At 35.8% G+C, this 72,089-nt stretch overlaps 3 protein-coding genes, 1 long non-coding RNA gene and 1 pseudogene across 4 annotated transcripts; 3 read left to right on the top strand and 2 right to left on the bottom strand.

Annotated features, from left to right (window-relative positions):
* Positions 1-2,131: 2,131 nt before the first annotated feature.
* On the top strand, positions 2,132-2,557 carry LOC114371442. The gene has a single exon (XM_028328886.1). It carries the CDS (start codon positions 2,132-2,134, stop codon positions 2,555-2,557), a length of 426 nt encoding a protein of 141 aa, XP_028184687.1.
* A 1,137-nt stretch (positions 2,558-3,694) lies between these two features.
* On the top strand, positions 3,695-18,502 carry LOC114371440 (annotated as a pseudogene).
* Positions 18,503-49,883: 31,381 nt separating this feature from the next.
* On the top strand, positions 49,884-50,106 carry LOC114370071. Its single transcript, XR_003657759.1, has 2 exons — positions 49,884-49,962; positions 50,038-50,106. It is a non-coding gene; the product is annotated as an uncharacterized LOC114370071 (long non-coding RNA).
* A 2,066-nt stretch (positions 50,107-52,172) lies between these two features.
* On the bottom strand, positions 52,173-54,136 carry LOC114371439. Its single transcript, XM_028328885.1, has 2 exons — positions 53,489-54,136; positions 52,173-52,562 (listed from the first exon to the last, which is right to left on the bottom strand). Exons 1-2 carry the CDS (start codon positions 54,134-54,136, stop codon positions 52,173-52,175), a joined length of 1,038 nt encoding a protein of 345 aa, XP_028184686.1.
* A 27-nt stretch (positions 54,137-54,163) lies between these two features.
* LOC114371438 lies at positions 54,164-59,401 on the bottom strand. The gene is made up of 3 exons (XM_028328884.1): positions 58,858-59,401; positions 55,222-58,075; positions 54,164-54,767 (listed from the first exon to the last, which is right to left on the bottom strand). Exons 1-3 carry the CDS (start codon positions 59,399-59,401, stop codon positions 54,164-54,166), a joined length of 4,002 nt encoding a protein of 1,333 aa, XP_028184685.1.
* Positions 59,402-72,089: the final 12,688 nt, after the last annotated feature.

Raw genomic sequence — 72,089 nt, 5'->3', positions numbered from 1 at the left:
ACTGAGTGCGGCTACTATGTCATGCACTGGATGTCCACCATCATTTTAGGAAGTTTTAGAAATAATTGGGAAGCGGTAAGTTTATTTCAAACAAAATCGATTTATTTATAATTTGTATTACATTATTAACTTAATATGATTTATTAAATCATGCAGTATTTTAACGACCCTAGACCATTGGAGCCTGAGAGATTAAAAGCATTGTGGATCCAGTGGGCACAGTTTTATCTCCGAGTTAGAGATCAGGCCTAGGATTTAGGGACATTTTTTAACATTTTTGACATTTTCTATGTAACATGAACATTGAATTCATTTGTTGATTGTTCTTTATAATATATAAATCTGCTATTTGATGTTTATTATCATTAAAACTGCTTGAAAGCAGAATAATATGTTTCTTTGCTGTGAATTGGGCCTCCTGAAATTGCATTTGACAGGTACAATTTTGGGTTTACTGTAAAAACAGAAAGTATATATAAAAAAAATATTTGAAAACAACATCGGTTATTAACAAAAACCAATGTTAATATCATTACCAACATCGGTTATAATACAAAACCGATGTTAACGTTTGTGTATTAACATCGGCTTTTGGGGAATAACCGATGTCAGCATTTGTATTTTAACATCGGTTATCTGTAGATAACCGATGTCAACTAGTGTACATTAACATCGGATAATTATAAATAACCAATGTGAATATTTGAATATTAACATCGGTTATTTATAATTAACCGATGTTATACACAAAGAACTACACCAAATAAGTGTATGCATCATCAATGTTGACATCGGTTTTCTAGAAAAACCGATGTTAAGGGCATATATTAACATCGGTTTTTTGTCGAAAACCGATGTTAAACTAACATATTAACATCGGTTTTACTGGAAAACCGATGTCAACGTTCATCATGAGTACACTTTTTTTGCTGTTGTTCATTGTGTTTAACATCGGTTATTTAGAGAACCGATGTTGTCATATGTATGTTAACATCGGTTCTCCAAAACCGATGTTAACATTCATACATTCAACATCGTCACTTTCAACATCGGTTTTAAAACCGATGTAGAATGTTCTAAATAACCGATGTTGAAAGTGTATTTTCTAATAGTGTTGTTACAATATAACTACCGTGGTACTCCAGTCAAGGGAAATTCGATAAAGTAATTGTAGTAAAATTGTGCACATCTGATTAAGTGGAGTCTTTGTTTGTTATAGTGTGGGAAGCGTGTTAAGTACACACATCTCCCCCAACATTTTCACATCAAAGAACCAAAGTAACTAAAAGCAACAAATAATTGCTTCCTAGAATATATGTACTATTTTGCCTTTAAAATAAGACTTTGATCATGTATGGTTATTAGTATTAGAGTAAATTACTCTAACATGTCTTTAAAAAAAATTTTAACCACGAGTTTTTGTGAAATTATACATTTTTTTTACATTTATACTAATTTTCTTAATTATTTAAAAAACATTAGACCAACACTTCTTCTATATTACACTAATTCCTCAAATGTTGCTAAAAATGTTAAAAAAATATGAAAAGTTGGTGTAATTTCACAAAATTCCTAAGATGATTAGTGAATTTTACTCTACTCTTTGATTTATTTTTTTTCTAAAAAAAACAGTAGAGGATAACTAGAAGAGATTAAGTACTAAAAAATTACCGAAATACTTTCCAAATCTAGGCTGGTCCAGAACACTATCTGCTACAGCTTCTGCCTGATACTCATTTTGAATATTTGAAGTTTTGAACTGACCTTTCTAGTTTCTACACACAACTATTCAATCAATATAAAAGAGAATCAAACTTCAAAATGCTAACACATAGTTCACCTACAAGGCTACTCTATTGAATAAACTTCATAATAATTGATGAAAGTTTTTTTTTTTTGAACTAACACGGTACTTTCTGTACCTGGTCTTGGCTACTTCTGATTAAAAAGTGCAAAACCTATGTTGAAAGAACCAGCACAAAGACAAGGAAAAGCGTGAATTATAATAGAAGCAGAGGAAATAAGGGGGGACACAGAGAATGAGATTTTTGTGATTTTGTGGAAACTTAAGATACCACCTAAGGCAGCGGTATTTACATGGCGGCTTATCAAAGACCGCTTACCAACGAAGATGAATCTAAGAGGGAGACAAGTAGAGATAAGTGACCCAATGTGCCCGTTATGCAACAATTCGGAGGAGGTTGCAGCACACCTTTTCTTCAATTGCAGTAAGGTCTTCCCCTTGTGGTGGGAGTCACTCTCATGGGTTAATTCAGTGGGTGCTTTCTCGAAAGAACAGAAAGATCATTTCATGCAGCATAGCAGAAGGAATGCTACACAAACAAAAGATATAAGATGGAGCTATTGGTGGATAGCCCTCACAAGGACCATATGGAAACATAGAAATAAGGTGGTCTTTGATAACCAAACTTTTAATGCAAGCAAGCTGATGGATGAAGCACTTCTTCTAGTCTGGTCCTGGCTTAAAGCTATGGAGAAAGATTTCGATACACATTTTAATCAGTGGTCTTCCAATTTGACAGATGCCTTTGTGTAATTAGAAAGGGAGGGTACATGCTGAGACCTCTTCCAAGAGGTGCAGCATATATGTACTTAAGTTATGGGGTGTAGCTGGTCCATAATAGCTAAATGTTAATTTCATATTTTGAACCAGCTATGTGTTTAAACTATAATTGTACCTATAGTACCTCTGGTACTCTTTTATATATATAATATATATCTACTTTTGCTGAGCCAAAAAAATAGTGTGTGTTTTGTGCAACAGGAGCAGGAAAATTCCAAGGTGGTGCAGAAAGAGGTTTCTAAAGGAACAACATGAGGAAAAGACAAAATAGTTGTTATATATAAGCTGGAAGCAAGTCCTAGTTATTATCATCTAATGCTAACAGAAAAATAACTAATGTGGCACACAATTATGACGTGATATCATATGTTGCTAAGTTTGTCATGTAAAAATATTTGCTTACTCTGACGTGAGAGATTAAAAAAGGTCAAGTAGTTTAGTAAAAAGAATTGAATGGATCATACGCTTTGATCCTATATGTCACAAAGGGTCATTTTAGAAGACCACGAAAATAACATGTTATGCAACCCCATAAAATCGCATGTCAGCTATTTCCATTAGTAATTGTATGATATTGCGACAAAAGGACATAATAAAGATCATAGTAGAGGGCTCAAAAGAACAATTACATGCCATGAATAAAAAGGAAAAACGCATACATGTTTTTAGGCATTATACATGTTTGTCATTTGTGGAATTTGAAAAACATTTTTAAAACTATTATAATAAATATCAATTACTAGAAAAAATAAACAAACCTGCAAATAATTAAAGGAGTTATTCCCAATGTGATTCTTTGGTGCCTGATTCAGCCAGAAAAATAATAAAACTTTAGTCAATCAACCACATCGATGACAAAAATTTGCCTAATATGTACAAAATAATTTGTGCCAATCAACTTCATATTATAAAAAAAATAAATTGCATGGCATTTACTAAAGAAAGCAGTGAAGACAGAGTTCCAAGACTATTCAACCCCAGCTTAGATAATCTGTCGTAGACTACCCTAGTATGAATAGTTTTTTCCTAGAATTTTGGTTCCCAAATATCTCCAATTTCCACTTTTAATATATTCCTTGGTAAAATATTCAGCAACTGCTCCAAAATAGCATGGGACTAGTGGCTTTGGAAATGGAAATAGTGACTCCTAATAATCTGTTTTTGAAAAATCAGAAAGACCAAATAAAGAGAGAAAGGTTGTGGAAGAATGCAACTGACAGAACAAGTATGACTAAAAGGAAAATTATCAAATATCCTGCAGCTTGGCAAGAGAAGCAGAAGAGATTCAAAGAAGCTACAGAATACGACATAACTGTTCAATATCCTCTACAAAATCAAGAGTCCACTAAAAGAAACTGACAACAGCAACATTCAAACCCCCTATTTTATCCCCACCCATAACAAAAAAAAACTCCTCCCAAGTAAATTGAGCTCATAACTGAGAAATGCAAACATAAGCAAGAGGAAAATCATGAATAATCCATCATATACAATCCACTTTCTTGCTTTATTTATTTTGACAGAAAGAAAATATTCATTTTTATAAAAGCAAAAGACAGTTCTTCCAACAAAACCTATGGATCCTCAATGGCAATAACACTTGGTTGTCCTATGTTTAAAAACCCTGAGAAATGACAATGGGAAACGTTTAATAACCTATAGGGGATAAATTATACAGCATAACTGAAAATAACATTATTTCACAACCAACAATTTCATTTATTCATCCAGTACGCCTGTCTTGTAAAATTTTGCTTGTCATTCCAGTTAATGTCATGTTGTATATGAATATATAATTGGATTTTAAGTTTTTTTGTCTTAATCACATGTATCTTCCACTTGAGACAATCTTTAATTTCCAACTCAGATTACCATTATTGACAGTAAAACTCTCCCTTCAAGTATTTAAGACAACTATGTACTAGGATTCGAACAAAGTAATTGGATTTTAAGTTGAAGCAATATGTTTGACAATGTTTGCATTGTTGGATAAAATATTGAATTTTACTACTAACAAAACATAAATGATACATCACTTCAAAATTAGTTTTAACCAAGATTGATTTCAAAAAAACCATTTTATCCAAATCATTTTAAAACTTTTATTAATAAACATACAAACACGAGAAAGAATTTAATAACACTTTTCATATATCAAAGAAATTGGAATATTAGTGAAAATAACAGAGAGTAACAAGATGTTACTCCTACAGGACCTGATGCTTTTGGTCTTTCTGCATTATTTTTAGTAGTGGAAAGTGGAAACTATATGATCTTAAGGTATATCTGCCCTAAAGATCTCATAAGAATCCTTGTTAAGAAGGATCAAAGAACTGAAAGTGCTAATATCCTGCCAAGTTTAGTTGATTGCAGAGTTTTAAGAGTTGTTGTAATACTTTATTTTATATTGTTTTATCTTAATTTTAGGCACATGTAATTTTTGGTTTTAGATTTAAGATAACTATCTTAATCTTTCAAAAAAATTCCGATGACCCTAGTTATTGAACTTGTTTTGCTGTCTTTTTTGTTCTCTTTTATTTCTTACTTATCATGCAGCTGGTATATTACCTAGTTTCCTTGGTTCTTTTATTAGTCTTCTCAAGAGGAGGCTATAAAACAGAAGGATGTCTTGGCTACAGAAGTTTCCTCTCTTAGAGGAGAGTTGCTACAAGTAAGAGATGAGCGAGACCGGCAATTATCTCAAGTACAAACTTTAAGTTCTGAATTAGAGAAAGTTAAAGAATCTAGGAAACACTCCTCCACTAAATTGGATAGCTTGACCTTAAAAGCTAATGATCTGGAGGTTGGTTTGTATACCCTATTTATTTTAATTAAATATCACACCATTCTGTTATTGTGGAGTCATGAGAGGATGAGCTTCCTTTCTCCAGGAAAAATGTTCTTTGAAAGATAATCAGATAAAGGCATTGGAAGAGCAACTAGCAACTGCAGAGAAGAAACTGCAGGTAATCAAGAATTTTTTTAAAAGTTGTATACTACTAGGTATAGAACCATTTGATATATTTGTTAGATAAAGAATGTGAAATTTTACCTAATTGCTTAATTCTTTAGTTGGTCCTTGACATATACATTATGATGATTATTTATCTTATTCATAGATTTTGTTCCTTGTTAGGTGTCTAATATATCTGCATACGAGACAAGGACAGAGTACAAAGGACAACAAAAATTTGTGAATGAGTAACAAAGACACTTAGCAGATGCAGAATATAAACTTATAGAAGAGGAGAGGCTGAGGAAAAAATTACATAATACCATTTTGGTAATTCCCTGAACCAAAACGTTGATAATGATAATTGACACCTTAATAATCTTCATATTAACAGGAGTTAAAAGGGAACATTCGTGTACTCTGTCAAGTGAGGCCTTTATTAGCTGATGAAAGTTGTAGCACAGAAGGAAAGATTTTTAGTTATCCAACATCAATGGAAACTTCTGGACGAGCCATTGACCTAGCCCAGAATGGTATATCTGTTGTGATGATGTATTTTAAACAATTCTTATTTCATTTTCCTTGAATTAGATTGTGCTGTAAAAATATCAACTCATGTTGCTCTTGTTTTGTTCTTAGGCCAAAAACATTCTTTTACATTTGATAAAGTTTTTACACCAGAGGCATCACAAGAAGAAGTTTTTGTACAAATCTCACAGCTGGTACAAAGTGCTCTTGATGGTTACAAGGTAATTTCAAAGTTCTTCTGTCATCTCTAAAGCACTATTCATTTAAAATCGTATATACATATAGATCAACCATTTAATGCACTATTACTTGTCAACTTTGGAAAAGCAGAATTCTAAAACCCTTTATTTTCTATACTCACTTTCATGTTGTATTCTATTTTTGCCCTTCTTTGCCCTATGATTCTTTGGTTCTGACATATCAGTGTTGTGAGACACATGTCTATCTGTTAGATTTGGTGTTGGATGTTGCCTTTCTAGCATGAATGTTTGTAAATCAATATATATACTATATACATTGATGTCTAATAATATGGAGATGTTTTTTCTTTTCCAGGTTTGCATCTTTGCCTATGGTCAGATAGGGTCAGGGAAAACCTATACAATGATGGGAAGGCCTGGACATCTAGAGGAGAAGGGCTTGATACCTCGTTCATTAGAGCAAATATTTCAAACAAAGCAGTCTCAACAACCTCAAGGCTGGAAATATGAAATGTAGGTAACAGAGTATTTTTCTTCTTAATTTTTCACCATTGCAATGTGTATAAAATTTTAAATATGACACAGAATTGCTGATAAGGTTTTCCTTGCAAAATTTACAGGTGTCAATGTTGGAAATATACAATGAAACGATCCGTGATCTGATATCTACAACAACACGCATGGAAAATGGTACTCCTTGAAAACAATATACAATCAAACATGACGCAAATGGAAATACACAAGTTTCTGATCTCACAGTAGTGGATGTGCATAGTGCTAAAGAGGTTGCATTTCTTTTAAATCAACCTGCAAATAGCAGGTAACTAATTTCTAGTGTCTATTCTATTGTCTTGTAAGGTGTAACAAACTAATTTCTAGTGTTTATTCTATTGTCTTGTAAGGTGTAACAAACTATTGCATCTTTTAGCTATATATGAAGGTGATGCTATGCTGTCCTAATTAAGGAGATAATAAATTTTACACTCTTCACAATTTTTCAAGTTGGACACAGAGGCAAATCGCATGCACTAATATAAGATGTCGTTGCCCATTCTCTATGGCTTTCTTTCCCTATTCCAAATTTCCAATAATTATTTTGGTCTAGATTAAAGTTATCATTCACTAAGACAATCTTATTGGAATCTAATAAAATGAGTACAAAACCAAATTTCCAATAGCTAACAAGCCACAGTTAACAATGACAGAATCAACATCCAGAATTCTGGATCTATGTTGACACATCTATCATAAAAATACAATATCTATTTAAAATTAAAAATATATGAAGATTGGTTTTATTATTAGGAATTACATACCATAATTTTGATATTATGCAGGCGTTGAAGAACAAAATAACATTATTTCTATGAGTTGACAATTTGAACTAAACACAGGTATGAAATATGACAATACGAAAAAGTCTGAAGAGAGCCCATATAATAACAGCCTGGAACCAATAGAAACAGATGCAAAACTGTATTTCAGATTCAGAAGATACGCACCTTTTTGTACTTAGTTTCTATGAGTGACCTTTTCGTACTTAGTTCCAAATAGCAACCTGCAGTTGATAGATGTATACTATAGTAACTTGTTTCACACAATTTATTTTTTTCAAAGGATGGTTATAACAATACATTTTTCCCGAGCAGAGTTTCCCCATGATAAGTGTGAACAACACTAGTACAGTAACATGAACAATGAGTGGAAAGGGATTGCAGCATGTTCGGAAATCACTTTCTCAATATCAGCGTCTTAGAGCATGTTTGGAAATCAAGTGGGATACCAATTGGGAAAGAGGGTTTTTAGTTTATGTAAAGGTACAACCACAAACAATTCAAATACTAACAATTAAACACAAATGGGCATGATTTTCACTTATTTTGCTTCAAATCCTTTTTGCATATTGAACGATGACATTGTCAGGGCAAGTGAACAACTCGATAATCACATATTCAAGCACTACCAAAGAACAACTCAAAAACCCTTAATATTATAACATATTGAACCATTACCAAAACAGAACTCAAAAACTTCGACATCCTTACCTTTAGGAACACTCAAAAGGTGGCAACGCCACTCAAAAAGGCACGACTTCGGCTACACGGCGGTGGTGGGAGCAGCAGGTCCACTTCGGCTTCAAGTACTTCACGACGGGAAACAAAACGTCAGGGTGGTAGCGGGACGGAGTTCACGGCGGGATGAAGTAGTTAAGGCAATAGCGGGGGCGCTAGGTTTTTGGAGGGTACGAGAGAGGGTGTTTACCGCGAGACTATATAAACTACAAAATTTACGACGGTGTTTAATGACACCGACTTTGTATGTGACTATTTCTAGGACGGTGTACCTGCAAGCACCGTCTTTGATGACCTCCATCAAAACTACAACGGCGGGGTTATAGACAAATGTCGTTGTACAACAAACGCGCCACATAAAAAACTTATATAATTACGTAAATGCCACCGTGTTGACAACTACGACGGGTTCTTCAACACCGACGTAGAATGTGCGTCGTCAAATCATATTTTTCTAGTAGTGTTGGTTCCTTTATTTTTTCATTGACACTTTTCCCTTCTTTTAAATGGGTGTCATTTTGAAGTGGCAAACTTTGCTTTATCTACTTGTGTGCAGGAGTTATTTTAATAACATAGATGCATGTCTTAGCCCCATTTGCAGAACTATTTGGATAGGGATTCAAACATTAAGAAGAAAGAAATAATCTTTAAAGGATCTACAAAATTAATAACGGAGAACTCTCTACTCTGCCCTTGTACAGTTTAGTTGGTGCTATATTTTTGTTTTCATGATTTTTTTTTCTATGTAGTTCTAGACTTCTAGTGATATCTTTTGCCATTATTTTTATTTTACAATTCTTTTTCTTTATGTTTTTTTCTTTTTGTCAAATGCATGACCATCAGTATCTACCCATTGGATATGTTATTTGTAGTGGTGTAGCTCTTCTCATTCATCAGTATCTACCCAATGAACATTGGCTCAACTTCTTTATGAGTCTACAATGCTACCTGGAATTCAGCCTAACTGGCCTGCTAGACTATCACAATGATAAATAAAAAGTTCAATCACAAATAGGTTTTGAGAGCAGCATGTGCATGCACACTTGTGCATGATAAAAAGTAATTTGATAAAGTAAACAACAAAATGATATACACTTAAATGTCTCCTTTTTTCACGGGGTAATAGAAAGTTAACCTGTATTGTCAGCAGTCTAATCAAATGAAACCAATTAGCACTCATTTTTTATGCACTTCATACAACAAGAAGGCACTTGTCAGATCAAACCACAATCATATGCCATGTACTCATGCTTTTCCAAGATTAACATTTTGATTTATAAATGATCAATGTTTACATAATATCAGAACTTTCCAAAGCTCAATTTCAAAGCCATCCATAACTTTCTCTATTTCTCTTACATACACACTCTCTCTCTCTAACAATTCGTTAGTGCAATTATCTGTTCTTAAATTCATTAGAAGAGATTTTCTATTGACATCATCGAATAGGCACACATCAAATTGACATTTCATCAAGCAATAATGGACAACAAAGGTGATTTCAGATTCAAGCATTAAATCCTAATTCCTACAAGTTCATGTGATTTATACACAAGAATGAGAGTCAAATAGAAAAGAGGAACAAAAAACTGATATAACAAATCAGAAATAATGAGCGTCGTAATTTTGCTTCGCAAGCCATGACCATCTTATGTGCGTGCTTTATTACACAATCATGATTACCTAAACGGAAAAGGAAAAAATTATCAAATCACAATGAAATAAAAAATAACTGAGATCGTGGCAAAGAAAACCCAAATTTCAAACTCGAAATCCAAAATCAAAAAAACGCAAGCCATGCAAACGAAATCCAGCAAGCAAAACAACTAACTGTCAAGTAATTATCCAAAAATCGATGATTTTTTTTTTGAAAACTACAATATCAAGAGACAAACATTAAATGAGATATGGGACCCAATAAATAAGCTATTTAGAAAAAGTAAAAGTGAAACACATATTTAAGAAAGTTAGATTTGAAGAAATGTATTAGTATAATAAAATCTATGGTATGAGCCAATTTTTTTATTTAATTAAAAATGTAAATATGTATATTTTAAAAACATTTTGAAAAACAAAAGTCAAATGTATAAATAAGAATGTTAGATTTGAAAAAATTATTATTAGTATAACAAAATGTATGGTATGACACAATTTTTTATTTACTTAAATTTAAAGAAATTTAGCTTTAAATCATTTTGAAAAAGAAAAATTCAAACATATATAAAATAAATTACATTTAAAAATTATGATGATAACATTTAATTATGTTAGTATAATACATTGAATAACATTGGAGCTAATTTAATCCATCTTTTTCTTCTTTTTCTACATTATACTTGATAATTTCTTTTAATTCTTATAGGTACGTAGTGAATTTATTGTGATAGATTTTAAAAATTAATCAAATGTTACGGTGGTAACACTACAAGAAAAGGGGCTTATATCGACAATCATAACAAATTGGCTTAAAAATCTTAATTGGACATATATTTTAGAAGTTTTAAGCTGTTTTTAAACTTTTAAATATTTTTCTCTTGCTCTTGTGACCATTGGCCATCGCAAGTAGAAAACAATAAATCGAGACCGATGGTAATGCCACCATGAGCACCGCCATGGACAAGGAATGAAATAGGTTGATATCCTCTACGTAAATTGGTGACAGAAACATTAACAAGGTACAAAAAAATTCCATCAACTTTCTCCTCTAAACCTTGTCCTGATTTTTTTATTTCTCTTCACTTGCTAAAGAATGCAAACACAAGTTACTGTGTTGATTTGATAAAAAAAATATTGAATTGAGAACTAATCTTTTGCTATCAACTTAATTAGTAGAAACATTTAAATTGCTTAAACTAAGAGCAACATGACAAATTTTTTTTGTTTTGAGCTTTTATTGTTGATAGCTAACAATATTTATTTATGGTTGCAATGTATTTTCATGCTAGATCATTAAATATGTTTCAGAATGCAGAATAATTTATTCTTCTTAAGAATTGTGATTTTTAAATCACAATTGGATCTAGATTGGTCTCGATTTAGGCACAAATTACGATATATTTCGAATCAACAAAAATGTTGTTGTTTGGACGTTTTTTCTCTGTACATAATATTAATTTATGTATATCAAATTTTTAATATTTCTATTCTTTATTATTATTGTATTTTTCTAATTATCATGTGATGTCTTGGATTTCATTTGTTAGGTTTTTTATCATTCTAATCACATTGATAATGATGTTGATTCAACTATGTTATTTTTTTCTGACCTTTCTCTTAAACAATAGTCAAGATGTACATGTGATTGATAACACCAATTCAATATATACCCTATATTGTATATAAGATTATATTTATTAGACAATATTTGCCTTCATGAAATACTTGATGTTAAATATAAAGTATCCAAAACTACAAATAAAAATAAAAATCCTAACAAAATCGTTGATGTTTTTCTCTCAATCCCTCTTCATCTCCAAAACCACCTTCTCTTTCAACCCTTCTTCATCCCTAACTTCTCATTTTTCCTTGTCAAGATCATTAAAATACCCTTTGCACACTTTTCCATTAAAGCCCTTTGTTTGTTTTATTGTTTGATCCGAAAAACAAAACACTACCTTCTGTAGTTCCTGGGGCTATTGTCCATCGCAAGTTAAAAACAATAAATCATGACTGATGATAATGCCACCTCTAGCACCACCATGGACAAGGTATGAAAAAGGTTGAGATCCTCTACTTGATTTGATGATAGGGGTGTTAGCAAGATACAAAAACTATGTCATCATCTTTCTCCTCTAAACCATAACTTGAATTTTTTTTTATTTCTCTTCTTTTTGCAAAGGAACACAAGCATGAGTTACTGTGTTGATTTGATAAAATAAATATTGAATTGGGAACTAATCTTCTACTATCAGCTTACCAAAATCATTGAAATTTCTTAAATTAAGAGAAAGTTAACGGATTCTTTTGTTTTTAGCTTTTATTGTTGATAGCTAACATTTTTTATCGATGATACCCTTGTATTTTTGGGCTAGATCATTGACAATATTTCACCATGCAGAATAATTTCTTGTTTTACAGCATTGTGATTTTTCAATCACATTTGGATTTAGATAGGTTCTGATTTAGACACAAATTATGATATTTTCTTAATCAACTAAAAGGTTGTTGTTTGTACATCTTTTTGTCTGTATATGATATTAATTTATGTATATCTAATTTTTAATATTTCTATTCTTTATTGTTATTGTATGTTTTTAATTATCATGTGATGTCTTTGATTTCATTTTTTAGGTTGTTTTTATCATTCTAATCACATGGGTAATGATGTTGATTCAACTATGTAATTTTTTTCTGACCTTTCTCATAAACAATAGTTAAGATGTACTTGTGATTGATACACACCAATTCAATATATACCCTATATTGTATGTAAGATTGTATTTATTAGACAATATTTGTCTTCATGTTAATTTAACTATGTGATTTTTCTCCTGACATTGTGAAACGATAGTCAAGGGAACCTATGATTGATACGGTTGAATTCAATATATATCCTTTATATATTGTGTATAAGATTGTTTGCATTAGAGACTATTTGTCTTCATGAAATACTTGAGTGGTAGATGTACTCCCCATCACAATGGTAGCTTATGAATGAGATCCGTTAAGATTGATAGCTATATTCAATTTATAACTATAATTATTTTACATACTCTTTTATTTACTTATTTAATGTGAAATTTGTTAGAATTTAATTATATGAATTGAATAGTATAAAATATCATTTACTAAATCATTAAATTGTATACATTAATTGTATTTTTGTATTAAATTAAATAATACATTAATGAAGGAAAAGTCCCTAGAGCAAAACGTATCTTTTGGAAATCAACCACTCCTCTCATATTACAAATGTGGGTATGAGGGCGATTACGTGTATTGCTTATAATGCGAGTATGAGGATGTTTACTATTATACTTTTCCTACCCTACCTATTGTCATCCCTATTGATGACCCATTTATGTGTTGTTGCTCATGATGATGATTTCTTTATACTAGTAATGAACATAATTTAGATTTGTAATAAAATACTCATATAGTGTTAAATGATTTTTTTAGAATAGTTTATAATGTCATTAATATAATACTTGTCTTGGTTATTATTTTATCAAAATTTTAGAAACATTAGTAAATATGTTATTCTGAAAAAGTAAAAGTCAAACAAATATTTAAGAAATTAGATTTGATGAAAGGTATTACTATAATAAAATCTATGGTATAAAGCCAATTTGTTGTTTGATTAAAATTTTAAATAAATTATTTTATAAAATATTATGAAGAATAAATTTCAAATATACATATATATATATATATATATGAAAAAATTATTTGAAAAATGTATTAGTATGATAAAATGTATGGTATGACACAATTTTGTTATATAATTAAGTTTTTAAGAAAATTAGTTTTAAAATATCAACCATATATAAAAGAAACTTACATTTAGAAATTAAGAGTATAATATTTAATACTGGTAATAAAATATATTGAATACTATCGTAGCTAATTTAATCTCTCTTTCCCTTTTTTGTACATCATTCTTGATAATTTCATTTAGTGCTTATATGAACGTAGTGAGTCTATTCAGAGAGATTTTAAAAAATAATCAAATGTTTTGGTGGTAATAAAACAAAAGGGGGCTTGAATCTTTTAAATGATTTTCTTTTTCTTTTTTGACACATGTCCCAACATTAATGTGAAATTAATTAAAATTAATTTTATGAATTTATTAATTAAAATATATCATTAAATTTTATACATTAATTGTGTTTTGTATTAAATTAAATAATACATTAATGGTGGAAAAGTCCTTAGAGCAAAATGTATCTGATTGAAATAAACCATTATAGTCATATATATTTATGTTGAAGGTTACAAGTGTCTGTCGGTGGAGAATCACGCTTTCTAACTTTTTGCTAAAGGTTCTATCTCAACACTTAAGCAAGGTAGGACGGTCAAGAGGTGAATCTAGATAAAATTTTGAAATTATGTTTTCCTTGATTCAAATTCTCAGATTTTCTTTTTTGCTTGTTGACCATATCTATATCTGTCCAAGTAATCTATTTTTGATTTTGTAATTCTTGGTTGGATTTGATAAAGGGTTTTCAAGAGCATCAATCTGAAAATGAGTGAGAATGAGAATACCCAAAACTTGGACATTGGAGGTGAGTTAGTCCTTAGCCTCTAATATATAATTATGATGTTTAACTAGCATATTTTAAATATGGTTCTTAGATATAATATGTTGATTTACTTAATTATTTTATGTCATCTTTCCTCTCTTGATATGATTCTTATGCATAATGGAAATCATGAATATGTATATGTTCAAGAAAAAGTGTTCCATATATTTTTTGGCAAGAGGATGTGAAGGAAGAGTAGAAAAATTAAATTTACGATACAAAGAATAGCATAAATTTTGAAATTACATGATTAAAGATGTTGGAATGTCTAGGGAACACTTAAAAACTTCGTACCCCATTGCCCAGAGGCTCTTCGCTATGCGAAGGTATGGGGGAGGGATATTGTACGCAGCCTTACCCTTGCATATGCAAAGAGGCTGTTTCTGGATTCGAACCCATGACCAACAAGTCACCAAGGCACAACTTTACCGCTGCACTAGGGCTCGCCCTCGTCTAGGGAACACTTAATAAAGTGAAAAAAATATTCAACCATTCATTTTAAAATGAGTAAATCTACCTGTTACAATAATGCTATGCACAATGGGATACTAGTTAGGCTAAAGGGAAAAACAAAGGTAGGAAATGTTTTGCTTACTCATTTCTTTGTGAAAATATGAAACATGGTAGCATGAAAAGTTCATGTAAAAATGTTTTGACATTAGAATTCAAATAAAAAAAATATTTGTTGATTTGAATTCTACTGTCATTGGAGCAAGTGATGCAATTCACAAGAGAATCCTTAATCTAGGTGAATGCTCAAACACTAACATGGATATTGATTCGTATAGAGAAACAATCTTTGGTAGGTAATTGATTGATTTTGATGGACAAACAATGCCCCCTAATGATACCTCTAAAAGGTATTGTGGGTTCCATAGAAATCTAGCTGAATTCACTATAAAAGAACTAGGGAATCCCTACATGTTATCCAAATCTTAATCCAAACATTCTCACATATTCCATAGAGCTATTCATGACACTGTTTTTCTTTGTTGCTGTCAAATGTCACCTTTTCTTTCAAGGTACCTTTTTTGTGCGACTCCTATTACGATTCATACTTTCTCTCTCTTCATCTTACATGTCTTATGACTAAAGATGGATAAACCTCCTACAAAGTATACAACCAGAATTTTCCATATATTTTTTTTAATGTCTTTCCATTTCTACGAAATGTTACAAAGAATTTTGGCCATTCTTGCTTTGCACAAAGTATGCTCTCTTTTAGAAGAAGTTGGGTTGGAGATTAGATTTGGTCTTGGTTATCATCTATAACTTAACTGGTCATGATTTTAATATTGCTTCTCCTATGGATCTTATCCTGGTTGTTGGCAAATTAGTTGTTCGCCCGCAAGCTAAAGATGTTGTTCTTGCTAGTTTTATCTATGTGGTTTGGGCGATCTTAAGTTGCCACAATCAAGCCTGCTTTCATAATCTTTTTGTCTCATAGCAGCAAGCAATGATCCTTATGTTTGCTCATATTTTGCTTGTGGGCCGGTTATCTTACTTCAAGCTGTATGAGATCCTCTTTGAGTGAGTTTCAGGTCATCAAAGCTTTTAACATCAATATTCATGCACCCAAGGCTGGTAAAATCATTTCATGGTTCCCTTCGCTATGGTAGGTTATTTCATGATTACTCTGGTGCTTTCTTAGGAGGATATGTTTTATATGTGGGTATCTTTCTTTCTTTACAACTGAACTAGAGGGAGTTTTTTAGTAAAATTTGCAATTTTATCTTTATTTTTTTTAGTCAAATTCTATCGTTTAAACGACCATGAAAATACCCTTTGCACATTGTTCCATTTAAGTCCTCTACTTATTATATTTTGTGATCTGAAAAACAAGACCATACCTTCTCCTACTCTTGTGACTATTGGCCATAGTAATTTAAAAACAATAAATCGGGACTGACGACAATGCTACCTTGAGCACCGTCATGTACAAGGTATGAAATAGGTTGATATCTTCTAACTGAATTGGTGACAGGGGTATTAGCAAGGTACAAAATATTTTCCATCATCTTTCTCCTCTAAACCCTAACCTGATTTTTTTTATTTCAATTCACTTGTAAAGGAACACAAACACGAGTTACTGTGTTGATTTGATTAAAAGAAAATACTGAAATGGGAACTAATCTTTTGCTATCAACTTACCATAAGCATTTAAACTACTTAATTAAATTAAGATCAAGCTAATGATTTTTTTTTTGTTTCAAGCTTTCATTGTTGACAACTAACATTGTTAATTGATGACCGTGATGCATGTTTGTGCCAGATCATTGACAATGTTTCATAATGCAGAATAATTTATTCTTTTGCAGCATTGTGAGTTTTCAATCACACTTGGATTTGGATAGGTTTCGATTAAGGCAAAAATTATGATATTTGCTTGATCAACTAAAATGTTCTTTGTACATATTTTTCTGTGTATATAATATTAATTTATGTATACCTAATTTTTAATATTTCTATTATTTATTGTTATTGTATTTTTCTAATTATCATGTGATGTCTTGGGTTTTATTTGTTAGGTTTTTTTATCATTCTAATCACATTGGTGATGATGTTAATTTAACTGTGATTCTATTTTTCTGACCTTGCTATGAAATGATATTAAAGATGTACTTGTGATTGATACAATCCAATTCAATATATACCCTATATTGTGTATAATATTGTTTGTATGAGACAGTATTTGTTTTCATGAAATACTTGAGTGGTGGATGTACACCCATCACAGTTGAAGATTATGAATGAGAACCATTTATATCAATAGCTATATTCAATCTCTAATTATAACTATTTTACATACTTTTTTATTTACTTATTTTACATAAAAAGTGATTAATGCGAAATTAATAAGAATTTAATTATATGAATTTAATAATACAAAATATATCATTTAATAAATCATTAAAAGAAAACTACATTTGAAAAACTAATTACAATAATTAATACTATTAATATAATATATTTAATACCATTAGAGCTAATTTAATCTCTTTTTTTCCTTTTTTCTACATCATACTTGATAACTACTTTTAGTGCTTATATGTGCATAGCGAATCTATTGTGAGAGATTTTCAAAATTAATCAAATGTTTTTGTAGTGGCACTACAAAAAAGTGGTCCTTTACTTGCAATCACAACCATCTGCCTTAAAAATCTTAATATGAAATATATATTTCAACAGTTCTATACTGTTTGAACATTTTAAATGTTTTTCTTTTTCTTTTTTGACACTTGTCCCAGCATGTCACTTATGATTCTTATTGTGGTGGCATGTTTTTTGTTTATCGTGTCACCTTCATAAATATTAAATATAAAGTATTTGAACAACGAATAAAAATAAAACCCAAAATAAATCCTTGAAAACCGATGTTAATGTATGATAAGTTAACATCGGTTTCTTCTAGAAAACTGATGTTAACATTAACATCATTTTGTTAACATCGGTTTTATTTATTTATTGAAAACCGATGTTGGACTTACATTTAAAAATATATCAGACGCGAGCCCTATTTGCTCGCGCTTTCTTCTTCTCCATCTAAGCTCTCTTCTTCTCTATCTAACCTTCTTCTTCTCCACCTAGGTACATTTCATGACTCTTTCTACTCTGTAGCATGTTCTATTGAATACCTAGGTCTGTTTGGGGAACTTGTGCTCACTGTAGGTCCTTTGTTTGTTTCTACTGCAAGGATTTGGTTTGTGGAACTGGTGTTCACTTTGCAGTTTGTTTGGGGTGTTCACTCGTGCTCATAGGGTCTCATTTTGATTGAGGTAAGTCGTGCTCACTTTGTAGACCTTTGAATGCTTAATGTCTATTGTAATGTGTATAGCACCATGGCGGCCACTTCTCACTTTGAGTGCGATGTTCCAATACTTGTGACCACTGCAGTTTTGGCAAAGTTTCCAAAAGTAGAATAATGGGTAGCATAGTGTAGTGTAGTGTTGTTCATTTTGATTGAGGTAGCGTAGTGTTTCAATAGTTGTGATCACTGTACTTGGTCTCATTTTGATTGAGGTAGCATAGTGTTTTTCATTGGGGCAGGGCATGAGGAGATTGAATAATGGGTACGTAGTGTTATCACAAAACCCCTAAATACTTCCCTAGATCAGAAGTGAGCACAAAACCTGATAAATGACTAAGATGTCTTGCTACATGATGGTTGAAGTTATGTCTTGTTAAAGTAAACAATGCTTCTACTTATATTTTATGTATGTGTAGACTAATTTGTAGTTAACGTTGAATATTTAAATTTCATTATGTATTTAGTGTAATAGACAAAAAGGAAGCACTGAGTGTGGATATTACATGATGCACTGGATGTCAATTATAATCGTAGGAAGTTTCAAGAATAATTGGGAAACGATAATTATTTATTTCAAACAAATTTGATTTTGTTATGATTGGTATTATATTATTAACTTATGTTTTATCTGAAAGCTAGAAATGAAACTTAGGATGTTAGGCAAATTTGTAATTTTAGTTTACTTAGTTTACTAGTTTGCTTTAAATTTTTTACAATCCATGTCTCCTTTTAACATTGAACATTTTTTATTCATAGTTATTAATAAATTTGTCATGGAGTTTTTCTACTAAAAACTGTTTCAAAATATAATTCAAATTATATATGTTATGCTGTGTGGTATGATTTAAAATTTGCAAATTAATTTTTGGATTTATTGAAAAAATAGACAATATATTAAAAAAAATTCCTAATAACAACATTGGTTTTTTAAAAACCCGATGTTAAAACGTTAACTGATGTTAAATAACCGATGTTAACAATAATACTTTCAACGTTGGTACTTTCAACATTGGTTAGTAACCGATGTTAAAAGCTTACTTTCTAGTAGTGATTACAGAAAGTTAGCTTACATTGTTTACTGTACATTTTTACAAAACAACTTACACACAATCTAAATCAACATCTTGAGGAATATGAAGACTTTGGAGGGAGTGGATGACATCTACTATGTCGACCTCATCAACAAAGTTCTTTTGGAATACTAAGTCTTCCATGTCTTCAAAGGAATGGATGATGACTCCTAGCAGTCCATTATCAACAAGGGCAGCTTGATCACTAGATAACAACACTTCAGTGTTGTAAACCTGAAGGTAATGAAGGTTGACATCAAGAGGAACATACTTATTCCTCTAGTGAACTAGGATGACATTCAGCAAAAGAGGCAGAAGAAACTTGCCAAGGCTATTGCTAATAAAGACAAGGCTTTGGAAACTTTTGGCCTTGCTATAAAGGTTAAAAGGATCCTTAGGGAGCAGAAGGGAAAGGTCCAAACCAAAAAGTCTGCCCATCAACAAAAGGAGGAGGAAAAAATTGTTATAGAGGAGCAATGGATGAAGAAGAAACATGAAGTGCCAAGACCCTCTCTTCCAGTGTAGACTCAGAATTCTACTAAGGTTTGGGTCACAAAGATTTTGAATGAACATTAAGGATTTCAATCTCTCTACATTCTACAGCCACTTGAATACAAATGCATGAGATTAGGGAGAGACAACATGGATAGATGGAGCCTACACAAGCTTTCACAAGAACCAAGATTTACTCTTTCAAGTTTTTTTGTATTTGATAAGTCTAGGATCTCAAATTAAGTATTGGAAGCAATAAAGATCAATTGCCATTCAACATGGAAGGTTTTGTAACAGAAAAAAATACATCAGAATACTAAAAAATCATTAAATTCTTACTCGTTACTTTTTTTGAAAAGAGAAACCTAAGCATACAAAAAGCACATCATCCTAGCCACTAGGTGTGGCTTTTGTGAATGAGCTACCGGCTACCAGTTAGAACTCTCTGTCGTACTTTAGACACCAAAATAAAAAAGTATTATGTATAGCCCCTTTATATTAAACAAAAGTACCACACCACAACTAAGGTTAGTGTCTGGTCTTAGTTGATAATTGTAAAGAAACACACTATTAAATTGTCAAGGGTGGGAAACATTCATATTAAACAAAAATAATCAATCCACAATAAGTCTATAACCAAATTTGTATTCCTATAAAGAGGAAAAAATCAGAAGAAGAAATAGACAAGTGTTCTGCTTTTTTATTCTTTAATTTGAACATAAAAAGAAAAGCAAATGTGTGCATATTTGACTTGGTTGCGTCTTGATTGAAGTGGTATCTTTTTTAATCTTTAATTAAGATCAAGAAAGGTTGTTATCTCTTTATATTGTAGTGCTACTCTAGAGTTGCTAGCTTTGGAAAGTCTGACAAAGAAATTAAGAAGTAAAAGACATGCAGAAGTTTGCTACACATAGTCCCAATCAGCATAAGCATGCATCGATGATACTATATTATATAAAAAAAGGAAGATATGCTAAACCAACCTGGATGTAATCAAGTACATCAACTGTTCCAACCTATGATCCTCCTTCTTGTTGAAATGATTATCCACTAATAAAGTTTTTCCTAAAATAAGAACACCTTAAAACATCCGTGTTAAACTCAATGTTGTTAATTTGATGCAGTAATCAAAATAGTTGACAGTGGTCTTCCCGTAATATTAGCTCAACGATTTCGATTCACTGCTCTAAATTTAAAAATTTAGAAGCAGGGGCTTACAACATTGATAATTTGGTATGAATGGATTTAAAGGAATAACTTCACTCATGACTAAGGCCTATCAAAAAAGTTCAGCACAAGTTCAAAATTAACAGCACAAAAGTAGAATTGTAGTTACGATATACCTCTTAAAGTATTATCTACTCCTTTCTCCTGTTTGAAGCAATATTTTCATTGAAACTAATGGCTCCTTGACAAATCTTTTATTAATCATGCATGGAACCTAAATTATAAAGGTTGGACATGAATCATCTCTAGACCCTAGGCGGCAACAAGGAGAGAGAAAGACACGTGACCTACACTCCATGCCTTTCTTTTTCCTTGTCGTTACACCGTGCAAATGGAGATTAGGGTGCTCAGTTAGTTTATTTTAGAGAAAGTATCTTTTTCTTTTACTAGTTTTCTGATATTTGTATATATAATTTTATGATATATCTACACAAAATGAGAAAAGACTTTGTAAATTCTAAATTAGTAAAACCCAAAAATGAATAAAAAAAAGACTAAAACTACACTACTAGAAAAAGTTGATTTAACATCGGCGGATTAACATCGGTTTTGTCAAAAACCGATGTTAACGTACACGCGGTGGCATAATTGTAAATAATGTGTATTTCTTAACATCGGTTTTATGAAAACCGATGTTAATGAAGTGACTCTAACATCAGTTTTCAAGAAAACCGATGTTAACGAAGCGACGTTAACATCGGTTTTCATAAAACCGATGTTAGAGTCAATTTGTTAACATCGGTTTTGAAAAAAACCGATGTTATAGGCAATTCGTTAACATCGATGTTAAACTTACATTTTAAATTGTATTTGAAACGACCTATTTCGCTCGCGCTCCTTTCTTCTTCGTTTACCGTAGCCTCTCTCGCTTTTTTCTTTTTTGTGAACCCTTTCGCGCTCTCTTCTCCATTGCACTGTAAACATCGAAGGCTGTTGTTCTCCATTGCACTGAAGACCGTGACAGGTACGCTTCATCTACTTGTGTTGTTCTATCGAAGGTTGTTGTTCTCCCTTTCGTGCTAGGTCTGTTTCTGGAACCCTTGGTTAAGCTAAGGAGCTTTTTTGGTTTCTGGTGCAAGGATTGGCGAATTGGTGGTCACCTGAGGTACATTTGACTGGTAGTACGTGGTGTTTGTGGTCTGCTGAGGTACATTTCACCTGAGGTACAATCTCGCCGGCATAGTTGCTGTTGTGTTCGAGGTAAGCTTCATGTCTTCATTGTAAGTTTGTGCTTTTGCGTACGTGGTGTTTGTGGTCTTTCTTCTTATAGATTGTTAGTTAGTTTCTTAAATAGTTACTACTACTAGCTAGGGTTTCGAATGCAGGTAGTGTTGCTTGGAAAGCTGTGTATCCATTAGGTTCTGGTCACTATTTTCCTCAGTTGCTTCTCCTTGCATCAAAAGGTATGCACTCCTTGTTGTGTATCCGTTAGGTTCTGCTCTCCGTTTCCAGCAATGTACTGAATGTGGATGAATATGAATCTTTGTTGTATGTTCTAAAAATCTGGTAGCTGCCTCAATTTCTTGAATAGCATTTTTTGTTCTTGTATGGTTTTTTTTTTGCACAGCAGAAATCAGTAGTATTATATATGATGAGCTCAGATGACTTTTCCCTTTGTCCTATTAGGTATTTCCTTTTTTTTTTGGAAGGCATAAAATATATTATATTATTAAGATAATCAAAGCAGTACAAGTGGTACTGAATTAGAAGAAATACAAGCACCTCTGGTATTGCCCTCCAAAAGAAATCCCAAGCTAACCCAGTAGAAAAGGCAATCCATTCGTTGAAATCATTGATAATACTAGCTTCTGCTCCCCTAGGTGATATACCCTCTCTTTCAGAATGATGCCTTATATTGTTGAAGTCACCCATAAAGCACCATATACAGTCTGGGTCTTGTTGTTTTATCTGCTTAAGTGCATCCCATAGAATCAATATATTTTTTCCACTTTGTCTTTTTCCCATCTCTACAACCTCCTGCTTATCTCTGATTTCCATCTCTGTTATCTTGCTGATGACTGCTAGCTGTTGTAACTCAGTATGAACTCTTATGCATTTTGCTAATTCCCATTGAGACTCTGCCTCTTGGATGTCTATTTCATCTGGTTTCTTCGAATTTCCATTAGCTTCTGGACTTTCATTAGCTGCAGGAGGTACGGTGTCACCCGATAAAGCAATTGATTACTTAAACCACCCGTATATAGCTTCTGGACTTTCCTCTACAACCTCATTTGCAATCAAAACCCCATGAAGCAATTGTCTGCCCTTAAGAAAGGCTAGTTGCCTTTCATCTATTAAGTGATTCATGACCTTGCTTAGCCTATTTGATAGGACTTTCGCAATAATTTTGTAAACACAACCAATTAGGGATATAGGTCTGAAATCACTAATAAGTTGGGGATCCTTAATCTTAGGGATAAGGGCAATGAATGATGAGTTGAGACCCTTAGGGAAAACTGCATTCACATAAAATTCCGAGAAAAACCTTAGGAATTCAGGCTTCAATTCATTCCAGAAATGCTTTAAGAACCTGAAATTGAAGCCATCGGGCCCTGGGCTTTTGTCACTCCCGCAAGCCCACACAACACTAGAAATCTCCTCCTTTTTAAAAGGTTCCACCATCATTTCTCTCTTATTATTGGACAAAACATTAAAGGAAACCCCATCTAGGTTGGGTCTGTTCAAGGAAGGTTTAGCAAATCTGGCTTGGAAGTGCTGGAGAATTGTAGCCTTGACCACAGCAGGTTTATCTACCCAATTGCCATCAATATGCAGCCCCCTCAAGGCATTCCTTCTTCTGCTAAAGTTAATAATTCTGTGGAAGTAAGAGGTGTTGCCATCGCCCTGTTTGATCCACTTACTTCTAGATTTCTGTCTCACTATTGATTCATGAAGAAAAGACTGCTCCCAAAGGTCAGACTGTGTTTTTTTAAGCTGTTGAATTTGCTGTTCAGAGGGGTGAGCTGTGAGAGAATCCTCCAGATCATTCAGCTTTTTCTGAGTTTGCTTCACCTTGTTGCCTAGGTCTCCACAATTATCTCTGCTCCAGGTTTTTAGCTTATGTTTGAGGTTCTGAAGTTTGCATTTTTAGCCTATGATTTGCAGACCAGCAATCCCTAACCACCTTAGTGTAGTCCTTGTTAGACAGCCAAGCATCAAAGACCCTAAAAGGCTTAGGGCCCCAATCAGTGCATTTAGAATTCATTAGGATGGGGCAGTGATCTGAATAGTTCCTTTCAAGATTGAATTGGGAGCTATCAGGCCACTTAGATAGCCAGTCATCAAAAACTAACACTCTATCTAGCTTACTCTTGCAAGAGCCATTAGGCCTAACCCAAGTGAAAGGCTTCCCCACACAGGGGATATCATCTATCTCCATTTCAGCCAACCAATCATTAAATTTAGCTATAAGGTTAGCTTCTGAATTGGAGTGTCTACTTCCCAATCTTTCTGCTGGGTGTCTAATGCAATTAAAGTCTCCCACCAGGCACCAAGACTGAATCTGGGACTGGCTCTTCCTTGAGTACAGCTTCTCCCACAATTGTCTTTTGCTTTCTATCTCACAAGGAGCATAAATGTTGGCCACCACGACTCTCTGCATTTCTGCCATCCAAACCCCCTCCAACATAATGAATCCCCTTTCAGCAGTTTTGACCTCAACCTGGAAATTATTATTGTTCCAGATACACAATAAACCCCCAGCAGTATTCACAGCAGGGACCCATTCCCATTCAAAGTCTGATTGACCCCACAAAGTCTGGCACAGTGCCTTATCCAAAGAGTCCCTCTTTGTTTCTTGCAAACAGAGGAGGTCTATCTTGTGTTTCCCAACCAATCTCCTAATAGAGGCCCACTTTATACCTTTACCAAGCCCTCTAATGTTATAAGACAGAATATTCATTTTAAAAATTTCCTGCTACCCAGCTCCATAGTTTTCTTTTAGCTTGTATAATATCAAGGCTTGTTAGAGAATCAGCTATGATTCGTACTTATACAAATATGTATCAATTTAGTACCTCTGGTACTTATTAATGAATATATTATATTTTTGGCTGATAAAAAAAAACACACAACAATCTTATGCTTGTGTTGATAATGATGCAGGTATATTTACAACGACAGGACCCCCTTTGAGAAATTGGCTGATAAATTCTTCTGTCTTGGTAATTGATTACTTTTTTTTACTTCACCTCCAGTGTTACTAATATAGAAATTAAAGGAAATTCAATCCAAAAGAAAACTTGCTGTCATGCTTTGCAAGTGATATAAATTATCAAAATCTAATGACAATGAGTGCACAGAGCTGCAACTTGGCAGTAGTTTCTGACTAATACATCAGCATTAGGATTCCCAAGCATACAATGAGCTAATCAAGATTTTCACGTATCATTTTTGCTGTTTCTGCTGCTATATGGAGAACAGTGTTATCATCATCATCCTGAGACAAAATAAACAGCTTAGAACTTTAAATTAGAAACATAACACACAGAGACACACACACACTCATGACATACATACACACTCATCATACAAACACACACACACACACACACACACACACACAAGTTTGATAACAAATTTGTTCAATTATACATGCAGAAATTTCTTCAATTGTAACTTATTTGGTGTGACAAGGTAGCTGGCCTCTTCATAAGGTACTTATCTAAATTTAACTTAAATTCTACTGCAGTGGTAATGACCTACTAATATTAGTGAAAACAAATTTGCCAAGTCTACATAAGTTAATTTGTTCAGAGTTGTTTATTCCTATTTTAAGTTTTGAAATATGCTTGCATGATTGTATTTGTATGAGGATTATATTGTTTTTTATATAAATTATGGCAAGCTGAACAGTAGTGAGTATAATGTTGGTATTTTAGGGGTAGTGTACTTATTTTTGTTTTTTTTATCAGCAAAGATAATTTTTTTTTTGCTCAGCAAAAAATAGATATGTATTAGATAGATGAAAGAGTACCAGAGGTACTGTGAGTACAAATATATTTTGAACATAGCTGGTACACAAGATGAATTAAGTACCAGCTACAACCCCTGACTTAAGTACATATGTGCTGCACCTCTTGGAAGAGGTCTCAACCAGTACATTCCCTTTCTAATTACATAAAGGCATCTGCCTGATTAGAGGACCACTCTATAGAAACCTAAGAAAAGTACAAAACTAGTAGCCAAAATTGTATCCTCTACTAGTACAGAAAAGCTTGTCTAATACTACTGCACCAGTGATTAAAATGTTCTGTGAAGCCTTTCTCAAAGTTCCTAAGCCAGGTCCAAAGAATGAAAATTGCATCATCCTCACTGTCCCTGCAAAATTGGCATGACGTGTCAGCAACCTGCACTTGCCTCTGCTGCAAACTCTGTCTTGTCGGAAGTCTATTTCTAATTAGTCTCCGTGCAAAGATTGCTATTTTTCTTGGAACCTTTATGCTCCATAATTTTACAAAACATTCCTCCTGGGTTATTGCTGTTGCTGCTCCCATTATTACCTTATATGCATTGTTTGCTGTAAACTGACCTGTAGGGTCAGCAGTCCATTCCCACACATCAGGTCCATGTTGTTGAATGGCCATATCCTGAACCTCATTGAGAAAAACACCAGCCGTATCAATTTCATTGTCAAAACAATGGCCTTCTCCAAATAAAGCTCCACTCCCACCCATTGTCTTTGTGACTTCCCATCTGTTGGATGTAGTGATGCTCCTGTAATGAGATTTAATGCAGCCTAGGGATGCTGCATTAAACTTAGACAGATTCTTGATTCAAGCTTCCGCACACACACACACACAGAAACCGGCTTCTCCATTCAAGCTTCCATTCCCAAACATTTGCAGACTGACATCCCATATCCTGAATAAGCTTCTGCTGTTGACAGGATATGTTATACAATCTGGGATATTTCTCCCTTAAAGGTTCCTGTTCCATGAGCCAGTAGTCCCATTTAACCCATGCAATTTTCTTTTGATCAAGGCCACCACCCCATAGGAACCTCCTCTGGATTAGCCCCGATTGGTATTCCCAAATAAGAGAAAGGCAGAGGCATGATTCTGCAATTCAGATAACTGGCAGCCTACAATTTCCATTGTTCATATTGGCCCAACACCCCAAAGCTGCTCTTCCCATAATTTATTTTAAGTCCTTGTTGTAGCTGAGATCTTGATGCATCTTCAACACACACAGCCACACACACACACAGAAACACACACACACACATACATAGCCACACACCTACACACACACACACACATACACAGCCACACACCCACACACACACACACACACACACAGAAACACACACACACACACATACACAGCCACACACCCACACACACACACAGCCACACACACACACATACACAGCCACACACCCACACACACACACACACACAGAAACACACACACACACACACACACACACACACACACACACACACACAGAAACACACACAGACACATACATACACACAGAAACACACACACACACACACTGAAAAACACCCACATACTGCAGATGCTGCAGAATTTGTGCCTTAAATAAGCTGTAGTGCTTATTTTTGTAAAAGCTATAGTGCTCGTACATAACTTCAATTAATTTGAATCCGCTTTGCAAATGCTGCAGAATTTCAGGCTTAACCAAATTAGGATTTTCCACTTAGAAACCATCAATTTGCAGCATGAAGACACCACTCCTTAGATTGACCAAAAGCTTGTAAAGCATTGATTTGATATTGCTTCCCTCATCATGTGGCTCATGATGTTTACAATTTAATGATCCTTTGCTACCCTGCAATGAGACACACACAGATACACAAAAACACACACATAGAGACAAACACACGTAGACACAAACACAAACACACACACACACATAAAGATACACACACAGAGTCACGCACACATAAAGACACAGACAAAGACACAAACACACTGAGCCACAGACACACACAGAGACCCACACACAAAGACACACACACTGAGTCATAAACACACACATACACAAACACACTCACACACATGGACAGACACACACACACATAAAGAGACAAACAAACACACACACACACACACACAAATAAAGAGACAACCACAAACACACACACCCACACACACAGATAAAGAGACAAACACACACACACACACACACACACACACACAAAGACACACACACTGAGTCACAGACACACACATACACAAACACACTCACACACATAGACAGACACACACACACACACACATAAAGAGACAAACACAAAACACACACACACACACACAACTGTTGATGTCCTTGTATGTTCTTGTACGTCATGAATGTTCTTGTATGTCATGAATGTTGTTATACGTGCTGAATGTAATTTGCTATATAAATAACTGTTGTTCATGCTGAGTGAACCGTAGATTCCCATTTGAGACTGAATGCAATGATTCTTGCGGATAGTTTGCATTAGTCATTGTATTTAGTCTTGAATTGCCCGTTTGGACAGTTTGGGGAGACTTGTATTTTTATGTTAGACTCTTTCGGTCGGGTTATTATTATTTTGATTAATTTGATGAAATTTCGGTTGAATGCATTTCAAGTAGTTCTCTGAGTGCATACTTGATTATCGTGAAATTCGTTTCACCGATGTCATGTCGTGTACTTGGAGACCAATGCGAAATGCTGCCGAAATTTACTCAAATTGTTCAAAATAATGCTAACCATGACGTTTGAGGCTAACATAAAAGACAGTCTTCCTAAATGGGATAGGGCCACACCTATAAATAAAAAAGTGAGATTTGCATGCATGGATTTGCTTAGATGGATCGAAGTTGGATCAATCAAAGTTGCATGAGCCCAGAATATGAGGATGGCGTCGAGCAGTTTTTGCAATTTGCTTTAGAAAGAGGTCGACCGAATGAAGAAGGAAAATATTATTGTCCTTGCATCAACTGTTTGAATGGAAGACGACAACTACTTGATGACATACGGGACCATCTATTGTGTGATGGGATGAAGAAGAATTACACGACGTGGATATGGCATGGTGAAGTGACTGACATGCATACTGGGTCCCAATCTGAACCGTTTGATGTAGAAATGGGAGATCGCTTGGAAGACATGATTCGTGACCTTGGACAAGCGTGTTTTCAACAAGCACACGCCCCTGTGTATGAAGGATAGCAGAGTGATTCAAAGAAGCCTTTGTATACAGGGTGCAAGAATTCCTTAACCCTGTTGTCTGCGGTGTTAAGTCTGGCTAATGTGAAGGCCAGGTATGGGTGGAGTGACAAAAGTTTCACCTCACTGCTTGAGGTAGTGCACAATCTGCTTCCAGAGGACAACACGCTGCCTAAAAGTTACTATAAGGCGAAGAAGATATTATGTCCCATGGGTATGGAGTATCAGAAGATTCATGCTTGCCCCAATGATTGCATACTCTACAGGCATGAATTCCAAGAAATGTCCAAATGCCCTGTCTGTGGGACTTCACGGTACAAAGTGAAGGATGAAGAGGAAAGCAATTCTGATGAAAACTCCAACAAGGGCCCCCCAGCGAAGGTTTTGTGGTATCTTCCAATCATTCCAAGGTTTAAGCGTCTGTTTGCTAACGAGGACGACGCAAAAGACCTTACATGGCATGCAAATGGAAGGATTTCTGATGGAATGGTCCGTCATCCGGCTGATTGCTCCCAGTGGAAGAAGATTGATGGTTTGTATCTGGATTTCGGGAATGAGCCAAGAAATCTTAGACTTGGACTAGCCAGTGATGGAATGAATCCATATGGCACCTTAAGCACTCAACACAGTTCATGGCCAGTTCTACTAGTAATTTACAATTTGCCTCCTTGGTTCTGCATGAAGGGAAAATACATGATGTTGTCTATGATGATATCGGGCCCAAGACAGCCAGGAAATGACATTGATGTTTATCTAAGTCCGTTGGTTGAAGATCTGAGAAAATTGTGGGACGAGGGGGTCGTAGTGTTTGATGCGTTTCACAAGGAGACGTTTGAAATGCGTGCAATGCTTTTTTGTACCATTAATGACTTCTCAACATATGGGAATCTCAGTGGTTACAGTGTTAAGGGTCATCATGCATGCCCCATCTGTGAAGAAAATACAAGTTACACACAACTGAAACATGGGAGAAAAGCAATCTACAGTAGGCATCGCCGCTTTCTAACACCCAATCATCCTTACAGATGACTGAGAAAAGCTTTTAATGGAAGTCAAGAGCATGATATTGCACCGATACCGTTCACTGGTGAGCAGATATATCAGCGGGTTCAACACCTGAACACTGTATTTGGGAAGACCCAAAAGAAGGATAAAAGTCAGAGTTGCATATGGAAGAAGAGGTCCATTTTCTTTGATCTTCCGTACTGGTGTGATCTTGACGTTAGACATTGTATTGATGTTATGCATGTGGAGAAAAATGTTTGTGACAGTGTGATTGGGACGCTCCTTAACATTCAAGGCAAGACGAAGGATGGCTTGAATACTCGTCAAGATCTAGCTGATATGGGTATAAGAGCACAGTTGCATCCAAGGTCTGATGGGAAGAAAATTTACTTGCCCCCAGCCTGCCATACTTTGTCCAAGAAGGAGAAGATAAGTTTTTGTCAGTGTCTTCGTCGGGTGAAGGTTCCAGAAGGATACTCTTCAAATATTAAGAGCCTTGTGCAGTTGAAGGAGCTTAAGCTTGTAGGGTTAAAGTCTCACGATTGTCACGTGCTCATGCAACAATTATTAGCCGTGGCTATACGAGACATCTTGCCAAACAAAGTCAGGTTCACGATAACTCGCCTGTGCTTTTTCTTCCATGCTATATGTAGCAAAGTGATTGATCCAGTAATGTTTGATGAGTTGGAAAATGAGGCCGCAATTATACTCTACCAGTTGGAGATGTATTTTCCCCCTGCTTTCTTTGACATCATGATTCACTTGATTGTGCATCTGGTCAGAGAAATCAAATGCTGTGGTCCTGTTTATCTACGGTGGATGTACTCGGTTGAGCGATACATGAAGATCTTAAAAGGGTATACAAAGAATCTATATCGTCCGGAAGCATCAATTGTTGAGAGGTACATTGCAGAAGAAGACATTGAATTTTGTTCAGAATACTTAGAGAAGGCTAAAGCTGTTGGGCTTCCTGAGTGTCGGCATGATGACAGAGTAGGTGGTAAGGGTTCAAGAGGACTGCAGGTGATCACTCCAAGTGTAGAAGATTTGTTACAAGCTCACTTGTATGTCTTGAACAACAGTAATGAAGTTTTGCCATACATAGTTAAGCACGAAGCTTTAGTCAAACAGAATAATCCGAAAATGTCAAAGAATTGGGCGTTGAAAAAGCATAACAAAACTTTCTGTGATTGGTTTAAAGATACAATCTTTGCAGATGAGAATGCTTCAGAAACATTAAGAAAACTAGCAGATGGGCCTAAAAGAAATGTTATAACCTGGCAAGGATACGACATAAATAGGTATTCATTTTACACAAAAGCACAAGATGACAAAAGTACAATGCAGAACAGCGGGGTCACCCTAAGGGCTGAATCTCAACACTTTGCAAGTGTCAATGACGCCAATCCCTGTGTAGATTCCATCCCTTACTTTGGGTTCATTGATGAAATTTGGGAGCTTAATTATGTGAAATTTATAGTATGTGTTTTCAAATGTAAATGGGTTAACAGCAACACCGGTGTGCGCACCGATGATATAGGATTTACCCTGGTAGATCTAAAGAAACTTGGTTACCACAATGACCCTTTCATCATGGCAGAACAAGCTAGACAAGTATTTTACGTGCAAGACCCTTGTGATGAAAGGTGGTGCGTGGTTCTGCAAGGCAAAACAGTTGGTGTTAATGTAGAAGATGATGATTCATACATGGACACCTATGTTAGTCCTTTGACCGCTCAAATCACTGGTAACATTGTCGGAGAAGAAGAAGATGACGACGTTCATGCAAATCGAAATGATCATGATGAAGGAGAATTGATTAACATCGGCTAATGTAATTTTCTGAAGAGACAGAGGTCACCAAACCTAGTAAGTGACACCTACATTTTTCTCTTATTGAGACATCGGTTTTTTGTTTCAATTTGCCTCCTTAGGACTTCATCCAGCTCATGTTTGTCGCCAGTTTCATCATCCACCACCCTTTTCTTCTCTGGCTTCTCACGTTCATTGTTGTTAAACCCATATTTATGCTCTCTTCCCTTCATGTCTTGTTTTATCACAACTTTAGCTGAATCTCCCATCTTCAGCATAGTTGAAACTCCTGTCTCATTGTCCAATGCCACACTTTGATGGCATGTATCTCTTTTCTTCGTATGTTCTAGTGCTTCAGCTTCAAAATGCATAAAGCAATCAGAATTTTCGAGTGATCACCAAAGGCTTCTGCATCAGCATTGACACTCTCCACCCTCTTTGGTTTATGCTTCTGTGTTTTCTTCCGTGCCTCCTCGTTATAAATCTCAGCTTTATTCGAGGTTGCACTAGAACGATCACCACCAATCTGTGCTTCTTCCTCGTCTATCAGGTCAATATCTTTCCTTTCAACTTTTGTTTTGTAAATTACAGTGTAGTTTTCAAAAGCAAAGGTGAAACGAAAGATATTGAGCTGGTAGAGGAGGAATAGGCATGGATTGGTGCTGATCCTTCTAGTGGGACCTCCAATAAATCTGAGAATTATAAGGAGGAAGCATGGAAGAAAACACAGAAGCATAAACCAAAGAGGGTGGAGAGTGTCAACGCTGATGCAGAAGCCTTTGGTGATGACTGGAAAATTCTGATTGCTTTATGCATTGTGAAGCTGAAGCAGTAGAACATACGAACAAAAGACATACAGGCCATCAAAATGTGGCATTGGACAATAAGACAGGAGATTCAACTATGCTGAAGATGGGAGATTCAGCTAAAGTTGTGATCAAACAAGACATGAAGGGAATAAGGCATAAATATGGGTTTAACAACAATGAACGTGAGAAGGCACAGAAGAAAAGGGTGGTGGATGATGAAACTGCCGACAAACATCAACTGGATGAAGTCCTATGAAGATCCTCCTCATTCTCAAAGAGGGGAACGAGCAACAATTTGAAGGTTGTATATTCAAGAACTAAAGAATTCAAAATAGCTAGTAATAAGAGGGATTTGTTTTAGGGATTTTCTGAGCACCAAGAGCGGCTAAGCAAGAAGTTTGCACTTGAGGAGGGAAGGATATTTGCAGCTAATGAACAAGTTTCTTAACTATTTGTCCTTAAGATTTTACAGTTTCTTTTTGCTGATATGTAAATATAAATGGTATAAGGGTATGGCGTAAAAATATGGTCTATATTTACTTCTAAGATTGTTAGGGGTAAAAATGACCATGTCCCTATGGCATAACCTTATATTATTTATATTTACATATAAGAAAAAAAACAGTAAAATCTGAAGGACAAATAGTTAAGAAAGTTGTTCATTAGCTGCAAATATCCTTCCCTCCTCAAGTGCAAGCTTCTTGCGTAGCCGCTCTTGGTGCTCAGAAAATCCCAAAAACAAATCCCTCTTATTACTAGCTATTTTGAATTCTTTAGTTCCTGAATGTACAACCTTCAAATTGTTGCTCGTTCCCCTCTTTCTTTTCTGCAAAAAAGAAAATCAAATGCTGTCAAAACATGGATGAAGTCCTAAGAAAATCAATATCAAAGAAAACATGGATGAAATCACAATTAAAAAGCACAACTACCTATCTTTCAGAGTCCTTTGGTTAATTTGTCTTGTCTCCTTATGTGGTGGGGTTTTGTTTAATAATCTTATACTTTTGCCTTCCAAAAAAAACTTATCACTAATCCTCTTTTCATTAATCCAATTTTGTATGTTATTGTATAAAAGATCATGGGTTCTCCACCTGCCTCCACTACTCTTCCTCCTCCTCCTCCTTCTCCTCCTTCTCCTCCTCGTCCTCCTTCTACTTCGGACGCATCGGCTTCGACGTCTGCCGTGAAGCGGACACGCAAAGCCTCACACCTACGATCGTTGTCCACTAGACCATCTGGTGTTGAGAGACCAGTGGTGCATGTTGATCCTGCTACAGGGAAGGCCGACGATCCCCACAAGAAGAAATTAAGAACATATTTGGGGATTGTGGCACGTGATAAGGTGGACATCACCTACGAGAACTGGAAGGAGGTCCCTACTGCTCAGAAGGACCTGATTTGGGAGGATATTTAGGTATTTCTCTTTTCTTATTTGATTGTGTGTAATTAATAGCCAAAAAATTTCATTATTGTAACAAATAAACTTTGTTTCATGTTGTCAGGCGGAATTTGATATCCTAGAGGCTTCTGGTAGTAGGACGAAAAGGAAGTTATTATAGACCGTGGGGGAGAGATGGAGGCAGTTTAAATCAGACCTCACGAGGAAATGGGCCCTTGCAGCCGATCAGGACGGTGTCGAGGACACTGTCTGTGACAAATACGGCATCAGCAAGGAAAAGTGGGCCCAGTTTTTCCAGACTCGCAGAGACCCTTCTTGGGAGGTATGCTCCTTTGCCATTTAAGTTGTTTTTCATATTAAACATGATGTTGTTATACTTCATTCTACCCATTTCAAACATTATTGCTTAATTTTTTCAGGATGTGCGCATGAAGGCACAGGCCATCCAGAAGCAGAATACTGCCCCCCACGTTTTGTCTCGTGGGGGTTATGATTATTTGGAGCAGAAGCTCCTGGCTGAGAAGACCAAGAAGAAGATGCAGGAAGCTGCATAGTCAGGAAGCGTTGATGGCGTCATCGACCCTCCATCCCCGGTCAGACGCCATGTGAAGTGGAAGATGGCCCGCACGAAGAAGACAGGGGAGATGACGACTGAGGCCGCAAAGGAAATCGCTGAGAAGATTGTAAGTCATGTTCAACTAACCATTACAATTATGTTTGAATATTTTGAGAATGCCATGTACCACTGTGTGTTTTCTGTGCATGATTCGTTTGAGGAGCAGGCCACACAGGGATCGTTCGTCCCCCATGGACGTCAGGATGTTCTGGCCGCTGCTATTGGACGTCCAGAGCACCCTGAACGTGTCCGTGGTATTGGAGCCGGTGTCACCATCAAGCAATACTTTGGATCGGCTCCACGGACGTCCCGCAGTGCTTCCTTCCTGCCTCCTGACGAATTACACCAGCTGACTCAGCAGATCAGGAACCAGCTAGAGGAGTCCATCACAAAGAAAGTGACGAGGCAGGTCATGGCATCCTTCAGCCACCTTCAGTCGCAGATGCACTCTCAGGGACTTGTAGTGCCTCCTGAGCCTCTGGTTGGTCCTGGTCCCTCCAGTCCTCGAGTGAGCACAAAGGGGAGTTGTGTTGATCCCTCAGGAAACGATCCTGAGACCGGTGACTCTGACAGGTGCGGCTTGTACATAGAAGCAGATCCTGCCTGCCTGGTTGTCATCGGGAGAGTTTATGAGGGATCCACTGTTGTTCATAACACTCCTTTGTTGCTTGGCCAAGTAAAGGTGAGTGTGGAGGAGGTTAGAGATGCAGATGCTTCAATTCCTGTACCCACTGATGAGGTTTCCTTAGTGGGGCAGGCACTTCACACCTTCCTTGCTTGGCCGACACATCTGGTCAAGTCTTTATCACAGCAGATACTTATTGTCCTTACTATATGTTTCTTCTTTTCAAATTAGGCTATTTAACTTTGTTTCATGAACAGGTAGCTGTGTCTCTGCCAAAACCACCTCCGAAGCCCGATCCGGAGGTCAATGATCCGCTTTATCTGATGACATTGACCATCCCAGAGCTTTTCTTGAGGCCTTATCAGGTTAGATGGGATGCCACCGTGTTCGGGGTCGTTAATCCAGATTTCCCCCTGTACATCAAGCACGAAGACCTCTCCGAAATCGCACACTGTGGTCAATGTCTCAGCATATCAGTGCTACAGTTGTGGATTCTGTAAGTCTTTATATAAAAGGCTTTTATTTACCTAAGTTATGGCTTTCAATTCATAAATATTTAACTTTGACTTAACATAAGCAGGCATCTCACTGAAACATGTATGCGAGCGGGGAATTCTGATATCTATGGATTCCTCGAGCCTCAGTCCATTCAGAGGTCTGGGCAATCGCAGTTTGAATATGAAAGTTACATAAAGAGTTGGATGCATAGTTCACAACGTGATGTGTATCTTGGAGCCTACCTAAATGGGTAAGTCACAAAATAACAAAATTTAATTAATGTTTACTAATGTACTAACCCATTTTAGGTTCCACTGCAGCGGACACTGGCAGATGGTGGTCATCCTGCCCAAGGAACACTTAGTTGTCTGGTTTTGTTCATTGCATAACAGGCCAGACAACTACCTTAAGGGGATTATTAATAGGTTAGTGTTCTTTTCAATACATTTGCATTGTAATACCTCAACGTACAACACCAGTTTTTAATTGTTACTCATATGGAACAGTGCTATCAAGGGTCTTGATGATGCTCCACAGCCTAAATCAAAGGCTCCTGCTAGGTGGATTGTCGTCAAGGTACGTCATTTACATAAAACTTCCACTTATATATATTTCTTTATGTGTCTGTACACTAGTTGTTTAATTAATATCCAAATTTCATTATGTATTTAGTGTAATAGACAAAAAGGAACTACTGAGTGCGGCTACTATGTCATGCACTGGATGTCCACCATCATTTTAGGAAGTTTTAGAAATAATTGGGAAGCAGTAAGTTTATTTCAAAGAAAATCGATTTATTTATAATTTGTATTACATTATTAACTTAATATGATTTATTTAACCATGCAGTATTTTAACGACCCTAGACCATTGGAGCCCGAGAGATTAAAAGCATTGCGGATTCAGTGGGCACAGTTTTATCTCCGAGTTAGAGATCAGGCCTAGGATTTAGGGACATTTTTTAACATTTTTTACATTTTTTACATTTTCTATGTAACACGAACATTGAATTCATTTGTTGATTGTTCTTTATAATATATAAATCAATTATTTGATGTTTATTATCATTAAAACTGCTTGAAAGAAGAATAAAATGTTTATTTGCTGTGAATTGGGCCTCCTGAAATTGCATTTGACAGGTACAATTTTGGGTTTACTGTAAAAACAGAAAGTATATATAAAAAAAAATATTTGAAAACAACATCGGTTATTAACAAAAACCGATGTTAATATCATAACCAACATCGGTTATAATAGAAAACTGATGTTAACGTTTGTATATTAACATCGGTTTTTTGTGTATAACCGATGTCAGCGTTTGTATTTTAACATCGGTTATCTGTGGATAACCGATGTCAACTATTGTACATTAACATCGGTTAATTATAAATAACCGATGTGAATATTTGAATAGTAACATCGTTTATTTATAATTAACGGATGTTATACACAAAGAACTACACCAAATAAGTATAAGCATCATCAACGTTGACATCGGTTTTCTAGAAAAACGGATGTTAAGGGCATACATTAACATCGGTTATTCTAGAAAACCGATGTTAAACTAACATATTAACATCGATTTTACTGGAAAACCGATGTCAACGTTCATCATGCCTACACTTTTTTTGTTGTTGTTCATTGTGTTTAACATTGGGTATTTGGAGAACCGATGTTGTCATATGTATGTTAACATCGGTTCTCCAAAACCGATGTTAACATTCATACATTCAACATCGTCACTTTCAATATCGGTTTTAGAATCGATGTAGAATGTTCTAAATAACCGATGTTGAAAGTGTATTTTCTAATAGTGCTAGATAGTTGGATCACACTATAGAAGTTATGTTACGACACATCATGTTGTTTCATGAATTCTGAAATGTACAAAGCAAAGCAACACTACATCAGTAAAGGCAAATTTTTGTTTCCAAAAGGGATAAACCTGATCCATCATTCCCACTTAACAGATAAGCCTAGCATATTTAGTAATAAGCCTAATTTGATCCATCCATTCGTTATTTGTTCGTTTCTATAGTATATAATTTTTTTATGTCCATAGTATACACTCTCTTTTTTATGGCCAAAGTATTTGTTAGAGTAGAGACATAAATAATCCTCATCCAAAATTATACTTCACATGACATTAATAAATCAAGGCGTAATAGTGGTAGCTGAAAATGGTAGTATGATTTTTTAATAGGTCAATGCAAAAAATTCATTCTCGGTCATATATATTAGAAAAATCCACAAAGGACAAAACTATTAATTATGAAAGCAGAGAATGAACTAAATGAATAGAGGAAAAACAACATTCATAACAGAGGAAAAAAGAGTAAGTTTAGAAAAGAGATCATCCAAAGGGAAATAGTTCTCAGCATCTACCTAGTCTTTTCCTCCATCTATAAGTTAATAAATCCTACTATTAAGTTCAGAGCCATCATTCTCAGCCTACATGATCATTTTCACTTTTTAGCTATGTCTACAATTTGTCTTGAGTTGAAACTATTTTATCAGAGTTATCCACTAAAATTTAGCTTGTTACAAGAAAATTATCATACAAAATTGGTCAAGCTTTAACATTCATTAATCAACAATTTAACACGTATATGAGATCAAATTTCCTTTTCAGAACTATACTTACTAAAATCTAGAGTTGTCCCTCGTCAGGGTGGACGTGGCAAAGGTAGGCTCTAAGATCTCACGCATCGGACTGAGAGTAGCCTTTGTTAAAAGGACAAGAGGGGGGACCTGCAAAATAAAGGACTTTGACACTAAAGTAAGTACGAGAGTTAGGTGAGAATAAAGTTTGTAAAAGGGTGAGATAGAACCTGGTACTTATAGAGTGGAGTGGAAGCTACGGGTCCTTATTTGTTGGGATTGTTACGGTGTTGTAACAACCCTAGTAGATAATAACTAGCTTGTAGATAATTGTAGCTTACAGATAATGTGTACCTTATAGATAATTGAATACTTGCCACAAGATAAAAAGGTCACAACATATTCAAATAATGGGTACTTAGAGATAATCTGTCAGTTTGGGAACCCGCCTACTAAGCGTGGAACGTCCATGCTCATGAGGCAGGGCTAACATGGAGGGCAAACATGTGTATTTGAGGGCCACATTGCTTGTCACGCGTATTTTGTGGATCCTGGATAGTACATAAGCCCCCTAAGCTCCAAGTCGGCTTGTCAACGAAAGAGGTTGTCTAGTGATGCAATCTTACCCCCCAAGGGTATTGGATAGAAGAATCCAAGAGGATTGGGCTAGAGCTACTAAAGAAGGCCTTAGTGTTCTCATGATCCTCAGGGTAGATTTTTGAGCCCATGGGTCAAGGTTGGATCCACTTTTCTTTGTAAATATTTGAATAGGTTTTTCCTTCTTTTGGGCCTTGTATTTTGGCCATCCTAGTAGTATAGGGTTTTAGCCTTGTATTTCAGGGCATTTTGAGTAGTCTTTCTAGTAGGGACTTTTTTGTATTTTCATGTATTTTGTCATGGGGTGAGCTTAGCTATTATAGGGGGTGTGTAGCTAAGCTCTAGCTTCTCATCTTAAGGAGGTGCACTTAGCTATTAGAGAGGTGTGTGTAGCTAAGCTCTAGCTTCTCTAGGAATCTTCTCAAGGAAGCTTCTCAAGGAAGTGTCTCAAGGAAGCTTCTCAAGGAGGTGAGCTTAGTTATTAGAGGGGTGTGTGTAGCTAAGCTCTAGCTTCTCAAGGAAGTTTTCTCAAAGAAGCTTCTCAAGGAAGTTTTCTCAAGAAAGCTTCTCAACGAAGCTACCTAGTCTATAAATAGAAGCATGTGTAACACTTGTTGTAACTTTGATGAATGAGAGTCTTGTGAGACACAACTCAAAGTTCAACTTCTCTCCCCCTTTTCCTTCTTCAATTTTGTGCTCCCCCTCTCTCTTTCTCTCCCTCTTTTCCTCCATTGAATCATCCTCTCCAAGCATCTTATCCAAGGCACATTCTTGGTGGCGAAGCTCCTTCTTCCATGGCTTATTCCCTAGTGGATGGTGCCTCCTTTCTCCTCTTCTCCTTTTCCTTCCGCTGCATCTCCATGGTGGAAAATCACCATTGAAGGACCTCATTGAAGCTCAAAGATCCAACCTCTATAAAAGCTCCACAAGCAAGCTTCCATCATCTAGTGTCAAGGGAAATTGTCTTGTGTTAAGGGAGATTGTTCGGTGTCGAGGGTGGTAACCTCGACTAGTGTAAGAGTTGTAGGTTTGTGAGGCATGTCAAGCTCCCCTAGCTTGGACAACTGCTGTTTAGGCTTCTTCTGGCAAGTTGTCTGGGGTGGAAATGCTTTTGATCTTGCAAGCAAAATTAGACGTGTCAGGTGGATGATGTCCTTATATATGACGATTCAGCCCTTTTCTGATCATTGGAGGATGCATTGAAGACAAATGTTTCGTTTTGTCTTTTGCTACAGGCGAGTGCAACACACACGTATTACTCTTGCATATGTATCACTCATGGAGGGGGTGTGTACTGAAGATGCAATACATGGGTGAGTGGAGCTGCATCATGGTTTAAAAAATTAAGGCACCATTTTAGCTTATGCGAGTTACCGAAAAGTCACGCCTCCACTAATGGAGTGAAAGTTTGATTTTTGATTGTCACCATTTTCGAATTTCTGCTTTCTCTGGATACAAGTGTAGCAACATTTACAATGTTTGATCGATATGTTCATCAAATTCTAAATCGAAGGGCTTCCAAATTCCTTCACACTCAAAATGGAAATAATGCAAACATACCCACAATAATACATAACTTTTTCAATTGCTCTTTTATTTTTGAAATCATTTTCACAACTTACAACCTTATAGAGGGGTTCTAAGCCTACACCAACACATAGTGGTGTAGTTTCAACTTTTAAACATTTGCTAACAATGAACATAAAAAAAAGGTGAAATTGTACAAATTGACATTATTTTTTTATTTTCACTGTTAACAAAATTAACTAAATATTGAGATACATTCATAAACCGCGCAACACCTGGGTAAACATCTAGTTATTAACTAAATATAGAGATACACTTGATTGTAAATGGAATCACTACTAGAAAATAGGCTTTTAAAATCGGTTAATTACTAATGACTTTTTAAATCGATGTTGTTTTCTGCTCAACAACATTTGTTTCTAGAAGAATCGATGTTGTCGTACATTCACAACATTGATTTTTCTAAAAACCAATGTTGTTTTTTTGCAATTTTATTTTAATATCTTGTTTGTTTTTTAAATTACCCCAAACTTAAAAATTGAAAAACATAACTAGTCCACATAGTTTTTAGGCAATTCAAATTTAGCCCAAAATAATTGAATAATTAGTATCAGATAAAAGAAATGTTTAAAATAATGAAAACAATAATGTCAATACACACTACTAGAAAAAATGCTTTTAACATCATTTATTTTGGGCATTTAACATCGGTTTTGAACCAAGGTTAAAAGTATTAATGTTAGCATCGGTTATAAAAAAAACTGATGTTAAAAAAAACCAATGTTGTAAAGTAAGAAATAAACCAGAAAAGGTAAAATATGCAAAAACAAACCGATGTTGTGTCAAAAATAACATTGGGCTTTAACTTATAATTAGTTCTTCACCTGACTCATCCGATGATATTTGTTGTGTTGAAGTGGGCTCCTTTTTTCATTAAAATATTAATTTGTGGATGAAAGTGCCTTTGTAAAAGGTATTTAATATGGGGTATGTTAGCCTTATTTTCATTTCGGGTGTGAAGGAGTTCAAATGCTTTTGTGTTTAGAATTTGTTACACATCTCAATCGAAAATTGTGAATTTTGCTACGTTGGTGTCATCATATACTTTCAATTTTATCTTGAACCAAACAAGATTTCAAAGTTTTTAATATTTATTTAATTATGTAATAAAAAATAATTCATTATATACAAAACATTAAACCTTGTTGGGTACTTGGATGATTGTCTGCATTCTCTGCAAGTGTATTGATTTCCCTCTTTTGTAACTTTCTTTTACCATCTCTCACATGCAACATAATTCAAAATTCAACCGAACCATCGATCTCAATGATTGCTGCATGAATTGTGAACACATTATCCTGTTATTTTATATATGTTAAAACTAAGAAAAAATAAAGTATTATTGAATATTATGAACATGAAGGTCATGATAGGGTTGCATACATGTGATTTTGATACCCATCTCATGGACATTATATCTTGCAAAGATCTTCTATTTTTTGACATTCTCTTGTCAAGATCAATGTTGGTAGAATTTGGAGAAGATAGTTCTTTTATTTAATGTTGCTCCATTTTTTCTACAAAGTAGTTATTTAATATGAAATTTATAATTTTTTAGCTACATCAATCAAAGAATTAAAATAAACTAACAATTTTGTTTGTTGAATGTTACAAAATGTGTAATAAAATAAAATAAAAGAAGGAAGTTCATTTTACTCTATTTGAACTTTACAAAATCAGGATTGTCTAGATTGATATTGATCCTTGTACTTGAAGTTGAGTTGATGGAATACTCATCTAAAAAATATTATTAAAATATAATTGTTAGTAAATTAAAATTACTATAGTAAATAAAATATAATAAAATTATTGTAAGTAGAAAGTATGATATAGACTACATTGAATTAAAATTATTTATTTATTAAATAAGTTTAATTGAAAATAATACTTAAGAAAGTAAAGAAACATCTAGAATAAATAAATAAATATCAAATTAAATAAACATGCTAATATAAAAATAAAGAGATAGGAAATTATGGATCAATTTTTATTTAAATGTTATTTAGAGATTATATATATATATATATATATATATATATATATATATATATATATATATATATAATTAGCCTTAGTTTCACTTTGGTTATTAGTCAATTGATCTAAGGAAACCTCCCAAGAAAAATGTCCAATTGATTTTTTTTATTATTTTATTATTATTTTTCAAGATATTTTGATTATTTTATTATTTATTTTGGTTTTTTTAGTTTAACTGAGGTTACAGCGTGAACGATCGGTTAGATTTTGTTTTAAAAGTGATTAAATGATATTACAACACAAATGATAGGTTGAAATTCATTTTATCATTTATTAGGTGAGAAAACGACTTAAATAAATGGTAAAAGCGTGATAAAGACGAAAGAAAAGAAAACCGAAAATGAACGAAATAAAGATGAAAGCCAAAAAAACAAGAAATGAATTGAAAGTCTAGGATTCAAAAACTTACCCGTTGAAGAATGAAAAACGAACAAAGAACGGATGAAGAACAGTGAAGAACAACAGAAAACCTTCACGGATTCGCTCATGGAAACATCTCGAAAGCGTTACGGAAGCACCTCGGCTTGGATTTTATTCACGGAAACAATTTTTTCCACCCAAAACAGCTGAAATACATAGCAAGGGGATTGAGGGATCCTTAGAACAACCCCCTTCAGACTATTTATAGGAAAAAGGGGAGGAGGTTGCTGCCCAGCTCGCCCAGGCGAGCTGGGTTGCTTCCTCCAGAAGCAATCCAACTTCGAAAAATACTCTGATAGACCCACTTCAAAATTTCAAAATTGCTATTCGCACCCCCTATTTAGATATGTTCACCCCCTTTCTTTCGTAATTTACAGAAAAGTTACGGAAGCCTATATGACTTGATTTTTTTTCTTTTTTCTCTTCCTTCTCACCCATATTAAGTGAAATATGCTTATTTAGGGTTATGGAAATTTTACGAAAGCATTACGGGTGTCCCGGAAGCCCATTTTTCAACAAAACAGGGGAGGTGATTGCCACCTAGCTCGCCCAGGCGAGCTCAGCTAGCCTAGGGGAGCTAGGGTGCTTCCACCTTAAGCAAGAAAATGCCCAGAAACCTCTAGAGGGGCCCAGATTTGAAAATTACTATTTGCATCCCCCATTTTACTAAATACACCCCTTTTCCCCTTTTTTGCTGATTCTTTTTCCGCAACATTACAGAACCTCACGAATTACGTAACGATACTTGTTTTCTTTTCGTAATGTCACGAAACTTTACGGATTATGCAACCATCCCCTCTTCGGCTTCTGGAATGTTACGGAACTTTACGGATTGCGCAATAATGTTCTTTCAACTCCCGACATGTCGCGGAACTTCACGGATTGCCTAACGATGGGCGTCAAGTACCTCGAAGTGATCAAGCGAGGGTCGCATCCCAACAAACAGATGGTCCCCGAATGAAATTAGGGTATGACAGCACGTGTATTAATTGTTTCTATGTTCCCATCCTTTTGGTTGGTTTTGCTTATTAAATAAAGTTGTTTGATTTTTGCATTGGATTACTTCTGTTTTGTTGTCTAAAAGTTGTGAAAACATGTTAATCAACTTCAGTTTGAGCCATGATTGTTGTTGATCCTCAACAATTTGGGCTAAAACCCCAGTGTAGTAAACACTGTGGTGTATGAAGAAGAAGTAGCAGAATATGAACGAAAGGAAGGGAACATGGGGAATTCTCATTAAGTTCTACTGAAAGAGACACATAATGAGAGGTAGCGAAGCTTCAAATATTTGAAGTTCTAGCTAGTACACTTGAATTATTATCTTTTTTCTTAAGCTCCTTTACCTCTGCCTGGTAGTGGCTGAGGTTGAGTAGGCTTATGTGATAGGGCAGCAGAGATTGGGAAGTTAATTTGTGGTTTTGGGTTGCAGATGAGTGATTTCAGTGATAAGCTAATGATAAAGTTTCTGTGGGGATGTAACTGTGTTTAGATGTTTTGAAGGTATTTCTAGATTAAAGGTTAACATTCATAAGACCTAAACCTTGCCGACAAGATGAAAATGGTTATGGGGAGGCAAACTTGCAGAAAGAATTTTAAGTGTCATGATTTGTTGGCTCTAGCTATCTGCTTGGAGCCAACTATGTAATTGGATTTTTGGATGTTACTATTATTCATCAATTAGTTACCATTGTCCGCAACGTTTTCAGTTTAGAGTGGAGGCATGCAGACAAGAATGTGAGTATGACTATGTACTATGTAGTGCATATATAGGTCATGGGAGAAAAGCCTATTGGCAAATGACTGAATTGATCTTTCTCCCAAAAGAAATGACAGGAATACACTCTTTTAAGCACACTCCTTCTTCGCATCTTCTGTTGGTCAAAGAAAAGGCATGAGTGGAATCTTAATAATAAAGGCACTCTCTAAATGATAATGTTCTTCTTCTTTCTATGATAGTACATGATAATGGTAGAGGACGTAGCTACTTGTTATAATATAACTACCGTGGTACTCCAGTCAAGGGAAATTCGATAAAGTAATAGTAGTAAAATTGTGCACATCTGATTAAGTGGAGTCTTTGTTTTTTTACAGTGTGGGAAGTGTGTTAATTACACACATCTCCCCCAACATTTTCACATCAAAGAACCAAAGTAACTAAAAGCAACAAATAATTGCTTCCTAGAATATATGTACTATTTTTCCTTTAAAATAAGACTTTGATCATGTATGGTTATTAGTATTAGAGTAAATTACTCTAACATGTCTTTAAAAAAATTCTAACCACGTGTTTTTGTGAAATTATACATTTTTTTTACATTTATACTAATTTTCTTAATTATTTAAAAAACATTAGACCAACACTTCTTCTATATTACACTAATTCCTCAAATGTTGCTAAAAATGTTAAAAAAATATGAAAAGTTGGTGTAATTTCACAAAATTCCTAAGATGATTAGTGAATTTTACTCTACTCTTTGATTTATTTTTTTCTAAAAAAAACACATTAGAGGATAAATAGAAGAGATTAAGTACTAAAAAATTACCGAAATTTTGTTCCAAATCTAGGCTGGTCCAGAACACTATCTGTTGCAGCTTCTGCCTGATACTCATTTTGAATATTTGAAGTTTTGAACTGACCTTTCTAGTTTCTACACACAACTATTCAATCAATATAAAAGAGAATCAAACTTCAAAATGCTGACACATAGTTCACCTACAAGGCTACTCTACTGAATAAACTTCATAATAATTGATGAAAGTTTTTTTTTTTGAACTAACACGGTACTTTCTGTACCTGGTCTTGGCTACTTCTGATTAGAAAGTGCAAACCCTATGTTGAAAGAACCAGCACAAGGACAAGGACAAGCGTGAATTATAATAGAAGCAGAGGAAATAAGGGGGGACACAAAGGATGTGATTTTTGTGATTTTGTGGAAACTTAAGATACCACCTAAGGCAGCGGTATTTACATGGCGGCTTATCAAAGACCGCTTACCAACAAAGATGAATCTAAGAGGGAGACAAGTAGAGATAAGTGACCCAATGTGCCCGTTATGCAAAAATTCAAAGGAGGTTGCAGCACACCTTTTCTTCAATTGATGTAAGGTCCTCCCCTTGTGGTGGTAGTCACTCTCATGGGTTAATTCAGTGGATGCTTTCCCGGAAGAACAGAAAGATCATTACATGCAGCACAGCAGAAGGAATGCTACACGAACAAAAGATATAAGATGGAGCTATTGGTGGATAGCCCTCACAAGGACCATATGGCAACATAGAAATAAGGTGGTCTTTGATAACCAAACTTTTAATGCAAGCAAGCTGATGGATGAAGCGCTTCTTCTATTCTGGTCCTGGCTTAAAGCTATGGAGAAAGATTTCTATACACATTTTAATCAGTGGTCTTCCAATTTGACAGATGCCTTTGTGTAATTAGAAAGGGAGGGTACATGCTGAGACCTCTTCCAAGAGGTGCAGCATATATGTACTTAAGTTATGGGGTGTAGCTGGTCCATAATAGCTAAATGTTAATTTCATCTTTTGAACCAGCTATGTGTTTAAACTATACTTGTACCTATAGTACCTCTGGTACTCTTTTATATATATAATATATATCTACTTTTGCTGAGCCAAAAAAATAGTGTGTTTTGTGCAACAGGAGCAGGAAAATTCCACGGTGGTGTGGAAAGAGGTTTCTAAAGGAACAACATGAGGAAAAGACAAAATAGCTGTTATATATAAGCTGGAAGCAAGTCCTAGTTATTATCATCTAATGCTAACAGAAAAAATAACTAATGTGGCACACAATTATGACGTGATATCATATGTTGCTAAGTTAGTCATGTAAAAATATTTGCTTACTATGACGGGAAAGATTAAAAAAGGTCAAGTAGTTTATTAAAAAGAATTGAATGGATCATACGTTTTGATCCTATATGTCACAAAGGGTCAATTTAGAAGACCATGAAAATAACATGTTATGCAACCCCTTAAAATTGCATGTCAGCTATTTCCATTAGTAATTGTATGATATTGCGACAAAAGGACATAATAAAGATCATAGTAGAGGGCTCAAAAGAACAATTACATGCCATGAATAAAAAGTTCTTCCCAATGTGATTCTTTGGTGCCTGATTCAGCCAGAAAAATAATAAAACTTTAGTCAATCAACCACATCGATGACAAAAATTTTCCTAATATGTACAAAATAATTTGTGCCAATCAAATTCATATTATAAAAAAATAAATTGCAAGGCATTTACTAAAGAAAGCAGTGAAGACAGAGTTCCAAGACTATTCAACCCCAGATTAGATAATCTGTCATAGACTACCTTAGTATTAATAGTTTTTTCCTAGAATTTTGGTTCCCAAATATCTCCAATTTCCACTTTTAATATATTCCTTGGTAAAATATTCAGTAACTGCTCCAAAATAGCATGGGACTAGTGGCTTTGGAAATGGAAATAGTGACTCCAAATATTCTGTTTTTGAAAAATCAGAAAGACCAAATAAAGAGAGAAAGGTTGTGGAAGAATGCAAATGACAGAACAAGTATGACTAAAAGGAAAATTATCAAATATCCTGTAGCTTGGAAAGAGAAGCAAAAGAGATTCAAAGAAGCTACAGAATACGACATAACTATTCAATATCCTCTACAAAATCAAGAGTCCACTAAAAGAAACTGACAACAGCGACAATCAAACCCCCTATTTTATCCCCACCCATAACAAAAAAAAAAACTCCTCCCAAGTAAATTGAAATAAGCTCATAACTGAGAAATGCAAACATAAGCAAGAGGAAAATCATGAATAATCCATCATATACAATGCACTTTCTTGCTTTATTTATTTTGACAGAAAGAAAATATTCATTTTTATAAAAGCAAAAGGCAGTTCTTCCAACAAAATCTGTGGATCCTCAATGGCAATAACACTTGGTTGTCCTATTTTTAAAAACCCTGAGAAATGACAATGGGAAAAGTTTAATAACCTATAGGGGATAAATTATACAACATAACTGAAAATAACATTATTTCACAACCAACAATTTCATTTATTCGTCCAGTACGCCTGTCTTGTAAAATTTTGCTTGTCATTCCAGTTAATGTCATGCTGTATATGAATATATAATTGGATTTTAAGTTTTTTTGTCTTAATCACATGTATCTTCCACTTGAGACAATCTTTAATTTCCAACTCAGATTACCATTATTGACAGTAAAACTCTCCCTTCAAGTATTTAAGACAACTATGTACTAGGATTCGAACAAAGTAATTGGATTTTAAGTTGAAGCAATATGTTTGACAATGTTTGCATTGTTGGATAAAATATTGAATTTTACTACTAACAAAACATAAATGATACATCACTTCAAAATTAGTTTTAACCAAGATTGATTTCAAAAAAACCATTTTATCCAAATCATTTTAAAACTTTTATTAATAAACATACAAACACGAGCAAGAATTTAATAACACTTTTCATATATTAAAGAAATTGGAATATTAGTGATAATAACAGAGAGTAACAAGATGTTACTCCTACAGGACCTGATGCTTTTGGTCTTTCTGCATTATTTTTAGTAGTGGAAAGTGGAAAGTATATGAGCTTAAGGTATATCTGCCCTAAAGATCTCATAAGAATCCTTGTTAAGAAGGATCAAAGAACTGAAAGTGCTAATATCCTGCCAAGTTTAGTTGATTGCAGAGTTTTAAGAGTTGTTGTAATACTTTATTTTATATTGTTTTATCTTAATTTTAGGCACATGTAATTTTTGGTTTTAGATTTAAGATAACTATCTTAATCTTTCAAAAAAATTCTGATGACCCTAGTTATTGAACTTGTTTTGCTGTCTTTTTTGTTCTCTTTTATTTCTTACTTATCATGCAGCTGGTATATTACCTAGTTTCCTTGGTTCTTTTATTAGTCTTCTCAAGAGGAGGCTATAAAACAGAAGGATGTCCTGGCTACAGAAGTTTCCTCTCTTAGAGGAGAGTTGCAACAAGAAAGAGATGAGCGAGACCGGCAATTATCTCAAGTACAAACTTTAAGTTCTGAATTAGAGAAAGTTAAAGAATCTAGGAAACACTCCTACACTGAATTGGACAGCTTGACCTTAAAAGCTAATGATCTGGAGGTTGGTTTGTATACCCTATTTATTTTAATTAAATATCACACCATTCTGTTATTGTGGAGTCATGAGAGGATGAGCTTCCTTCCTCCAAGAAAAATGTTCTTTGAAAGATAATCTGATAAAGGCATTGGAAGAGCAACTAGCAACTGCAGAGAAGAAACTGCAGGTAATCAAGAATTTTTTTAAAAGTTGTATACTACTAGGTATAGAACCATTTGATATATTTGTTAGATAAAGAATGTGAAATTTTACCTAATTGCTTAATTCTTTAGTTGGTCCTTGACATATACATTATGATGATTATTTATCTTATTCATAGATTTTGTTCCTTGTTAGGTGTTTAATATATCTGCATACGAGACAAGGACAAAGTACAAAGGACAACAAAAATTTGTGAATGAGTAACAAAGACGCTTAGCAGATGCAGAATATAAACTTATAGAAGAGGAGAGGCTGAGGAAAAAATTACATAATACCATTTTGGTAATTCCCTGAACCAAAACGTTGATAATAATAATAAAATAATAATTGACACCTTAATAATCTTCATATTAACAGGAGTTAAAAGGGAACATTCGTGTATTCTGTCGAGTGAGGCCTTTATTAGCTGATGAAAGTTGTAGCACAGAAGGCAAGATTTTCAGTTATCCAACATCAATGGAAACTTCTGGACGAGTCATTGACCTAGCCCAAAATGGTATATCTGTTGTGATCATGTATTTTAAACAATTCTTATTTCATTTTCCTTGAATTAGATTGTGCTGTAAAAATATCAACTCATGTTGCTCTTGTTTTGTTCTTAGGCCAAAAAAGTCTTTTACATTTGATAAAGTTTTTACACCAGAGGCATCACAAGAAGAAGTTTTCACTACTACAAAAAGCGGATTCAACATCGGTGTGTTAACATCGGTTGTTAAAAAAACTGATGTTAACATATGCGCGGTGGCATAATTGTAAATACCGTGTATACGTTAACATCGGTTTTGTGAAAAACCGATGTTAACGAAGTTCATTAACATCGGTTATTGGAGAACCGATGTTAACATTTATTAGTAACATCGGTTTTTAAATAACCGATGTTAACATATGTTTATTAACATCGGGTTTTTAGAAAACCGATGTTAACGTTTGTTATCTTAACATCGGTTTTCTCCAGAAAACTGATGTTAACCTTAACATCATTTTGTTAACATCAGGTTTTTTTAAAAATCGATGTTGAAGTTATATTTTAAAAAATATGGTGAGCCCTAAGAAGCTGGCACTCTGTGTCTTCTTCTCCATCTAAGCTTCCATGCTGTCTTCTTCTTCTAATCTCCGTCTAGCGAAACCGTCCCTGTGTGCATCTGAGCATCGTGTTCGTCGCACTCGAGCATCGTCACAAGTCTCTGCTTCTTCTCCTTCGCCACCATACCTAGGTATGTTTCGTCTCCTTCGCGTTGTCTTGTCCTTCTCTCTGTCTTCTTCTCCATCTAAGCTTTCTTGCTCTCTTTGTTCTCCATCTACCTTGAAGCTGTATGTTCTCCATCTGACCATCATTTTGTCTAAGGTCGAGCATCGTGTTCGTCGCACTCGAGCATCGTCAGAAGTCTGTGCTTCTTCTCCTTCGCCACCTCACGTAGGTATGTTTGGTCTAATCCTGTATAAATATTTGATTGCATTCATGTATCGCACACTTAGTGAACTAAACATGGCTAGGGTTTCTCATATTTAACTCGAGCATCGTGACAACTTTGTGCTTCTTCTCCTTAGTGAAGTTTCCCTTACCCTTATTGTGTTCTTGTAACAGTTTAAGAGTTAACGCCTATTATTGGAGTTTAACAGTTTCCCTTACCCTTATTGTGTTCTTGTAACAGTTTAAGAGTTAACACCTATTATTGGAGTTTAACAGTTTCCCTTACCCTTATTGTGTTCTTGTAACAGTTTAAGAGTTAACGCCTATTATTGGAGTTTAACTGTTTCCCTTACCCTTATTGTCTTCTTGTAACAGTTTAAGAGTTTAAGAGTTAACGCCTCCTAGTTCCTAAAACCTTCCTTAAGATTAGAGGACCATTGGTTAAAATGAAGAGTAAAATCCTTGTCCATTGCTTTGATCCACGACCATTTTTTTTTTGAACCGCCAAGAATAAATATATTAATAGATAAGAGTACCAGGGGTACTACATGAAACACAGGAGAAGAAACTCCTGAAAGGATACAAAAAACATGACCCCCTCGTGAGGAAACCCACAAACCCCTCCCTACAAAGCAAACTTAAACAAAAACTAAGGACATTGCTGAGGACCAGTGGTGAAAAGGAGCACAGAAATTCTTTTCCCACCCCTTGAGCCAAGTCCAAGTGAGAAAATAGAATTATCTATCAACTTATGAATATCAAACGCCTGATTGTGAAACACCAAGTCATTTCTGGATTGCCAGATTGACTTTGTAGCAGCCAACCACCAAGTCTTCCTTCTTCAAGTAATATTCTTTCCTCCAGTTGTAGTTGAGGTGTGAAGAAAATTAGCCATGGGACTATTATGTAGAACTGTGCCTTCCTTAACCCAAGTGAAGAATTCCCAACATAGTGGCAGCACTTTATCGCAAGTGAAGAACAAATAGGATGCAGTTTCGGGTTAAGTTTGACATAGAGGGCATAGGTCATTGTCAAGCTGGATTTGTCTCCTAGAAAGATTATCCTTAGTAGGGAGTCTATCCTAGAGCAGCCTCCAAGCAAAAGACAGAACCTTAGGGGGGACTTTAAGATCCCAAAGCTGGTGAAAACCCGAATCTTGATCTTCCAAAAGCTGCTCTGCTTTAATGAGGTTGTAGGCTGATTTAGTAGAGAAGATGCCATTAGGTTCAGCTCCCCACAGCCAGGTATCTTTCAGGGTACCACATATTCTGATAGCAGCAATAGTCTCTAAGAAATTTGATGCTACCCCCATCTCGCTATCAAATAGATTATGTCTCCAAGAGAAATTCCATTCCCATCCATGCTCGGAAAAGTACCCCATGTCTTCAACAGAATGCAATCTTTGGGAAGAGATTTGGTATAATTCTGAGAATCGTTCTTTAAACGGTACCCCACCATCAGCCCAAGGCAGCTAGAGAGAGAGAAAAAATAGAGAAAGAGAATGATAGTAAGGGAGAAGTTCATTTATGTTCCAAATTTCAGTGACATGATTGATTCATTGATTAAATTCCAAGCAGCATGGCTAAAAGCTTTTGAGTTCTGCCCTTAATTGTTTTTTATTCTTCTGTATTTTATACTTGTTTTTTCTATAGTTCATTTCATCATCATTGTAACTATAACTGCCCATTATAAAATAGCTTAGACAATCTAGGTCTGTTGCTTCTGAACCTTTTATTTATCCTTGAAGTAGTTTAATTTTTTTTTATTTGTGTACAAATAGTGAAGAGTGAAGACTGAAGTTTTTCTGTCAGACTCGTTGATTTTCCTTTCATTTCGACGGAAGCCTAAGCAATACACTGCCACTGAATTGCCAGTAAGAAAAATTGGTCATGAAACACACACACACACACACACACACAAACCCTAATGACACACACACACACAAACCCTAATGACACACACACACACACACGTATGATAGAAACACACAGACACACACTGATGACACACACACTCACACACACATCATACAAAGACACACACACAAGTCTAATAACAAATTTGTTGAATTATACATGCAGAAATTTGTTCAGTTCTGACTTGTTAGCTGTGACAAGGTAGCTGGCCTCTTCATAAGGTACTTATCTAAGTTTAACTTAAATTCTACTGCAGTGGTGATGACCTACTAATATTAGTGAAAACAAATTTGCCTACTGTACCTTAGTTAATTTGTTCACAGTTGTAAAAAATGAATTGATTTTAACTTGAGTTATTCGTATTTTAAGTTTTCAAATATGCTTGCATGATTTTTTTTTTTTTTTTTGCACTGCAAAAATCTGAAGATGGAAGTCTGTCTCCATTCCATTTAACCAACACCAAGTGTGGAATAGATACTACCTTATGCACCACTTTTTTAGGAATTTTGAAGAATGACAGTAGGTAGATAGGAAGGGCTGTTAGGAATATCCTGCCTCCCATAGAGAGACATCTCTGCTTCCATTTGGCTACCTTAGATTCAAACTTGCTGATGACAGGCTGCCAAACATCCCAGCTTTTAGAGGTGGACCCTACTGGAATTCCAAGGTAAGAAAAAGGAAATTCCAGCTGGCCACAATTAAGGTAGCTAGCTGCTTCCCTGCACCAGTCCAAAGATTTACCCAAGCACCCAAATTGGCTTTTAGCATAGTTAATCTTGAGTCCTGAAACCAACTCGAAAATTCTGAGGATAGATTTCATGACTCTAACATTAGTTGTAGTTGCAGTTCCAAAAAATAGTGTATCATCTGCATACTGCAAGATGTTAATCTCCTCCTTTTGCCTCCCCACTTTATAGCTGCTGAAAAGGTTTTTGGAGACAGTTGTCCTCATCAAACCAGTGAGTCCCTCAGCTGCTATATTAAATAGGAAAGGTGCAAGGGGATCTACTTGCCTCAGTCCCCTCTCAGGCACAAATTCTCTAGTAGTGCTGCCATTGATCAAAATTGATATAGTTGCACTAGAAAGGCATCCATGGATCCATTTTCCCCATCTTTCACAAAATCCCATCCTCATCATCATATAGTTTAGGAATCCCTAAGAAACCGAGTCATAAGCTTTTTCAAAGTCAATTTTGAAAACCATGCAGGGGTTATTTTTGAATTTAGCTTCAGCTAAGACCTCATTAGCTGTCATTACACCATGGAGGATATGTCTGCCTTTGAGGAAAGCAATTTGCCTTTCATCAATTAAGTGAGGCAGCACAAGAGCCAGCCTATTAGCCAGGACTTTGGACATTATTTTGTAGACACACACTATGAGAGAGATGGGTCTATAGTCATTAAGAGATTGGGGGCTATTGGTTTTGGGGATGAGGGCTATGAAGGATGCATTACTTCCTTTGGGGAATCTGCCATTAATGAAGAATTCATCAAAGAATATGATAAAATCAGGTTTTAGAGTTTCCCAAAACTGTTTGATGAAATTGAAATTCAAACCATCCAGGCCAGGACTTTTATCTCCCCCGCAAGCCCAAACTGCAGACTTGATTTCCAGCTCAGTGAATCTATCAACAAGGCTTTCCTTCTGCCTTTGATCAAGGGAAGAGAATTGGATCCCTTCCAAGGTTGGTCTGCAAGGATTCTGCTCTGAGAATCTTTCTTTAAAGTGCTGAAGAACTGCAATCTTGACACTGATGATTCTGTGGAAATTTTTGCATTAATGCAACTCCTTCACCATTCCAGCAATCAGGAGTGATTTTTTTTTGGAAGGCAGAAAGTATATAATATTATTAATCAGAAACATTAGTACCAGAAGTACTAAATAACATTACAACAGCAGCTATGCTGCCAGCCTCCCAAAGAACAAGGATAAAACCAATACAAAACCCCACCACCAGCTGAAGACCCAATTTAACCAAAGGCCTCCATAGGTTGGAAGACCAATGGTTAAAAGAAATATTAAAATCTTTATCCCTAGCTTTGTACCTGGACCAGGCTAAGAATAAAGCATCATCCATCACTTTGGAAGATACAAAAGGAATACCCTGAAAAATCAGTAAATTCCTATGCTTCCAAATAGCAAAAGTTAGAGCAATCCACCACCCACACCATCTAGAGTGGTTTCTCCCTACAACAAAACCTTCACAAAATAACCTGAAATGACTTGCTGGAGAAAAAGGGAAAGCTCCAATAGCCTTAATCCATCTCAAGGTTTCCCACCACAGAACAATAGTTTGAGTGCAGTGAAAGAAAAGATGGCTTGCCTCCTCCTGCTCCTCATGGCAAAGAGGACAAATAGATTCCTGCAGACCCACGTTTCTTCTTTGAAGATTAACTCTAGTAGGGAGCCTATCCTTGATAAGCTTCCAAGTGAAAATGGCAGCCTTTGGGGGAATATTTAAACTCCAAATAATCTGAAAGTTCCTCCCATCTGAGGCAGATGAATTCTGATTTGATAGGAGTCTATAAGCTGACCTAGTAGAGTATAACCCAGTAGGTTCAGCTTTCCACAGAACTGTATCTTTCAAGTGACTTTGGATAGGGTAAGCACTAATCTCATCCAAGAAAGCTACAGCTACTCCCTCCTCATGTTCAAATAGGTGTCTCCTCCATTTCAAATCCCATCTCCAAATATTCTGGTAGAAGCTACCCATGGTTGAAATAAGATCGTTCTGCTGCTTACTAATGGTGAAGAGCTGAGGGTATTTGTGATCCAGACTGCAGCCCTCTCCCAGCAAATTGTCTTTCCAAAATTGAATTTTATCCCCACAACCTGCCTTCCACACCAGATTTTGATGAATAATCTTGAAGTCATTGTGCTGATATATCTTCCTGAGATCTCTCCACCAATGGGAGTCCCAGCAATGGACTCTGCCATTCTGCAAGGCTGGCCATCCCCCATACTTTGAATTTATAACCCTGACCCAAAACTGATTCTGCTTAGAATGTAATTCCCAAATCCATCTTCCCATGAGAGCAGCATTAAATTTGATCAGATTTTTGATTCCCAAACCGCCTTCCTTCTTGTGAAGACAAATTTCATCCCATTTGACCCAAGGAATCTTCTTTTGATCATGCCCCCCACCCCATATAAAATTCCTTTGCAGAGAAACCAGTCTATCAGCTATTCTTTGGGGTAACTTAAAGAAGGATAATAGATAGATTGGTAAAGCGTTCAAAACAGAATTTATCAGATTAACCCTACCAGCCATAGATAAGCTTTTCTGGTTCCATTTAGTGAGTTTAGCTTCAAATTTGCTGATCAAAGGCTCCCATACGACCTGATTTGAGGATCTGACCCCAATGGGGATGCCCAAGTAGTGGAAGGGAATCCCCATCTGCCTACAGTCCAGAAAGTGAGCAGCTTCTTGAGACCAGTTAACATAATCTCCAAAAATTCCGAATTGACTCTTAGCATAGTTGATTTTCAAACCAGAGGCCATCTCAAAGCCTCTAAGCATTGCCTTCAAAACAATAACATTTTCCAAGGAAGCTTGACCAATGAAAACAATATCATCAGCGTATTGGAGAATATTAATAGGCTCTTTTTGTTTTCCAACCAAGTAGCTACGGTACAGATTTTTTACAATGGTCTGTCTCATCATTCCAATGAGACCTTCCCCCACTAAGTTAAACAACAAAGGGGCTAGAGGGTCCCCTTGTCTCAGACCTCGAGTAGGAGCGAATTCTTTAGTCGGACTACCATTAACTAAAATGGAAATAGATGCTGATTGAAGGCAGGCAACAATCCATTGTCTCCATTTAGTACAGAATCCTAGTCTTGACAGCATGTAGTCCAAGAAAGACCGAGATACTGTATCATAGGCCTTTTCAAAATCCACTTTAAAGACCATAACTGGCTGCTTTGTCCTCATAGCTTCCTCCACCACCTCATTAAGGATCAGAATTCCATGAAGGATATGTCTATCCTTTATGAAGGCTGATTGCCTTTCATCAACAATACCCGAAATAACGGTCCTCAACCTGTTTTCCAAAAGCTTGGATATGACTTTGTACATGCAGCCGATGAGAGAAATAGGCCTGTAGTCATTTAAGGATTGAGGATGATTTGATTTGGTGATAAGGGCCATGAAGGAAGCATTGCTGCCTCTAGGAAAGCTTCCATGGCAGTGGAACTCATCCACAAATCTCCTGAATTCAGGTCTCAGAATCTTCCAAAAAGCCTTAATAAAGTTGAAATTAAAACCATCGAGACCCGGGCATCTATCACCAACACAACTCCAAACAGCATATTTAATCTCTTGATCAGAAAAAGGGGCAATGAGTCCCTCTCTTTGATTCTGATCAATGGAGTGGAAGAAAACCCCATCAAGGGTGGGTCTGAAACTCTCATCTTCAGAAAATCTATGAAGGAAGAAATTAAAAGCTTCATTCTTAATTCGGTCAGGCTGTTGAACCCAATTCCCATCAATGAAGAGACCCTGAAGAGCATTATAGTTTCTTCTGACATTTATAGCTTTGTGAAAATAAGTTGTATTACTATCACCTTCCTTAATCCATTTATCTCTAGATTTTTGTCTCAGCAGGGATTCATAAGCATTTGAAACCTCCCACAGCTCTTGTTGCAGTAATTTCTTGACTTTGACCTCCTCTTGAGATAAAACTCTATCACCAGTTGTAGTTTCCAAGTCATTAAGCTTCTGTCTCAAATTCTGGATTCGACTAACATTGATATCAACAATATCTTTACTCCATTGTTTGATGGTATTTTTAAGATTTCTCAGCTTGTTTTTAAGGACAATGCCCCCCCATCCACCCTGCTGATCCTTAGACCAAGACTCCTGCACCAGCTTTTGATATCCTTTTTGGTTGAGCCACAAGTCCAGCACCCTAAAGGGCTTAGGGCCCCAATCAACCAGTTTAGTTTTCAAAATTACAGGGCAATGGTCAGAGTAATCTCTGTGGAGAACATGCTGGGATGAGTCAGGCCATAGGGCTAGCCATTGATCTGACACTAGGAATCTGTCAAGTCTGCTCTTGACAGAACCTAGGAGTGATTATAAAATAGAAAAACTAAGATGAATTTAATTTAAATTACTGCTTTGTTATCATTCTTGATGGATGTTCTAGCATTCATGAGTATTGACTTTGGTTTAATGGCTTCCATTTCTTACTATATGATTAAATCCTGCTCTGATATTGGATGACCATTGGTTGAAATGAATACCAAAATCTTCTCCAAATGTGTCAGCCATGTCCATGACCATTGGTTTTTTTTTCAGGTTATCATAGACTACTTTTAATTGACATTGTTGTTGAAGGTCGTTCAGGTTATAGCAACTCCAGGTACGTACGTAGGAACTAGCATGTATATACTGATGTTTCATTTAAAATATTATATAGTGGTGTTTGCTTTAAAATGTTATATACTGGTGTTTGATGTAAAATGTTGCATACTGGTTTCAATGAATGAGGAATTGAGTCCCTTAGGAAATGAATTTTTTTTTTGGAAGGCATAAAATATATATATTATTAAAATGATCAAAGCAATACAAGTGGTACTGGAATAAAAGAAATACAAGCACCTCTGGTGCTGCCCTCCAAAAAACCCCAAGCTAGTTAGAGCAACCCACCAAAAAATCAGAAGATTCATGTGATGCCATATAATGCTAGTTAGAGCAACCCACCAAGCACTCCATCTACTCTGATTTGTGTTTGTCCCAAACCCAACACAAAATTGAATAAAATGATTTAATGGGGAGGCTGGAAGGGGTCCTACAGCCTTGATCCATCCCATTGATTCCCACCACATATTTATTGTCCTTTTACAATTAAAGAAGAGATGCCCTACTTCCTCCTGCCATTGGCCACAGAGTGGGCAACCAGCATCTTGAATATCCACATGTCTCCTTAACAGATTCCCTTTGGTGGGGAGCCTATCTTTAAGAAGTCTCCAAATGAAAACTGCTGCCCTTGGGGGTATATTCAGATTCCAAATTAGTTTAGAAAACCTGTCTTGTGAACCGGAATCATTTAGCTTCAGCATTAGGCTATAAGCTGACTTGGTGGAGTACACACCGTTAGGTTCAGCTTTCCACATCATAATGTCCTTCACATTTCTCTGAATACATATAGATGTAATGTCTTCCATAAAGCTCACAGCCAAGTCATGTTCATGATCAAAAAGATTTCTCCTCCACTGCAAATCCCATCTCCAATTGTCCTGGGAGAAATTACCCATCATTGAAATGAGGTTGTGTTGCTGACTGCTTATCATGAAAAGTTGGTTGTATTGCTGTTTAAGAGTGCATTCGCCTACCCATCTGTCATGCCAGAAATCAATTCTGTCACCACAACCTATCTTCCAAACCATGTTTTGATGAAAAATGTTGTGCTGAGACTGGTGGTAAATCTTCCTCAGATCCTTCCACCAATTGGAAAATCCCCTTTTATCTCTTCGAAGCTGGAACTCCTTCCATCCACCATATTTGGAGTTAATAATTCTGGCCCATAGCTGCTTTTGTTCAGAAGCTAGGGCCCATTTCCATTTTCCCAGTTGGGATACCCAAATAATAGAAAAGGGTTTCTATTTGTCTACAGTTCAGAAGTTGGGCTGCCTCATTTGCCCAGTTGACCATCCCTCCAATAATCCCAAACTGACTTTTGGCATAGTTGATCTTTAATCCAGAAGCCAATTCAAAACCTCGCAGCAAAGCCTTCAAAACTAGAACATTCTCCCAAAGAGCCTCTCCCTCAAAAGCCGTGTCGTCAGCATATTGCAAAATATTAGTGGGCTCCTTATTCTTCCCAACCAAGTAGCTTCTATATATATATTTTTTTGGAAGGCAAAATTAGACATATATTAATATATGTAAAAGCAGTACAAGTGGTACTGGATATAGGAAATACAAGGCACCATTGGTGCTGCCCTCCAAAAAGCCCAAGCTACCCCGCCTAAAAAGGTTATCCCATACAGGTTTAACCAAAGGAATCCGAGATGTTGGAAGACCAATGGTTAAAACTGATGTTGTAACCTTTTTGTCTAGCCTTTAACCAAGACCATATTGAGAACATAGCATCTTCCATGACCTTCTGCGGCTCGAAAGGTTTGTTCTGGAATATGAGGAAGTTCCTATGCTTCCATATAGTACTTGTCAACGCAACCCACCATCCACAGCAAGTACTATGATTTCTCTCAGCTCCAAAACCATCACAAAACTGAAGAAAATGGTCCATTGGAGAGACTGATAGAGGTCCCATAGCCTGAATCCAACTCATGGACTCCCACCAAAGCCCTAGTATCTTCTTGCAATTGAAAAATAGATGCCCCACCTCCTCTTGCACATCACCACATAAAGGACAAGCAGTATCCTGAATGTTCACCCCTCTCCTTGAAAGATTAGCTCTAGTGGGGAGTCTGCCACTTAAAAGCTTCCAAGTGAAAACTGCATGTTTTGGAGGGATTTTCATATTCCAAAGTAACTGTGATGTTCTCCTATCCAAGGCTGGTGAAGAAGGAGTTATCAGTAGATTATAGGCAGACTTAGTGGTATACACCCCACTAGGGTCAGCTTTCCATAACATAACATCTTTAACATATCTCTGAATGTACATGGAATTGATCTCCTCCATAAAATTCACAGCTTGATCACTCTCATAATCAAACAGATTCATCCGCCACTTGAGATTCCAACTCCACCTGTCTTGGTCAAAAGTCCCCATCATAGAAATGAGATCATCTTGCTGTTCATTGATGAGAAACAGCTGATTGTATTTCTGTTGGAGAGTAAAATCCTCCCCTATCCACTTGTCTTTCCAGAAATAAACTTTATCCCCACAACCCACCTTCCATCTCATGCAATGCTGAAAAATGCTCTGCCCATCATAATGATACAACTTTCTTAGATCCCTCCACCAACCAGAATGTCTTCCTTGAGCCCGAGCAGACTACAAGGCCTCCCAACCTCCATACTTAGAATTGATAATCCTAACCCAAAGCTGTTGGTGATCAGAAGCTAAGGCCCAAATCCATTTGCCCAACAAAGCTGTATTAAATTTTGCTATGTCTTTTATCCCTAGGCCCCCCTCACACTTGGGAAGACAGACGATGTCCCATTTCACCCAAGGAATTTTTTTATTATCTTGGTCTCCTCCCCACAAAAAGTTCCTCTGCAACTTTACCAATCTGTTTATTACCTTTTGAGGGATCTTGAAGAATGACAGGAGGTATATAGGCAGAGCATTAAGAACTGAATTGATTAGAGTGATCTTCCCTCCCATGGATACGTTTTTCTGGGCCCATTTAGATAGCTTAGCCTCACATTTTTTAATTAAAGGCTCCCAGACTATACTACTTGATGATTTAACCCCTATAGGAATACCCAAGTAGCTGAAAGGGGTTTCTAAAAGACTGCAATTCAAGGTTTGAGCTGCTGCATTGATCCAATTAACATCTCCCCCTATAACTCCAAACTGGCTCTTGGCATAATTAATCCTCAAGCCTGATACCATTTCGAAACCTCTCAGCAAAGCCTTCAAAACCACAACATTATCCCAATAACAATGGGGCTAAAGGGTCCCCTTGCCTCAAGCCCCTAGAAGGGACAAACTCCTTTGAGGGACTGCCATTAACTAAAACTGATATGGTTGCTGTTGTGAGACATGCTGAAATCCATTGTCTCCACTTTGGACAAAATCCCATTCTTTGCAGCATATAGTCAAGAAAGGACCATGAGACTGAATCGTAAGCCTTTTCGAAGTCCACCTTGAATACCATAACTGGCTTTTTACATCTGCAAGCTTCCTCTATCACCTCATTGAGGATTAAGGTTCCATGCAGAATGTGTCTTTCTTTGATGAAGGTTGTTTGTCTCTCATCAATAAGAGCAGATATAACTAGCTTCAGTCTATTTGCTAGTAACTTGGCTATGACCTTGTACATACAGCCAATCAAGGAGATTGGTCTATAGTTATCAAAAGTTTAAGGGTGATTAATTTTGGGAATTAGAGCCAGGAATGAAGCATTGCTGCCTTTAGGGAAGCAACCATGGACATGAAACTCATCTACAAATCTTCTGAAGTCAGATTTTACCACCTCCCAAAATTCTTTAATGAAATTGAAGTTAAAACCATCCGGTCCAGGGCATTTCTCCCCACCACAGCTCCACACTGCATCTTTGATTTCCTGGTCTGAGAAAGGAGCAATCAGAATTTGTCTCTGCCTCTAATTAATTGAGGAGAAATTAACTCCATCAAGGGTAGGTCTGATATTGTGCATTTCAGTGAATCTATTTTGGAAAAAGCTCACAACTTCATTCTTAACTGCAATGGGGTCGTGAACCCATACACCAGCAATGAGAATTCCATGCAGACTATTATAACTTCTTCTGAAATTTATGACTTTATGGAAATATGCTGAGTTGCAGTCCCCTTGTTTCAACCATCTTTCTCTAGATTTCTGTCTTAAAAGGGATTCAAAAGCATTTGAGGCCTCCCACAGTTGTTGTAAGGAAACAGAAAACCTTCTGCAGTGCTTATTTTTCCACCCACATTTTTTTTTATCAGCCAAGACAAATCCCGATGCTATGTTAGATGACCAATAGCTGTAGGTGAAGGCAAAGTCCTTGTCAAAGTTCTCCAGTCATCTTTTTTTGTGAATCTGAATACAGCTGCCAGCAACATCATTACGGAAACAATATGCTATCTCAAGCTCTCTGTCAAACAAGTGTCTTCTCCATTTAAATTTCCACTCCCACCCTTTTTCCACCCACATACTGCAGATGCTACAAAATTTGTGCCTTAAATAAGCTGCAGTGCTTATTTTTGTAAAAGCTACAGTGCTCGTACATAACTTCAATTAATTTGAATCTGCTTTGCAAATGCTGCAGAATTTCAGGCTTAACCAAATTAGGATTTTCCACTCAGAAACCATCAATTTGCAGCATGAAGACACCACTTCTTAGATTGACCAAAAGCTTGTAAAGCACTGATTTGATACTGCTTCCCTCATCATGTGGCTCATGATGTTTACAATTTAATGATCCTTTGCTACCCTGTAATGAGACACACACAGATACACAAACACACACACATAGAGACAAACACACGCAGACACAAACACAAACACAAACACACACACACACATAAAGATACACACACACACACACACAGTCATGCACACATAAAGACACAGACAAAGACACAAACATACTGAGCCACAGACACACATAGAGACCCACACACAAAGACACACACACTGAGTCATAAACACACACATACACAAACACACTCACACACATGGACAGACACACACACACATAAAGAGACAAACACACACACACACACACACACAGACAAAGAGACAACCACAAACACACACACCCACACACACACAGATAAAGAGACAAACACACACACACACACACAGTCACACACACATAAAGAGACAGACAAACACACTGAGCCACAGACACACACACAAAGACACACACACTGAGTCACAGACACAAACATACACAAACACACTCACACACATAGACAGACAGACACACACACGCACATAAAGAGACAAACACAAAACACATACACACACACACAACTGTTGATGTCCTTGTATGTTCTTGTACGTCATGAATGTTCTTGTATGTCATGAATGTTGTTATACATGCTGAATGTAATTTGCTATATAAATAACTGTTGTTCATGTTGAGTGAACCGTAGATTCCCGTTTGAGACTGAATGCAATGATTCTTGCGGATAGTTTGCATTAGTCATTGTATTTAGTCTTGAAATGTCCATTTGGACAGTTTGGGGAGACTTGTATTTTTATGTTAGACTCATTCGGTCAGGTTATTATTATTTTGATTAATTTGATGAAATTTCGGTTGAATGCATTTCAAGTTGTTCTCTGAGTGCATACTTGATTATCGTGAAATTCGTTTCACCGATGTCATGTCGTGTACTTGGAGACCAATGCGAAATGCTGCCGAAATTTACTCAAATTGTTCAAAATAATGCTAACCATGACGTTTGAGGCTAACATAAAAGACAGTCTTCCTAAATGGGATAGGGCCACACCTATAAATAAAAAAGTGAGATTTGCATGCATGGATTTTTCTTAGATGGATCGAATTTGGATCAATCAAAGTCGCATGAGCCCAGAATATGAGGATGGTGTTGAGCAGTTTTTGCAATTTGCTTTAGAAAGAGGTCGACCGAATGAAGAAGGAAAATATTATTGTCCTTGCGTCAACTGTTTGAATGGAAGACGACAACTACTTGACAACATACGGGACCATCTATTGTGTGATGGGATGAAGAAGAATTACACGGCGTGGATATGGCATGGTGAAGTGACTGACATGCATACTGGGTCCCAATCTGAACCGTTTGATGTAGAAATAGGAGATCGCTTGGAAGACATGATTCGTGACCTTGGACAAGAGTGTTTTCAACAAGCACACGCCCCTGTGTATGAAGGATTGCAGAGTGATTCAAAGAAGCCTTTGTATACAGGGTGCAAGAATTTCTTAACCCTGTTGTCTGCGGTGTTAAGTCTGGTTAATGTGAAGGCCAGGTATGGGTGGAGTGACAAAAGTTTCACCTCACTACTTGAGGTAGTGCACAATCTACTTCCAGAGGACAACACGATGCCTAAAAGTTACTATAAGGCGAAGAAGATATTGTGTCCCATGGGTATGGAGTATCAGAAGATTCATGCTTGCCCCAATGATTGCATACTCTACAGGCATGAATTCCAAGATATGTCCAAATGCCCTGTCTGTGGGACTTCACGGTACAAAGTGAAGGATGAAGAGGAAAGCAATTCTGATGAAAACTCCAACAAGGGCCCCCCAGCGAAGGTTTTGTGGTATCTTCCAATTATTCCAAGGTTTAAGCGTCTGTTTGCTAATGAGGACGACGCAAAAGACCTTATATGGCATGCAAATGGAAGGATTTCTGATGGAATGGTCCGTCATCCGGCTGATTGCTCCCAGTGGAAGAAGATTGATGGTTTGTATCCGGATTTCGGGAATGAGCCAAGAAATCTTAGACTTGGAGTAGCCAATGATGGAATGAATCCATATGGCACCTTAAGCACTCAACACAGTTCATGGCCAGTTCTGCTAGTAATTTACAATTTGCCTCCTTGGTTGTGCATGAAGCGAAAATACATGATGTTGTCTATGATGATATCGGGCCCAAGACAGCCAGGAAATGACATTGATGTTTATCTAAGTCCGTTGGTTGAAGATCTGAGAAAGTTGTGGGACGAGGGGGTTGTAGTGTTTGATGCGTTTCGCAAGGAGACGTTTGAAATGCGTGCAATGCTTTTTTGTACCATTAATGACTTCCCAGCATATGGGAATCTCAGCGGTTACAGTGTTAAGGGTCATCATGCATGCCCCATCTGTGAAGAAAATACAAGTTACACACAACTGAAACATGGGAGAAAAACAGTCTACAGTAGGCATCGCCGCTTTCTAACACCCAATCATCCTTACAGACGACTGAGAAAAGCTTTTAATGGAAGTCAAGAGCATGATATTACGCCGATACCGTTCACTGGTGAGCAGGTATATCAGCGGGTTCAACACCTGAACATTGTATTTGGGAAGACCCAAAAGAAGGATAAAAGTCAGAGTTGCATATGGAAGAAGAGGTCCATTTTCTTTGATCTTCCGTACTGGTGTGATCTTGACGTTAGACATTGTATTGATGTTATGCATGTGGAGAAAAATGTTTGTGACAGTGTGATTGGGACGCTCCTTAACATTCAAGGCAAGACGAAGGATGGATTGAATACCCGTCAAGATCTAGCTGATATGGGTATAAGATCACAGTTGCATCCAAGGTTTGATGGGAAGAAAATTTACTTGCCCCCAGCCTGCCATACTTTGTCAAGGAAGGAGAAGATAAGTTTTTGTCAGTGTCTTCATCGGGTGAAGGTTCCACAAGGATACTCTTCAAATATTAAGAGCCTTGTGCAGTTGAAGGAGCTTAAGCTTGTAGGGTTAAAGTCTCACGATTGTCATGTGCTCATGCAACAATTGTTAGTCGTGGCTATACGAGACATCTTGCCAAACAAAGTCAGGTTCACAATAACTCGCCTGTGCTTTTTCTTCCATGCTATATGTAGCAAAGTGATTGATCCAGTAACGTTTGATGAGTTGGAAAATGAGGCCGCAATTATACTGTGCCAGTTGGAGATGTATTTTCCCCCTGCTTTCTTTGACATCATGATTCACTTGATTGTGCATCTGGTCAGAGAAATCAAATGCTGTGGTCCTGTTTATCTACGGTGGATGTACCCGGTTGAGTGATACATGAAGATCTTAAAAGGGTATACAAAGAATCTATATCGTCCGGAAGCATCTATTGTTGAGAGGTACATTGCAGAAGAAGCCATTGAATTTTTTTCAGAATACTTAGAGAAGGCTAAAGCTGTTGGGCTTCTTGAGTGTCGGCATGATGACAGAGTGGGTGGTAAGGGTTCAAGAGGACTGCAGGTGATCACTCCAAGTGTAGAAGATTTGTTACAAGCTCACTTGTATGTCTTGAACAACAGTAATGAAGTTTTTCCATACATAGTTAAGCATGAAGCTTTAGTCAAACAGAATAATCCGAAAATGTCAAAGAATTGGGTGTTGAAAAAGCATAACAAAACTTTCTGTGATTGGTTTAAAGATACAATCTTTGCAGATGAGAATGCTTCAGAAACATTAAGAAAACTAGCAGATGGGCCTAAAAGAAATGTTATAACCTAGCAAGGATACGACATAAATAGGTATTCATTTTACACAAAAGCACAAGATGACAAAAGTACAATGTAGAACAACGGGGTCACCCTAAGGGCTGAATCTTAACACTTTGCAAGTGTCAATGACGCCAATCCCTGTGTAGCTTCCATCCCTTACTTTGGGTTCATTGATGAAATTTGGGAGCTTAATTATGTGAAATTTACAGTATCTGTTTTCAAATGTAAATGGGTTGACAGCAACACCGGTGTGCGCACCGATGATATAGGATTTACCCTGGTAGATCTAAAGAAACTTGGTTACCACAATGACCCTTTCATCATGGCAGAACAAGCTAGACAAGTATTTTACGTGCAAGACCCTTGTGATGAAAGGTGGTGCGTGGTTCTTGGTGCTCAGAAAATCCCAAAAACAAATCCCTCTTATTACTAGCTATTTTGAATTTGTCTTGTCTCCTTATGTGGTGGGGTTTTGTTTAATAATCTTATACTTTTGCCTTCCATAAAAAACTTATCACTAATCCTCTTTTCATTAATCCAATTTTGTATGTTATTGTATAAAAGATCATGGGTTCTCCACCTGCCTCCACTACTCCTCCTCCTCCTCCTCCTCCTCCTCCTCCTTCTCCTCCTTCTCCTCCTCCTCCTCCTCCTACTTCGGACGCATCGGCTTCAACGTCTGCCGTGAAGCGGACACGCAAAGCCTCACGCCTACGATCGTTGTCCACTAGACCACCTGGTGTTGAGAGACCAGTGGTGCATGTTGATCCTGCTACAGGGAAGGCCGACGGTCCCCACAAGAAGAAATTAAGAACATATTTGGGGATTGTGGCACGTGATAAGGTAGACATCACCTACGAGAACTGGAAAGAGATCCCTACTTCTCAGAAGGACCTGATTTGGGAGGATATTCAGGTATTTCTCTTTTCTTATTTGATTGTGTGTAATTAATAGCCAAAAAATTTCATTATTGTAACAAATAAACTTTGTTTCATGTTGTCAGGCGGAATTTGATATCCCAGAGGCTTCTAACAATAGGACGAAAAGGAAGTTACTACAGACCATGGGGGAGAGATGGAGGCAGTTTAAATCAGACCTCACGAGGAAATGGGCCCTTGCAGCCAATCAGGACAATGTCGAGGACACTGTCTATGACAAATACGGCATCAGCAAGGAAAAGTGGGCCCAGTTTTGCCAGACTCGCAGAGACCCTTCTTGGGAGGTATGTTCCTTTGCCATTTAAGTTGTTTTTCATATTAAACATGATGTTGTTATACTTCATTCTACCCATTTCAAACATTATTGTTCCTTTGCCATTTCATGTTGTTATTGTATTTTTTTAATTATCATGTGATGTCTTTGATTTCATTTTTTAGGTTTTTTTTAATCATTCCAATCACATGGGTAATGATGTTGATTTCATTTTAATTATCATGTGATTGTTACCCTATATTGCATGTAAGATTGTATTTATTAGACAATATTTCTCTTCATGTTAATTTAACTATGTGATTTTTCTCTTGACATTGTGAAACGATAGTCAAGGGAACCTATGATTGATACGGTTGAATTCAATATATATCCTTTATATATTGTGCATAAGATTGTTTGCATTAGACACTATTTGTCTTCATGAAATACTTGAGTGGTAGATGTACACCCCATCACAATTGTAGCTTATGAATGAGATCCGTTCAGATTGATAGCTATATTCAATTTATAACTATAATTATTTTACATACTCTTTTATTTACTTATTTAATGTGAAATTTGTTATAATTTAATTATATGAATTGAATAATATAAAATATAACATTTACTAAATCATTAAATTGTATACATTAATTTTATTTTTGTATTAAATTAAATAATACATTAATGAAGGAAAAGTCCCTAGAGCAAAACGTATCTTTTTGAAATCAATCACTCCTCTCATATTACAAATGCGGGTATGAGGGCGGTTACGTGTATTGCTTATCATGCGAGTATGAGGATGTTTACTATTATACTTTTCCTACCCTACCTATTGTCATCCCTATTGATGACCCATTTATGTGTTGTTGCTCATGATGATGATTTCTTTATACTAGTAATGAACATAATTTAGATTTGTAATAAAATACTCATATAGTGTTAAATGATTTTTTTAGAATAGTTTATAATGCCATTAATATAATACTTGTCTTGGTTATTATTTTATCAAAATTTTAGAAACATTAGTAAACATGTTATTCTGAAAAAGTAAAAGTCAAACAAATATTTAAGAAATTAGATTTGATGAAAGGTATTACTATAATAAAATCTATGGTATAAAGCCAAATTGTTGTTTGATTAAAATTTTAAATAAATTATTTTATAAAACATTATGAAGAATAAATTTCAAATATACACACATATATATATATATGAAAAATTTATTTGAAAAAGTATTAGTATGATAAAATGTATGGTATGACACAATTTTGTTATATAATTAAGTTTTTAAGAAAATTAGTTTTAAAATATCAACCATATATAAAAGAAACTTACATTTAGAAATTAAGAGTATAATATTTAATACTGGTAATAATATATATTGAATACTATCATAGCTAATTTAATCTCTCTTTCCCTTTTTTGTACATCATTCTTGATAATTTCATTTAGTGCTTATATGAACGTAGCGAGTCTATTCAGAGAGATTTTAAAAAATAATCAAATGTTTTGGTGGTAATACAACAAAAGGGGGCTTGAATCTTTTAAATGATTTTCTTTTTCTTTTTTGACACATGTCCCAACATTATTGTGAAATTAATTAAAATTAATTTTATGAATTTATTGATTAAAATATATCATTAAATTTTATACATTAATTGTGTTTTGTATTAAATTAAATAATACATTAATGGTGGAAAAGTCCTTAGAGCAAAATGTATCTGATTGAAATAAACCATTATAGTCATATATATTTATGTTGAAGGTTACAAGTGTCTGTGGGTGGAGAATCACACTTTCTAACTTTTTGCTAAAGGTTCTATCTCAACACTTAAGCAAGGTAGGACGGTCAAGAGGTGAATCTAGATAAAATTTTGAAATTATGTTTTCCTCGATTCAAATTCTCAGATTTTCTTTTTTGCTTGTTGACCATATCTCTATCTGTCCAAGTAATCTATTTTTGATTTTGTAATCCTTGGTTGGATTTGATAAAGGGTTTTGAAGAGCATCAATCTGAAAATGAGTGAGAATGAGAATACCCAAAACTTGGACATTGGAGGTGAGTTAGTCCTTAGCCTCTAATATATAATTATGATGTGTAACTAGCATATTTTAAATATGGTTCTTAGATATAATATGTTGATTTACTTAATTATTTTATGTCATCTTTCCTCTCTTGATATGATTCTTATGCATAATGGAAATCATGAATATGTATATGTTCAAGAAAAAGTGTTCCATATATTTTTTGGCAAGAGGATGTGAAGGAAGAGTAGAAAAATTAAATTTACGATACAAAGAATGGCATAAATTTTGAAATTACATGATTAAAGATGTTGGAATGTCCAGGGAACACTCAATAAAGTGAAAAAAATATTCAACCATTCATTTTAAAATGAGTAAATCTACCTGTTACAATAATGCTATGCACAATGGGATACTAGTTAGGCTAAAGGGAAAAACAAAGGTAGGAAATGTTTTGCTTACTCATTTCTTTGTGAAAATATGAAACACGGTAGCATGAAAAGTTCATGTAAAAATGTTTTGACAGTAGAATTCAAATAAAAAAAATATTTTTTGATTTGAATTCTACTGTCATTGGAGCAAGTGAGGCAATTCACAAGAGAATCCTTAATCTAGGTGAATGCTCAAACAATAACATGGATATTGATTCGTATAGAGAAACAATCTTTGGTAGGTAATTAATTGATTTTGATGGACAAACAATGCCCCCTAATGATACCTCTAAAAGGTATTGTGGGTTCCATAGAAATCTAGCTGAACTCACTATAAAAGAACTAGGGAATCCCTACATGTTATCCAAATCTTAATCCAAACATTCTCACATATTCCACAAAGCTATTCATGATACTGTTTTTCTTTGTTGCTGTCAAGTGTCACCTTTTCTTTCAAGGTACCTTTTTTGTGCGACTCCTATTACGATTCATACTTTCTCTCTCTTCATCTTACATATCTTATGACTAAAGATGGATAAACCTCCTACAAAGTATACAACCAGAATTTTCCATATATTTTTTTAATGTCTTTCCATTTCTACGAAATGTTACAAAGAATTTTGGCCATTCTTGCTTTGCACAAAGTATGCTCTCTTTTAGAAGAAGTTGGGTTGGAGATTAGATTTGGTCTTGGTTATCATCTATAACTTAACTGGTCATGGTTTTAATCTTGCTTCTCCTATGGATCTTATCCTGGTTGTTGGCAAATTAGTTGTTTGCCCGCAAGCTAAAGATGTTGTTCTTGCTAGTTTTATCTCTGTGGTTTGGGCGATCTTAAGTTGCCAAAATCAAGCCTGCTTTCATAATCTTTTTGTCTCATAGCAGCAAGCAATGATCCTTATGTTTGCTCATATTTTGCTTGTGGGCCGGTTATCTTACTTCAAGTTGTATGAGATCCTCTTTGAGTGAGTTTCAGGTCATCAAAGCTTTTAACATCAATATTCATGCACCCAAGGCTGGTAAAATCATTTCATGGTTCCCTTCGCTATGGTAGGTTATTTCATGATTACTCTGGTGCTTTCTTAGGAGGATATGTTTTATATGTGGGTATCTTTCTTTCTTTACAACTGAACTAGAGGGAGTTGTTTTGGCTATTTCTATAGCTCATTCCAAAGGTTAGGGCAAGCTTTGGCTGCAGGTGGATTCCCTTTTAGTCCTCAAGGCTTTTAGTGTTATCAATGTGGCTCCTTAGGATTTAAGAAATGTCTGGATGAATACTTTATTCTATTGTGGCCCAAATGGAGTTTCGTGTCTCCCATATTTTCTGAGATAGTAATGTATGCGCTGATCATTTGGCTAATTATGGTGTAGAATTACTCTATTATGTTGGAAGATAAACTTTGAATTTGGATGAGGTGTACAAGGGGAGATACTTGGTATTGCAAGGACAAAAAAATAAAGGTAACCTTTGTTATTTGGATGGACAAGCCTTGAAGAGAAACCATGATTGCAAAGTGAAGAAGAAAATGAAGTTTTCTAATATTGTAGAAGTGTTGGGAGATACTTCCGTTGGAGGAGGAGTTTGTTCACTTTCAAATTGATCGAAGAATATTTCTCTTTTGGCTTGAGGGGGAGAATTGTAGTGTTTCAAGCGA

The sequence above is a fragment of the Glycine soja genome, chromosome 10, assembly GCF_004193775.1.
Source record: "Glycine soja cultivar W05 chromosome 10, ASM419377v2, whole genome shotgun sequence".
NCBI lineage: Eukaryota > Viridiplantae > Streptophyta > Magnoliopsida > Fabales > Fabaceae > Glycine > Glycine soja.
Note: the sequence above shows the minus strand (reverse complement) of the source record. Positions and strands in the feature narration are given on the sequence as shown.

Bases quoted from the DNA above. Each gene is read 5' to 3' on its own strand.
- LOC114371442 (XM_028328886.1), top strand. From the start codon at position 2,132: ATGAATCTAAGAGGGAGACAAGTAGAGATAAGTGACCCAATGTGCCCG.
- LOC114371439 (XM_028328885.1), bottom strand. From the start codon at position 54,136: ATGGGATTTTGTGAAAGATGGGGAAAATGGATCCATGGATGCCTTTCT. The intron at 52,563-53,488 runs GTAGTATCTATT...CTCTCTCTCTAG, and splicing joins CTAAAAAAGTGGTGCATAAG to CTGCCTTGGGCTGATGGTGG.
- LOC114371438 (XM_028328884.1), bottom strand. From the start codon at position 59,401: ATGGTTTGGAAGATAGGTTGTGGTGACAGAATTGATTTCTGGCATGAC. The intron at 58,076-58,857 runs GTAAAAGGACAA...AATCACTCCTAG, and splicing joins AGGGCATCTCTTCTTTAATT to GTTCTGTCAAGAGCAGACTT. The intron at 54,768-55,221 runs GTTATTTTGTGA...AAATTTCCACAG, and splicing joins TCTCCAGCAAGTCATTTCAG to AATCATCAGTGTCAAGATTG.